This window comes from Cricetulus griseus, chromosome 10, assembly GCF_003668045.3.
Source record: "Cricetulus griseus strain 17A/GY chromosome 10, alternate assembly CriGri-PICRH-1.0, whole genome shotgun sequence".
In the NCBI taxonomy this organism is placed as follows: Eukaryota; Metazoa; Chordata; class Mammalia; order Rodentia; family Cricetidae; genus Cricetulus; species Cricetulus griseus.
In genome coordinates this window covers 18,686,697-18,758,785 of record NC_048603.1, presented here as the reverse complement: position 1 = coordinate 18,758,785, position 72,089 = coordinate 18,686,697, and positions in this window count along the sequence as shown.

The window sequence follows — 72,089 nt, the reverse complement described above, 5'->3', positions numbered from 1 at the left end:
ATCTGACACATTTTCCTGATCTCTATGATTACTTCACACACATGTGCATACACACATGTATGTATATGTCATACATACACATAAATATAATAATATAAATCCTTATAAAGGGGCAGTTCTAGTACTTCATTCTTGACACAAATTCATTTTCTTTGTGGAGAAATATGAAATATGTGATTTCACCTCCAATGGTCTGAAAAGCTAAGTATTACCATAGTTTTTTGCTTTTGAGCAAACAAAAAGTCAAAGAAGATAACTAACGCCAGGTACAGCTTGAAATATCTACATCACTCCAATGTTTTGTTCTGTTGTGCCAGGCATGGTGAAACATGCCATATGACTCTTCAGCTGGTGTAGATACATTCATGAAAATTCCCACTTTCCCAATAATCACAGTGTTACTAGCTCTGCCTTCTGCCCAGTGAGCCTGGCAGGAATGATTTGGAGAACAGGATACACTGATTTTGACTGTGGGATATGATGGAAGATGATTGCTTTCCTATCATGTTCTAGCCTCCTTTCAACATCTTGGAAAATGGTTACCTTCTATAGCGACTGAACTAAATTCTGTCTTTAGTGAAAGAAATCCTGAGAAGAAGCTCATGTCACTAACAAGGAAAATAAGCAAAACAAAAGAATGCCGATAGAAATAAAGGATTGGATAACTTAGTCCAAGATCATCTTTCAACCAATCAGCAACACCTTTTCCATAGTCCTCACACCCACCATCTCCTCAAAGAATGAGTCCCTTCATCCATTTGCACTTCACATTTACTTCATGTATTCCACTATATCTCTCCATGTGACCCTGAATTTCATGTGCATCCTTACTTTACATTTGACACACCAAGCTTTAGTTACCTGGGGGTCTGTAAATATTCTGTAGAATAGATATGTTTGAGTCTTAATTCTCAAAAACACACTCAGTTTTTAGTGCACACTTGGTACCATGTTAATACCCATGGAAGAGAGAGAATAAATGAAAAAATAAGTAACAAATGAGTTAGTAAGACCCAAGATAAAAATAAACGCATGATCTGTGAAAAACAGTCTATTCTCTGGATGTATGTATGTCTTTGCTTGAGTAAAATATATGTCCCTGCAAAGTTAATACTTCACTTCTTTCTGCATTGTGTATTTTATAAGCATTTAACATGGAGAATGAGAATGTAATGATTATCTTTCTCATTCTTCTCTTTGTTAAGCCAAATCCCAAACCTCCATAGCTCTAACATTCTTCACTACTCACTCATGTGACAATCTCCGAGTTTTTATTTCTTTATAACAGTTGGACATATGAGGAGAGCACAAAAAGGACATTCAGCATTCAGTGACAAATTTCATAGCAGAGTCTGTATTATAATTAGTAGTCATTACATAGGAAGTCATGTCTGCCCATGCAGCCATAAAGTCAGGAAATTTTATCCTCACTCAAAGTATCAGAAAAGACTGGATAATTGAACTGTTCATATGAGATAAAATGTGAGGTAATTTTTATAGCTCCTGAAAATATAATTGTATCAGTCTTCAAAAGTCACACTTTGTGAAAATGTGTGTGTGTGTGTGTGTGTGTGTGTGTGTGTGTGTGTGTGTGTGTGTGTTAATTGGATTTTTTTATTTCAATAGCAAAACAAAGGTGTGGACTGTTTCTGTAACACATAACATGCTGTTTAAATATGGATTACAATGCAAAGTGGTACTTGTTAAAATAAATTCTGAGGAGAAAACCCAGAAATATGAAGTATAGCTTCAATTCTGGTGCCATCATGTTAAATGATTTAAAGAAAATCATGAGTTACAAGTGCCACATTTCTGATGTTTTATTAGAGCAGTTGATGTAAAATAGTTTGTATTATTGTCTCTAACTCAAAATACTGCCTTTTCATTTTGCTCACTGAAAAGTTAATCTATGACAAAACCCAGCATAAAATCCTAATAATATATTAGGAGATGAGAAAGATATAGACATATTTGATTATTTATCTAGTTGGTTAAGGAACCATTTTGCCTTCAGTTTAGCTTTCTCTCCCTTTCCCTGACAATACCAAATTAAAATGCTACTTGTTAAAATAAAATTATACCACTGGGGGCTGGGAAGATAACTTAGCACTTGTTCTTGCAGGGTACTCAGAGTTGCTTCACAACACCCACATGGCAAGACACAATCATCTGTAACTTAAATTCCAGCATATTTGAAACCCTTTACATTCTCCTGTGGATACCATGGGTATGGTATACAAACACATATGCAGGTAAATCACCCATACACATTAAAATAATAACAACAATAAAAATAGAATTCCTTAAAAGAAAGAAGAAAGAAGGGAAGAAAGAAAGAGAGAGAAAGAGAGAGAGAGAGAGAGAGAGAGAGAGAGAGAGAGAGAGAGACAGAAAGTTGGCATGAACTTCAGCACAATGTTGGAGATTCTCTTCTCACATTTTTCCAGATAACCATTCTATAAATCTCTAATAACTTGGCAGAACACACAGGGGCTTCTTTTACATCAGAATCAGGTCATAGACAGTAATTTCATTAGCATAAAGCACATGAGGCAGGCACCTTGAAACTTAATTTAAATACTAAATAGACACACACTTTTTCTTGGAATAGAGCATAACCACATTGTTCTCTGCTACAGTGAAACACTCCTGTGATGTGTTAGGGGGAATCTGTTTTGGATGAGTTTCTAACTACTTTCATCCAAAACATGCATAATGGGAGTTCCCTGGTAGAATTCTTTGGGTCACTTATGTAAACTATCACGTCATCTGTAAATAGTGAAAGTTTGACTTCTTCCTTTCCAATTTGTATCCACTTGATTTCGTTTAGTTGTCTTATTGCTCTCACAAGAATTTCAAGGACAATATTGAAGACATATGGAGAGAGTGGACAACCTTGAATTGTTCCTGATTTTAGAGGAATCACATTGAGTTTCTCTTCATTTAGTTTGATGCTGGCTGTCAGTTTGCTGTATATTGCCTTTATTATTTTGGGTATGTTCCTGTTTTCTCTGATCTTTCCAAGACCTTTATCATGAAGGGATGTTGAATTTTGTCAAAGGATTTTTCAGCATCTAGTGAGATGATCATGTGGTTTTTCCTTTTCAGATTGTTTATGTGGTTGATTACATTGATGGGTTTTGATATGTTGAACCGTCCCTGCATTCCTGGGATGAATCCTACCTGATCATGGTGGATGATTATTCTGATGTGTTCTTGGATTTGATTTGCCAGTATTTTGTTGAGTATTTTTGCATCAATATTCATGAAGGAGATTGGTCTGTAATTTTCTATCTTATTTATGTCTTTGTGTGGATTGACTACCAAGGTAATTGTAGCCTCGTAAAAAGTGTTTTGTAATGATCCTTCTGCTTCTATTGTATGGAACAATTTGAGGAGTATTGGCATTAGCACTTCTTTGAGTTTCTGGTGGAATTCTGAAAGTGAAACCACTTGGCCCTGGGCTTTTTTTGGGTTGGGGAACTTTTGATGACTGCTTCTATATTGTTAGGGGTTATAGGTTTATTTAAATTGCTTATCTGTCCTTGATTTAATTTCGGTAAGTGATACCTATATGGAAAATTGTCCATTTCCTTTAAATTTTCCAATTTTGTGAAGAATGGGTTTTCAACATATGACCTGATGTTTCTCTGGATCCCCCCCAGTGTCTGTTGTTATATCCCCCTTTTCATTTCTGATTTTGTAATTTGCATGTTCTTGCTCTGTCTTTTGATTAGTTTGGATGTAGGTTTGTCTATCTTGTTGATTTTTTCAAAGAACCAACTCTTTGTTTCATTGATTCTTTGATTCTACTTTGTTGATTTCAGCTCTCAATTTGATTATTTCCTGGCATCTACTCCTCCTGGGTGATTTTGCTTCTTTTTGTTCTAGAGCTTTCAGGTATTCTGTTAATTCTCTAGTGTGGCTGTTCTTCAGTTTCTTCATGTGTGCACTTATGAACTTTCCTCTTAGCATTGCTTTCAGAGTGTCCCAATGGTTTGGGTATGTTTTGCCTTCATTTTCATCGAATTCTAGGAAGTCTTATATTGCTTTCTTTATTTCTTCCTTTACCCCAGAGTGATGCAGTTGAACACTGTTCAATTTCCATGAGTTTGTAGGGTTTCTGACATTTGTGTTGTTGCTGAATTCTACAGTTGATAAACACCTTCAGCAAAGTGGCAGGACACAAGATTAACTAACAAAAAATCAGTAGCCCTACTATATATAGACAATAATGGGGCTGAGAAAGAAATCAGAGCAATATCACCCTTTACAGTAGCCACAAACAACATAAAATATCTTGGGGTAACTCTAACCAAATAGGTGAAAGACCTTATGAAAAGAACTTTGAGTCATTAAAGAAAAAATTAAAGAAGATACCAGAAAATGGAAAGAGCTCCCATGCTCTTGGATAGGTTGGATCAACATATTAAACATGGCAATCTTACTGAAAGCAATCTACAGATTCAGGGCAATCCCTATCAAAATCCCAGCACAATTCTTTACAGACCTTGAAAGGACAATACTCAACTTTATATGGAGAAACAAAGGACCCAGGATAGCCAAAACAACCCTGTACAATAAAAGAACTTTTGGAGACATCAGCATCCCTGATTCAAGCTCTATTACAGAGCTATAGTCCTGAAAACAGCTTGGTATTGGCACAAAAATAGACAGGTAGATCAATGGAATACAGTTGAAAACCCGATATTAAACCACACACCTGCAAACACTTGATTTTTGACAAAGAAGCTAAATTTATATGATGGAATAAAGAAAGTGTCTTCAACAAATGGTGGTGGCATAACTGGATGCAGGAATGTAGAAGACTGCAGATAGATCCATGTCTATCATCCTGCACAAAACTTAAGTCCAAATGGATCAAAGATCTTAACATAAATCCAGCCACACTGAACCTATTAGAAGACAAAGAGGGAAATACCCTTGAATTAATTGACAGGAGATGGCTTCTTGAACATTACACCAGTGGCACAAACACTGAGATTAACAATTGATAAATGGGACCTCCTAAAACTGAGAAGCTTCTGTAAGGCTAAGGACACAGTCAGTAAGACAAAATGGCAGCCCACAGATTGAGAAAAGATATTCACCAACCCCATATCAGACAGAGGGCTGATTTACAAAATAGATAAAGAACTCAAGAAACTAGTCACCAAAAGAGCAAACAATTCAATTAAAAAGTGGGGTACAGAACTAACCAGATAATTCTCAATAGAGGAATATAAAATGGCTGAAAGACACATAAGAAAGTGCTCAACATCCTTAGCCTTCAGGGAAATGCAAATAAAAACAACTCTGAGATACCTTCTTATTCCTGTTAGAATAGCTAAAATCAAAAACACCAATGACAGTTTATGCTGGAGAGGATGTGGAGAAAGGGGACCATTTCTCTACTGCTGGTCAGAGTACAAACTTGCACAGCCACTTTGGAAATCAGTATGGCATTTTTCTCCAGAAAATAGGAACCAGTATACTTCAAGATCCAGCAATTCCACTCTCAGGCATATACCCAATAGATGCACATTCATACAACAAATGTTCTGTTGTATCTGTTCAACCATGTTCATAGCAGTATTATTTGTAATAGCCAGTACTTGGAAGCAACCTAGATGTCCCTCAACTGAAGAATGGATACAGAAAATATGGTACATTTACACAATGGAGTATTACTCAGCAGAAAAAAAAACAATGGAATATTGAAATTTGCAAGCAAATGGATGGAAGTAGAAGAAACCATCTTAAGTGAGGTAACCCAGTCACAGAAAGATAAACATAGAATATACTCACTCATATATGGATATTAGATATATAGCAAAGGATTGCCAGCCTACAATCCATACCTCCAGAGAAGCAAGGAAAAAGGAGGATTGTAAGAGAGACATACAGATTCCCCCAGTGAAACAGAAAGGACAAAAGCCCCTGAAAAATTTGGGGGGGATGGGAGGGAGGTAGGAGAAAGAGGATGGGAGAAGAGGAGCAGGGAGGAGAACAGGAAGGGTCATGACGATTGAGTTGGAATAGAGGAGAACAAGAAAAGAGACATCAATAGAGGGAGCCACTATAGGTTTAAAGAGAAATCTGGCACTAGGGAATTGTACAGAGGTCCACAAGGATGATCCCAACTAGGAACCTAAGCAATAGTGTAGAGGCCACCTTAAATGCTCTTCTCCAATAATGAGATTGATGACTACTTTAAATACAATCCTAGAGCCTTCATCCAGTAGCTGATGGAAGCAGAAACAGAGATCCACAGCTAAGCACTGAGCCCAGCTCCTGGAATCCACTTTCAGAGAGGGAGGAGTGACCAATAAAAGGGTTTCTGCTGGGGAAACCTGCAGAAACAGCTGACCTGAGCACGTGGGAACTCATGGACCCCAGTCTGACATCTGGGGACCAAGAGAGGACCAAACCAAGCCCCGTGAACACCCTTCATCCAGTAACTGATGGAATCAGAAGCCTGCACCCACAGCTAAGAACTGAGCCATACTCTTGGAATCCAGTTGTAGCGAGGAAAGAGGAATGAGCAAAGCAAGCAAGACTGTGCTGAGGAAACCTACAGAACCAGATGACCTGACCTAGTGAGAACACAGGGACCCCAGTCTAAAACTGGGGAACCAGAATTGGACTGAATCAAATCTTCTGAATATGGGTGCCATTTAGGAGGCCTAGGAAGGCTATGGAATCTTTAACAGTGGAACCAGTATTTATCCCTAGTACACAATGGATTTTGGGAGCCCATTCTCTATGGAGGGATACTATTCAGCCCAGATACACAGAGGAGGGCCTAGGCCCCCCCAATCAAATGATGTGACAGACTTTTATGATCCCCCATGGAAGGCCTCAAGGTCCTTGGGTAGTGAGTGGGGGGGGTTGGTTGTGGGGGTTGGTAGGGGGCATGGGAGGATGTGAGGGAGAGGGATCGTGGAGGTTGATATGTAAAACAATTGTTTGTAAATAAATAAAGAGAAACAAAACATGTATAGTGGGGAGTTCTACTATGTATTGTGTTCTGGCTCATGATATATGGAGAAAGTCAAGATCAAGCATAGGGATTCTTTTGGAAGACAAAAATATTATTTATTTTTCTTTCTCCCTCATTTTAATTTAAGTGTCACGGTCTGAATTCCAATTATTTACATTTTACATTCCAAGTTAGTTTTGAGAAGTGAATCATTTTCTACTTTGGATTCTCAAAAATAATAATTGAATGAACGAAGGCAAGATATAAAAGATATAAAATCTTATCCTATATTATAATGTGATGCTCCTCGTGTTACATAAGACAGCATATCCTATGTCTTCATTTGAGAGAAAAATTTCGCTAATACCCCTGGTAGTGATCCTGTAGAATTGTGGTTCTCAACCTTTCTAAATTTGGGGCCCTTCAATACTTCTTCATGTTGTGATATTTCCCCAAACATAAAATTATTTCATTGCTACCTCATAGCTGTAATTTTGCTATTGTTATGACTCATAATGCAAATATCTCATACACAACTCCCAAAGAAGTTGTGACCAACAGCTTAAGAACCACTGCTGCAGGGTTATCTTACTTGTAGTAAAATTAGGTCTTTCTGTTAATTTTATCATTTAAAGTCATTTTATCTATACCCAAATTTTAAAATGTTTTTTTTTTTTTTTAATTTGCTCAACTAACCAAAACCAGGAAGTAGGAAGAGTAGGAATGATGATTTCATGGATAATGTGTCTCTTCAAGCTTGTGGCCAAAGTCATCAACTCTGTTGTAAGTCAAAAGACTTTTGTCATTCAATTCATAGTCCTGCACTACTTCAGAATTAGAAAAAGAAAGATATTCCAGATGTGACAAACTAAAAGTAAACAGACAGATATACAGACTTTAATCTTCCTCCACATATTACTGTATAAAGAATAGGCCATCTATTAGCTCTAAGTGGAATAGAAATAACCCAACTGAATAATTACTAATGTAAATTTTAGAGCCAGACCAATAGCATTTCATCCTGACATTATCATTGACTAGTTTTGTGACTTAGCAGACCTCTTAAACATTATTGTCCCAGAATCCACCTTTGAAATGATGGTTATAACATCTGTATCTGGAAGGATCTTCCAAGGAATAGATCAATTATTTCATGTAGAGGGATGACTAGGTTGACATGTGGTAATTTGATGCCAAGGGGTCATTAAATAATGATCCTTGGTTCTTAAGATAATCTTAAGTTCTGAAGTTTATAATGGAAAACACAACAATTGGATAACCTTTTTTACTTACCTTTGCTCATGTGAAAAAATAATGGATTTAGACAAAATTATAACAACAAAGATGAGACATAAAGGCTAAGAGGATAGGAACTATAATCAGGTAGACCCAAGTAGAAATCCACTGTCTCCATTAGATATCCTATCTCATTAAGCATGTGTAAGATAAAAAGGAAGGTGCTGACTCATGGTTGGGTATGGTGAATTAATAAATTTACCAAGGTAAAGCAATTAACAAACATCCATTGTGTTCTAATTTGATAAACATGGGTTATTATACTTATTATTATTGACATAGGATTTCAATTTTTTCTGTAAAATTATGTAATACTGTGAACTATAAACTGTTAAAAAGTAAAAGAAATTAAGTGTTTGAATATTGAGAAGTCATAAGTCTGTGCTACTCAACATTCTGCAAACAGATAGATACTGGAAACTTCCTTACACCTATCTATACTTCATCTTTTAAATGTAAAGGATTTGGTGACTAATAGATCCATTTAACTTCTGGATGAAGGCTATAGGATGGCATATAAGTTACTCATCAATAGCTGGGAAACCAACATGGGACTGTCCAGACCCCATGAATATGGGTGTCAGTGAGGGGCCTCTTGTAGTAGATCAGTTCTTATCCCTAGCACAGGAATAGACTTTGGGAGCTCATTCCACATAAAAAGATACTCTCTTAGCCTAGACACATGGGGGAGGGCCTAGGTCCTATCCCATAGGATATGACAGACTCTGAAGACCCCCTATGGAAGGCCTTACCCTCCCTAGGGAGCAGAAAGGGTATGGGTTAGGTAGGGCATTAGTGGGGGTATAGGGGAGGAGGGAAGGGAGAGGGAACTGGGATTGAAATGTAAAACAATCTTGTTTCTAATTTAAATAAAAAATGGAGAAAAAAGAATAGAGGAATCTGAAATGGCTGAAAGACACTTAAGAAAGTGTTCAAAATCCTTGGCCATCAGAGAAATGCAACTCAAAACAACTCTGAGATACCACCTCACACCTGTCAGAATGGCTAAAATCAAAAATACCAATGACAACCTATGCTGGAGAGGATGTGGAGAAGAAGGAACACTCCTCCATTGCTGGTGGGAGTGTGAACTTGTAAGACCACTTTGGAAATCAGTATGGCGGTTGCTCAGAAAAATGGGAATCAATCTACCTCAAGATCCAGCCATTCCTCTCTTGGGTATATACCCAAATACTGCTTGTCCATACAACAAGGACATATGTTCAACCATGTTCATAGCAGCATTGTTTGTAATAGCCAGAACCTGGAAACAACCTAGATGCCCCTCAACTGAAGAATGGAAAGAGAAAATGTGGTACATTTATACAATGGAGTACTACTCAGCAGAAAAAAGCAATGGAATCTTGAAATTCACAGGCAAATGGATGGAACTAGAAGAAACCATCCTGAGTGAGGTAACCCAATCACAAAAAGACAAACATGGTATGTACTCACTCATATATGATTTTTAGACATAGAGCAAAGGTTTACCAGCCTATAATCCTCTACCCCAAGGAAACTAGAAATCATGAATGACTCTAAGGGATAAATGGACCCCAGGAATGGGAAATGGCATGAACTCCCGAGCTAATTGAGAGCATGAGGGTAGGGAAGTGGGTGCTGCCACAATAAGAGCACAAGATGAAGAGTAGAGGAGAAGAAATGGAGGAGCAGATATATTGAGTTGGGGGAAGAATAGAGGAGAGAGAGCAGGATGAGAGATACCATATCAGAGGGAGTCACTATAGGTCCGAGAAGAGATCTGGAACTAGGAAGATCTCCAGAGACCTATAAGGATGACACGATCTGACAGTCTGGGCAGTGGAGGAGAAGTTGGCCTAGAAACCCTTCCCCTAGAATGAGATTGATGAATACTCTCTATGCTATTCTAGAGTCCTCATCCAGTGGCTGATGAGAGCAGAGACAGACATCCACAGAAATACACTGAGCTGAAATCTGGAACTCAGTTGAAGAGAGGGAGGAATGAAGAACGAAGGGGTCTGTACCTGGTTGGAGAAACCCACAGAAACAGTTGGCCTGAAAAAGGGAAAGCATATCGACCCCAGATGCTCTTTGGGAGGACAGTACAGGACTAATCCAGCCCCCTGATCATGGATGCCAATGGGGAGGCCCCTGCACTCCTGGGATTTTTAGACATAGAGCAAAGGTTTACCAGCCTATAATCCTCTACCCCAAGGAAACTAGAAATCATGAATGACTCCAGAGGGAGGTGGACTGGCGTTTTGCCCTGGTGGGTGGGAGGGACTTCGAGAGCCCATCCCACTTGAAGGGATTCGCTCTGTCTCTGAACACATGGGGAGGGGCCTAGGCCCAGCACAGGAAGATTTGGTGGACTTGGTGGAACCCTGGTTGGGGGCCCTACCCTGCCTGGGGAGTGGCGGGTGGATGGGGTGGGGGGTAGGTTGGAGGTGGGGGAGAAGGAATGGGGGTGGGAGGGAGAGGGAGAGGGAAAGTATATGTGAAAATATTAATAATTTAATAAAAAAAGAAAAAAAAAGAAAAAAAAAAAAGAATAGAGCAAACAAAAAAAAAAAACCAAATAGATACATTTAATATGTTTTCCCTAAATTTGTAAGGAAACTTGATCCCCAAGTTTTATTCTAGTTTGGTGGTCAGTTTGATATATTGAATATATATATATATATATATATATATGTACATATGTGTATATATAATGAGTTATAATATATATATATATATATATATATATAATGAGTTATGAAACACATAATACTTCCATCTTCATGGGAGATGTGGGTAGGCATTTAGGGTAACAGTAATGGGAAATGTGGGCCTATCAGTAGGTGTTCAGTTCTATAAGCATTAGGAGGCTATATCTTCATTGATGGGGGAATCAATGTGCCCTGTAAAGCTATATAAAATGAGAGAATAAACCATAATCCATCCAAAGTTCACTAGGCTCTTATTTCCTGCAACTCCACATTTAATTTGTCTCTGAAGTTACTGTTAAATTAAAAGGATTTGCATATTTTATGCTCTCCAGTGATTTTATTGCTCACTAGAGATTTGCTATATTAAAAAGCACCCAAATTACTCCTATCAATTAACAATATTATACTTAAAATTTGGATAAATTATTGAGTGCTATTTGGAGCTACTGTGGGGAAAATCTCTATAGAATAAGAAAGCATGCCAATGCCTTTCCCAATTCTGAATAAGAGAGATATTTCATATGTGTCCTGGTTAGATTTAACTAATAGATACAGAATAGAGTTATCATACAGGAGATCCTCAATGGAAGAACTGACTATATAGTAGCATTGGCCTATGGACATGATTATCTGTGGTAGATAGTACTGTTTATTAATTAATATAGGAGGACCCATCCCTCTTCAGGCAGTACCATACCCAAGCAGGTAGTCCTCAACTAAATAAGAAAGCTAGCTAGAGAGTCATGGTTCAGTAGTTGAGAGAAGCTGCTGCTCTTCCAGAAGACTAGAGTTTTCTTGAGTGTCCAAGTTAAACAGCTCTCAACCATCTGTACCTCCAACTCTAGGAGGACCAATGCTCTTTTCTGGTATCTGCCTACAATCTCATGGAGGTATTTATATAAATGTATAGAAATATATGCACAGAGAACTCAAAACAAAAGATTAAAAATAAACAGTCAAAAATAAAGCTAGATGAGTGTAAGCCGGCTTGCTGCTCAGGAAGCAACATTCTCTCAAGGCTTATTGTATTTTTTTGGCTGTAAATGAGTTCCTTTGTCAGGGGTTATCCAAGCCTTCCCACCTCCATGATCCCATTGAAGTTCTTGGCCTGACTGCCCTTAATTATGGACTAAAACTTATAAACTGAAATAAGCCCCTTTCTTCTCTTTAGTTTATTTTTTGTCAGAGTTTTTGTTTGCACAGTAACAGAAATGAACCTAAAATAGTGATGTTCACAAGAAACTATAGTGATGAGAATGACAAACACAAGTGTTGAAAAGAAGATATCCTTGGATATTGTCAAAGAGGAAGACAAACTTATGACTTTGGTGAGCTCTTACAACTTGTAGTTTATCCAGCATAAAAATCAACCTCAAATTACCTTCAAATGTGCAAAGTGGTGTAGAAGGGCTGAAAAATATTGAGACCTTCAGACACAGGGAAAGTGCAAATTTGTTGAAGGATATTTATGTATGAACTTGGTTGTGAAATTGGATATAAATTATTCATCCAGGAAGGGTTTGTAGGTAATCACCAACAGGTTCTAAAACATGTGTCAAAGCAACAGGATATGGAGAAAATGAGGCACATTGGAGAATAAGCATCTTGTTTTGCTTCTTGAGTCTACAAGTCACCAAAGAGAACGGCAGGCAGGCAATGTCTGTGCAATGTGACTAGGATCTTGACATCACCTTACAGTTTAGGCAAGACCATGTGGGTCTACAAACCCTTGTCAAGATCTTAACATATGAATATTTGGCTAAAGAGTCAGTGGAAACAGACATCTTAGAATGTTATATAAATCATGACAAGCTTCTGACCCAAGTCTTTCCCCAAGTCAAATCTGCCACATATTTCTTAAGCCTTAGACCACTATGGATCTCTATACCTGTACGTTGTATGCCTTTTTAAATCTGGAATTCATGGATGTTCATTAATTAGAGGGCAGTGCTTCTATTAATGGCTTTGCTGTTGCTGATAGAAAATGCAATAGCAAATGCAAACCTTATCAAAACATGACGAATAAGATAGATGCATCTTTTACAAAGATAAGTTTGGTGGCTGCGTGAAATATGGGATAGATGGAAAATAAATAGAAATCACATGTCTATAATGACTTGGACAGAAGTGATGATAATTTACCCAGTGAAAGTGGGAATGAGTGAACACATTATTGAAGAATCTTTGTTGGGTTTTTGTGATTGTGATGTCTTCTCTCTATTCCACTTTCAACTGAGATTCTCAATAAACATCACCAGCTTCTTAAGAATAAATTTAGTAGGCAAACAGCAAAGTTAAGTACAACTAACATAGCTGTTTTAGCAAAAATTATCTTATTCTAATAAGTACTCTAATACAGTGGTGAAATGCATTAGAGCTAAATGGATTTAGCTACTGAAGGTTTAGAGGATTCCTCTTTAAGAAATTATATAATGAAAACCAAAAACAAAGAGCAAAATTGAGTATTTAATTAGCATTAGAAAACAAATCAAGGCTTCAAATCAAAAAGCTGACAAATACTCAAGCCCAAAAAAGCATCATTAACATCAACCATTTGACAAGATTCTGCATGAAAATTTCCCTATAGCTTTCATTATATATTTTCATGTTTGCATTGAGCAGTGAATTTGTATTTTTATCATGTATATATGTATATGTAATTCTGTATGAATGTGTATTCACATAGGGCAAGACCCACATGCAAAAAAATCTCAGGATCAGTTCTCTTCTTCCATGGAATGTACCAGGGGCTGAGTTCAAGATGCTTGGCTTGCATGGCAGTGAATTATCCTGCTCAGTTATTATATAGATAAACAAGAAATCTACGTCCAAACATTTCTCTCATGGTAGGTTTTATGTACCCTCTTCAGTATGCAAATGAATCCACTGAGATTATAAAATTCCAAATACCTAGTTTCATTCCTTGGCCCTCCTGTTTGCCAGTGTATTAGTGTTATCCAGATATAAAAATCATATTACTGATGTGTTGATGGATAGATGGACACACAATAGACATATCGGACAGATAGGTAGTTAAATAGATAGATAGATAGTTGGCAGGTAACTAAAAACACATTATGGATATTAGCTCACATAATTATTTAAACTATAAAACTGTAAACAGAAACCCAGGAAGGCTACCAGAAGAGTTTCAGTTAAGTCAACAGCCTGAGACAAGGGGGAATTTTATGTTTTATGGTGAAAATTCCAATTTGAGACTGAGGTCTGAGAACAAATAGGGGTACATGAAGAATAGAAAATTAAATCTCAGAATCTGAGGTTCTGAAAAATTAGGACTCTGATGCTAGAGACCACAGAATATGTCTATCTTCTGTGAGTGATTGTAGTTGTCCCGACTTGCAGGACAGCAACCTAGAGCAAGAAGTCCAGGGAGGGGAATGGGGACAAGAGACATGAGAGAATGACCACAAGACAGGATACTGATCAAGTGGCAAAGTTTATTTTTTCCAGGGTAGCTTATATAGTCAGGTTGCTTAGGTAAGTAGTGGGATGAGGGAGGTTTGCTTAGGTCTGGGTCATGTTGCTCCTTCTGGGTGCTCATGCTTCTAGAATCCATTTATAATCAAAAGATAGTTCTATAACCATGTGGCTTGTGAAGTTTGGCCTAAAGGTTCATGCCAAGCTGTATGGCTCCCAACAAGTGATGTGAGGAAGAGTGAAAGAAAGGAAGGGAGAGTAAGACAGAGACAACTAATGGAGGGAAAAGTAGAAAGTGAGTGAAGAATGGATCTACTCTTTAAATTTCTCTTTTTATTCTTGGAATCTCAGCTGACTCTCATGTCACTGAGTGATGCCCACTCACCTTGGAAGTACCAATCATCTGCTCAGTGTATTACTCCATAAACATTTTTCTAAAAGACACCCTCATCAATATGCTCAAGAATAATTTCTTGCCAACATTCTTGACAAACCATGACTCGGCCACCCCATCAAGACTTTAAGTATGAATAATGTGGCATAAATAGGCCAAAGACATGGTCACTCCTAATTTTGAGCAAAGTAAAACAAAAGCCTATCAAAATCCTGGAATCAGGAGCAATGAATCTAAAATATGTGTACATATGCAATTTTCATGGTGACATCCCTAAATGACAGATGAGATGCCTGGTTTTCAGAAAAGTACAGTTTCTTCCAAAAATTCACATTAAAGGCAAATGACTTAGTTGAATCATGAGGGCCACTCTGTGTATTCAGCTGAACATTCAGGCCAAGTTATGATTTTCCTCTGTTGGACACCAAATATTTTAGAGAATACAAGTTCAGACAAGATTATACTGATACATTTCAGTAAAGAAAAACAAGCCTATTTCATTTTTTACAAATACTGAAAAAAAACCCAATAGGCTATCTACAAAATACCAAATATCACCTCCCTATGAGCCAAAACTTGGTGGCTATTATTTCTTTTGGTGACTAAGTTGTATCTTTATTCTAGTCAATTTTCTCTGTAGATAAGAATATTTTTTATACTCAGCCTTGTATATAATTGCCCCTGTTTTCTGATAGACTATAAGGTAAATGAAATGTCCTCTTACTTATGATTTCCCTCATATCTCCCCATCATAACACAGAATATACTTGAAGTACTTTAAAAAAAATCCTCTTCTTTAGGCAGCTCATGAGTCCTCACGAAGACAACTAATTCTATGAAAATAGGTCATAACTCCAATTTGTTCAACTATAGGCACAATCCTTTTGGATTTTCACTCATTTGACAATTGTTTATCCTGTTTTAGCATCCCATGTCTTGTGGTAAGTGTGTCTTAAAGTGTGTGGAGTTTGAGAACACACTTTGTTGCGATGTGTATTAGTAACATATGGAACTATCCTGGTATGGGGTTAGGATATTGTCACATCATTGTAGATTCTCAGTTCATGTTATCTTTTATTCTAATTTTTTAAAAAATCGTATCAATACACTATGATATAAATAGCATTCATACCTCTATAAGTGAGAAAATCAAGATGTAGAGTCCTTAAATAGCACATCTGAAAACAAATCATGCATGACAAAGTATAACTTTTGCCCATAAATATATTGGGTCTGCTTATTATTTATTTATTTTAACTATAATCTATTGAATAATATTATATTAAATTATGCAGCACTCTCAATATCATTGATTTTTAAATTAAAACTAAATCATAGTTTTGAAAGTTCAATGAACTCACCAACAATGATTAAAGAAGATACTATAAATTTTAGGGGATGGGCTCTTGGGAGAAGCTTGAGGGGGAAAAGTAAGGTTGAGAATGATGAGACACACTGTTCATGTACCATGTATGAGTATGTCTCCTAGGAATGTCACAAACTGTATTCACAAGCACTCACTAACATGACTACCTAAACATGAGTTAAACAAGAACAGTACAAATAGACATTCCAAAATGGATGGATAAAGCATATGAAGCCTTGACCATATACAAAACACTCAAGGCTCAACCATAAACAAAAAATTTATAGGCAACCAAAAAAGGCTGGGAGCAGGAAAAATAGTCTTTCCCCAGGGAAAAGCACACCAACTGGTTATCTTATACTAAACTTTCAGCGCTGAAAACATACAAAAAATAGCATTACATAGATCGAGCAGGCTATATATAGTTATATATAGTTATATATAGTTAAGCATGGTTTCAGCTCCTAGAGCCACATGTTTCTGGAGGCTAAATCAGAATTACCACGAGTTCTAAGCAAGCCTGGGATACATAACATATCCTGTCAAAGAGTAAATGGGAAAACAAACACAGAACACCCCTTCTATTAGAATAACTTGATAGTCTAAGTTACAGCAAGAAAACTTTGGCTTTGAAGTAAATGGACGACCCCAGGGCACCTAAATCCTGGTCTTTTAATTTTGATTAGCATGCTAAATTATGTGAAGCATGAAAAATGTTTTCTTGGTAAACTTTTCACTAAAGAAATTGTGTCTTAAAAAAGTGCAGATATAACATGGGGATCTGACTTTGAGGTCAGGTTTTCTTTTACACAGATTATGGCATAGCCTTTGTGAGGCTTGGAGGAGATACTTGAAATCATTGCTCCTTGCTTCTTGCACTACCTAAAGCAAAGATAATAATTCTTTTCCTGTAGGATAAGGTAAAATACCTAACATTTTAGAATAAGAACAAATACTCATAAAGAATAAAAATAAGTTATTTTCTTTTATTAAATTTGAATATAAGACTTAAAGTAGTTCCCCCAAAATGCTCCAATTTTATATCCACTCCCTGGCTTATAGCCTCCTTGTGAGCTTTAACTAGAACATCCTTTATTAGACATGCATGAATAATTGCTGGAAGTGATCTCATTGGTCTTCACAACTAAAGTTTTCATGTATTTTGTCTTCATGTTGTCTAATAAGTCTTGAGAATAAACATCAAAGTACAGCAAAGAGAAGATGTTTGCTTTGCTTTTTGTTTTCTGAACTTTAGAGTACAACAAAGTATTTTAGGATGAATGATTATGATGACCAATTGAACATTATGCCTATAAATAAAGGTTAACTTTTATAGCATCATGAAATTAATAAAATATTTAAGATAAAATTTAATCAAATGTATGTAATCAAAAGTATCACATTTTAAAACCTTAAAATTTTCCATTAAAATAATTAAATTTACCAAAATTAGCTTGTACCATTCTCATGATTTAGAAGATTTCATGCTTCCAAGATTTTACTCCAATCAAACTGATCTATATCTCCAAGGCAGAGCAGTAGTAGCAGCTTTACTAATGTATGTGGAATTATAAAACAAAACAAAACCCTAGAGTTGCCAAAAGCTCTTGATAAACTAGTAAGAAATCAATGGATATTTAATCTACCTGAGGTCATAACTTAGTTTAAAGGATAGAAATGATAATAACATCATTCTGATTCGTGAACAGCTTTATCAGTATAAATACAATGGAAAAACAGAGTTAAAAATGGACAGAGTTATTGATAATGTTGACTGATTTTTAACCTATGGCATAAAGGCACTCAATAAAAAAGGAAACTTTGCCAACAATGTTCTTAGAATAAGTCAATATGTACGTTTAAGAAAAATAATGTTTTCAATATGCAGTACATAAATTAATGTCTGATGTTAATCACAGAAACAATGTCAATGCTAAAACTATGCATCGTGCATTGATATCAACACAGAACACTATTACATCTTATGGCTAGATTACATCCTATGGATAGAGATTTCTTACTGCTAGAGACACAATGTGGCTTTTTAAGAAATAAAGGAATAAATCAGGCTCTACTAAAATTTTAGTTTGCTCCAAACACAAGACATCCAAGAAAGCTTTTATTTGCTTAAGGACTAATTGATATTCAAATATATTGTAATACATACCTGAGTTCACAATATTTCAAAATAATTATTTCATTTAAATTTATTTGTCGCTGACTCTTAACTGTTTTTCGTTTGTATTGGATAAGTGTTCCAAGGAAGTGGAAGCCCTCCACTGTGCTTCTTGTACATCTCTATATTCAGATGCAGCTACTGTACAACTGTAACCACTGTGTGATAGAATAATCAATTTCTACCAGTTGTGAACTGGAAAGAAGCAGTGTCCACAAAATCTGACTGATAGTGATGTGGAGAGGTTGGAATGTTGCAGGTAGAGTGCCTAGTTATCTTGTATTCACCTAGATTTAGCCACCTGGGTAGCCACTTCTTGCCCACCTCTGTGTCAGAATTAACATCCTGTTTCTACTAGATACAACCCTTATAAAATCTATTAACTTACCTGACCACTAGTTTCATCAACCCCAAAGCTACCAATATCATGAGAAGCATCTGAGGCCTTTAGGAAAGCCTACCCCATCATGTTTTAATCACCTCTACAATGTATATCCCTATATATTTTAAATTTACCTTGCTTTATAACTTCCTTTGTTTTGTAAAACTTTATGAAACTGCTTCCATATAAGAAAATGGAAATTGGGGTAATTGAAATCTGGGTTCCTTGGCCATGGTCACTCAAAATAGTTCTAAAATAAACTATCTCTTATTCCCTTTAGGATGAGAGGTGTGTTATTTGTATCAACACAGTCACTCTGGGGCCCTCCCAACATCTACCTATTACCAGTCTTACTTCATAGTAATACCCACATTAGAGTTGCAGTCCTCATTAGAATTTGAGTTAACATTGATGCTTACATTAATATATCAATTATTTCTCTGCTTTGGTTTTCCTTCTGCTGCCTCATCATAGCATTCTTCATGTATTTGTGTCTAGACAGGGTCATTTAAACTTTCATGGCACATTGGGCAATGCCCCATGGTCTCTAAAGGGCATAAGAACAATCCTAACTGTAGAGGTCTGTTGACTCTTGGTTCAACACTACAACTCTCAGAATCTTAGTTGGCTCCTGTGTGAAGCAAAAAGTCTGGACTGGCTACTTTCCGATTGCCTGTGGATTCAAATTTTACTGTGCAATAGCCCCTGGGGAGTGTTTTACACTCTGCTGTCAAGAGGCACTCAGGAGTCACAAAAGCTGGTCAGAGTCATTAAGCCTTCCTCAATGGCTGACTCTTTCCCAAGAGAGCCACAAGCTCTGGGGCAGCCAGAGTGCACCAAGGCAAACTGCGGGGACAGAATCAGATGAGACGCCTGCAGTGCCTCTGAGGGCATCATTGACCCGACTTCTGACCTTGAGAATAGTTTACTTGTATATCTGAAGTCAGTAACAAGAGTCTATTGCAATTTCATCTTCCACATTTGCCTTCTTTAAAAAGCTTTATTATTTAATAAAGGAAACAAACAAGTTTAGAAGTCATCATATTTTCCATGCATTGACAGGTGCCTGGGTTGGTAGTTCAAGGAAGCATCTGCATATATGTGAGGAAGATGAGCTGAAAAAGACCAAAATTTATCATGAAATTTTGTGATTTATAAAGAAGATGACCAAAGTGGCAATGTCTAGAAACCACCATTGTGGTTGTTTGGTTGGTTTGTTTGTTTTAATTGCAGCCTCCATTTGCATCCTGTGGCACTTGTTAGGGGGAAAACACAGTTAAGTAAAAATTCAACAAAATCAGTCACACTAAAAACAAAATCCATAGATCCAAAATTCTAGAGAATATCACACAGTAAGCTCAGAAGAAAGTTGGTAGCTTAACCACTTATGTATAACTTTTAAAGTAAATTACTGGGCTTTGTCAACCTCAACAGGCTAATTTAGCCACAAATCCCAACACAACAATACAAGAGATGAGTTGTGGTGAAAAGTTAAGAGGGATTTGTTTATTCAATGTCAGTATTAAGAAGAGGAAATAATTATATATCTAGTGACCTAAGTTCATCTTGTGGACTAGCATGAGCTTTAGGTTTGAATAGAGGAAGTATTGAGTCAAGGGTTAAGTGTCATGGATAATTAAGCAGTCCTAGTCAAGGTGTTATCTAGTATGTTACAGTCTGCATTTGCTCAAGAATGGTTATAGAAGCTGATTCTATGCAGTCCTTATCATTTGAGGGAAGAAAATTATTCTGAGATCATTACTTCTGCTTCAGTTGTATCTTTGCCCTTACAGACAATAACCCTTATATAGGAGGTGCTCTGTCCTGCCAGGTTCCATTGTCCCAAGAATCTATTGTGAATCAACAGGGAAGGTTAAGGACAATGATTTTTTTCTCTTGTCCTCAGCCAAAATAAAGTAGGCAGACATCATGACAGAGATGCCAGGCTTTTTCTTTTTCCTTTGTCACCACAAGAAAGGTTAAGTGAAGAGTCCATGAGGAAAGTAGGGAGGAGAAAGTGTGCTGTAGAATCAATACTGTTTTAATTAGTCTATGGCAGGAGTATTTACACCACACACATTGAGCAATGGGGCAAGTCACAGCTTACTTTATCATTTTGCTGATTATCTAAATTGAACATACTTGATAGAATATGAACAGTGAAGATTAAATTTGGTAGTGCATCACGTATATCAACACTGTATTGTAAATAACCCAGAGTATTAACTGATTATTCTCCCAATTTTAACAGCTCTTATCTAATTCAGCAAAAAAGCACCACAGAGTTTTGACTGATGATGAATGAAATTCTGACATAGATCCTTATTTCACTTTCATCAGAAAATATTGTATATTGTTTTTATTGATAACATGTTTCTTTTCAGTGATTATGATGCTTATGTTTTCCTGGAGGATAGCAAACAGACTTTGTTCATGAGATTGATTTTGTGAAATTGTTAGTGTATGTATATATATACATACACGCACACACACAAAGAGAGAGAGAGAGAGAGAGAGAGAGAGAGAGAGAGAGAGAGAGAGAGAGAGAGAGATTATGGTAGATTGTGTGGGCTATAGCAGATGATACTTATTTATAGCTGTTATTATATTAGTTTGTATTGCGATATCAAGGTGAAATGTCACTGACAAACTCAGTTGTTTGATACCTGGTTCCCAGCTATTTAGGAATGTGTGGAAACTTTAGGACATGGACTCTCATTGGAGGTATTGGGACACTATGGCTTGGTTTTAAGATTTTTATGCCCTTGGTGGTTTGAAAGAAAGTGGTCCCCAAAAAGTGTGGTACTACTAGGAGGTATGACTCTATTGGAATAGTTGTGGCTTTATTGGAGGAAGGGTGTCACTGTGGGAGTGGGCTTTGAGGTTTCCTATGTTCAAGCTACTCCCAATGAGACAGACCATATCCTGTTGTCTGCAAGCTAATGATACTTGGCTGCATCTTCAGGACAATGTCTACCTTGACAGCACCATGTCTGCCTGAATTCCATCATGTCACACCATGATGAAAATGGACTAAAACTCTGAAAATGTAAGCCATTCCAATTAAATGTTTTTCCTTTACAAGAGTTGCTGTGGTCATGGAGTCCCTTCACAACAATAGAAACCCTAAGACATGCGCCAATCCTACTTTTTGTTCAGGGGCTGCTTTTTGAGTATGGATGCAATGTAACCAGCCAGACCCATGTTCCCAACACCATGCCTTTCCTGCTTATTGCCATGTTTTCCCCACCATGTTATTGATGGGCTGTATCACCTGGGAATGCTAAATCACAGTGCATCCTTCTTCCATAATTTGCCATGTCAGGAATTTTGCTGCAGCAATATGTAAAATAACTAAGACAGTTGGCTATCTGTTACTGTGAGAAAACACATTAAGACAATAAGGTTTTATGACATAATGTTTATCTTGGCTCATAGTTTCCTATGCTTCAGTGTTTTTGTTTGTATTTTGGCTTGGTGCCATTGTGTATAACCATGATGAGAGTGTCACAGAAAAAAGTACTTGCTATATGGTAGCAATGATGAAGATAAAAGACAGGAGAGTGTCAGGGTCCACTATTTCCCTCAAAAGTATGTCTTCCATGGCCTAAATTCCTTCCAACAGACTCTAATTCCTAAAGGTTCACAATCTCCCATGAGTGTCATGAGTTATGGACCAAAGTTTTACAACACATTCAACTTGGGTGAATACTTCAGGTCCAAACTGTAAGAAGAATATACTCTAATAAATAATGTGTGCAATCTGTAATTTTAAAATAATAATCTATGCATTCTTTCTTTCTGTATAATTTATGAAAAAAGGTTTTTCTCTGCTTACAAAGCTGTATTATGCAAAACACCTGTTCCAAGGTTTGAATGTGATCCCTGTACACAAATAAGTAGAAAAACCAATTACAATAATAATAATCTCATAAAGATCCCCTTGGCACTGATGACGTGGCTCTCAATGCATCCTACCTACCTCTGAGTATATGACTAGACACATATGATTTCCCTATAGTCTGCCCCTGGACTCCTGGTAGCCTTTAAAAATTGTCTTGGAAACCTAAGAGACTGAAGTCTGTCAGTTTATTACATAACTCCAAATTCACCCTGATATTTAAAGGAACAATACCACCATTATGTAACTAGTTATCTTTGACTCAGATCAAAGGCACCAATGTTACTATATGGTGATTACAACCTGTGTCTCAAGTCAGGTCCACCCACTCACCCTCAATAAGCCAAATAAAAAAGCCAAATTAAAATTGGAAAGCAGAAACAGGAGGATTATTCAATGTGCCCACACTTTAAAGAGAGACAAAGATACAGTGAACCACTCATGTACATCTTCAGAGTCCTAAATGTCAAAGTTTAATAGATATCCAAGATGAGAGAGAACATTTAGTGTTTTCCATTCTGGGTCTGGGTAACCTCATTCAGTACAATCTTTTCTGTCTTTCCAATTAACTTCAAACTTTATGATTTTGTTTTTCTTTAAAGCTGAATAGTATTCCATAGTGTATATGTACCACATACTCAATATTCATTCATCTATTGAAGGAAATTTAGGCTATATATATTTCCTGATTAAGTATCTGTGGAGTGGGATATCTAGTCCTTTGGCCATATACCAAGAAGTGGTATAGCTGAGTCATATGGTAGAATTACTTTTTATCCCTTTTGGGATTCTTCCTAGACAAAGAAATTCTGGCAACTACTCAGTGCAGAGAAACAGGCAATTGGCCTCTCTCAGGTATGAATCACATAATGGCTTATCTAACACAAAAGCTTCAGCCCTGCAACTGAATCCACACAAACAACCCAAAAAGACTCAGCTGTCTATATTTATAATTTATGCATCTACATATACATGCATATATATGTAACAATTATAATAAAAAAGAGGCTCTTAATGTGAGGAGGCATGAAGGAGTTGGTGAGGGGGAACTTGGGAGACTGGCTTTCAAGGGAAGAAAGGCAAGGGAGAGATGATGCAAATCTCTCTTAATTGAAATGTATAAAAATAAGCAAAAAATATAAGACCAAGATTTTCATATCTTAGAAGGTGTCATCACAAGATATTCATATCTCAAGTCAAGGTGTTATCATGCTCAGCACTGACCCATCATTGCCTGGGGTTCAGTCTTATCCTGTGAGGTGGTTTGATGAATTGTTAAAACTGTGTGAAACCTCTTTTTAAGGGAGACCAGTTATCCCTCTGGAAGGTGCTTTTCTGTCTTACAGCATGAGATTTCTGGGAAAACCCTCATTGCTTTGCAGGCCACTGTTTGTGATATAAAGTCCTTAAAGTTATGTCTCAATACTTCATAATTGAAAGGTTCAGGCATTATGCTGGCCTGCCCCTGTTACCTGGTGGAATCCACTCAGGCAATACCCTGGTCACCCCAAGGTTCCATGGGAAAGAAGTCTGTACGCAGGTGCAGAGGACCCCTTTAAAAGATAGGCCCCTGCCCTCTCTCTCTCTCTCTCCCCCTGTTCCTGCTCTCTGTCCCCTCTCTCTGTTTCCCCGCTCTGTCTCTCTATGGCGACCGGCCATGGCGGTCAGCCATTACCCTGTTCCTCTTCTTAGTCTACCCATTCTGCCTTATAATAAACTTATAGTCAATATGTCCATCTCAATATTTCTCTTTTCTTCTTTTTAAACAAAAGAATAACAATAATCATACATCAAGTTTTGTGAACCCTTGTGGTTTTAGTCTCCTCATTTATAGTGTTGAAGAGTTTGATTTTTTGTTTTTGTCTTTATCAACTCTACAAATTTCCCTTCATCCTCTGAGGAAATAATCTTAGTCCAACCCCAAATAATGGACTTGGAGACAAAAATAACATCACAAGATCAGATGTCTAGTATGCAGGCACAATGTGGGTCAGTTTTACTAAATGTTTCATCCCAACCATGAAGATCTCCCTCTGGGTTCCTATTTGACTAAGGGCTATTGGAACACACTCATACCTGGATGCTGCTCAAGTTCCAGTATTTTCTTCTATGGTATCATTTCTTTCCTTCCTCTATTATATCTACATTCTGCAGTCAAGACTTTCCTTCTAGTTTCTCCCTCCCCCAGGATCCTACATAGTTAGGGAACCTCTAGAAGGCTGGAATTAGTCCCATATGTAGACTACTGAAGGGACCAGGTCCCCATTTCGGTTGCCATGACAGTAACACATGCTTGCCTGACCTTGCATTGGTCACTAGGAAGTCAGATGCCTGCCCATTTTGGCAGCCATGACAGTCCAACACATACTTGCCTGACCTTGCCTTGGTCACTAGGTCAGATGCCTGCCTCGTGGCAAGGAACCAATCAGAAATTAGATGGTGGTGCTATCCTTTACGGCTCTGGGTGTGCTTTATGGAAAAGTGCACAGCAATGACTCACAGAGCATAGCAATCACCCTAGGAGGGCCTATGGGCCATAGAAACATGTTGACCAATCAACTTAGGGCAAGTCCTCCAAGCCTGGAGGCACACCCATCCTGAGCCTGTGCATACCCCTAGACACTCCCCTTACGCTGCCCTATAAGATCTCTATGCCATAGCTTCTCTGTGTCTTTCCTAGCCATCTGCAATGGTGGATGGATGAAAGGCCTGAGCTAACATGGGGTTAGCTCTTTAAACATGTGCAATAAAACCTCTTGCTGTTTGCATCTAGTTTCCGCTTCTGCCTGGTGATTGGGGTCGTCATGGTCCTGGACTGAGATCCTGGGGTCCTGAGCCTCCGGGGGGTCTTTCGGTCAGTATAATGTACCAGTGTTCTGTGTAAAATCTTCCCTAGCTCTTCAGGACAGGAAAATATGTACTTTTTTTGTTTGATAACAATTGGTTCTCTTTGTTTCTGAAAGCACATGTTTACAAAAGCAGGATTACCTGCCTGCATTTCATCACTCTGACTTTAGCACTCTAGCACATGGTTTACCCCTTTGACTTCTGCACAAAGACAGTAATCCCACATTAGTGATGCAAAGAGTTCAAGCCCCTTTGGAGTATGAAGAAATTAGGAAAGTGAGAACAAGTGATATTAACACATTGGCATCCCCTGGGCCTGGAATCTAGACCCTTTCTCTCCAGGTGGCCACTGTTAAAGATGCAAATGTGTTACCTAGCAGAGCCTTTGTGTGAAGCCATTAGAAACTATTAACACCTCAGCAAACACTGGTGTCAGAGTGCCTGCACTTAAAGACCTGTGCTGAAAGGCACTTAGAGAATGTTAGATGAAACTGGAGTGAGAAAATGGTTTAAAACTATCTAAAATTGGGGGAAACCTATCTACTCTGACTTTCACAAAGTCCTTCCTTGATCATCTGTTCTCAACAATATAGTAGAATATACAGATGATTCTCTAGATATCAAGGGTGAAAAGACAGAATCACTCACTGATGCTCAAAGACTGACAGGGTGAGAGTCATGAGCACATAGACCAATGACTGCATTGTTCTACAAACATCTGCCTAGGAAAGAAGCTAAAAGAGTATTTTATGATGGTAAAGACATGAGGAAACAATGTACTCAAAAGAGAAAGGCTGAGCAGCTTATGGAAGAAAAGAGGAGATTAAGACCACTGGATTGTAACTATAGAAAATGTTTAGAGAGAACAATTCATTAAATGTCTTTCAGCCATTTGAGTTTCTTCTGTTGAGAATTCTCTGCTTAGATCTGTACCCCACTTTTTAAATTGGATTATTTGGTATTTTAGTGTCTAGTTTCTTGAATTCTTTATATATTTTGGAAATCAGCCCTCTGTCAGATGTGGGGTTGGTAAAGATCTTTTGTTCCATTCTGTAGGCTACCATTTTGTCTTATTGACCGAGTTCTTTGCCTTCCAGAAGCTTCTAAGTTTTAGGATGTTCCATTTATTAATAGTTAGTCTCAGTGTCTGTGCTACTGGTGTTATATTTAGGAAGTGGTCTCCTGTGCCCATGTATTCAAGGCTATTTCCTACTTTTTCTTCTTTGAGGTTCAGTGTAGTTGGATTTATGTTGAGGTCTTTGATTCATTTGGACTTGAGTTTTGTGCATGGGGATAGATATGGATCCATTTGTAATCTTCTGCATGTTAACATTCAGTTATGCCAGCACCACTTGTTAAAGATGCTTTCTTTTTTCCATTGTATAATTTTGGCAAAAAACCAGGTGTTCATAAGTGTGGATTAATATCAGCACTTTCAATTCGATTCCATTCTTTCACATGTCTGTTTTTATGCCAATAGCAAGTTGCTTTTATTACCATAGCTCTATAGTAATGGAACTTGAAGTCAGGGATGGTGATGCCTCTAGAAGTTTGTTTATTGTACAAGATTGTTTTAGCTATCCTTATTTTTTTCATATAAAAATGAGAATTATTCTTTCAAGGTCTGTGAAGAATTATGTTATAATTTTGATGGCCATTGCATTGAATCTGTAGATGCTTTTTTTATGTTGGTCCTACCCATTTTTTTTTTTTACTATGTTGTTCCTACCTATCCAAGAGAGTGTGAGATCTTCCCATTTTCTGCTGTCTTCTTCAATTTATTTCTTCAAAGACTTTAAGTTCTTTTAAGGAGTTGCTCAACATCCTTAGCCATCAAGGAAGTTCAAATCAAAACGAATACCATTTTGCATTTATCTGATTGACTAAGATTCAAATCACTTATGACAGCTTATGCTGGAGAAGATGAGGAGTAAGGGGAACACTCCTCCATTGTTGGTAGTAGTATAAACTTGTACAGTCATTTTGGAATCAGTATGTCAGTTTTTAGGAAAATTGGGGATCAGTCTGCCTCAAGATCCAGCAATACCATTCTTTGGGGATATATGCAAAGAACACACAATCATACCCACAAGGACATTTGTTCAACTATATTCATAGCAGCATTATTTGTAATAGCGAGAATATGGAAACAACCTAGATGCCTATCAACCAAAGAATGGATAAAGAAACATTTACACAATGGATTATTACTCAGTGGGGGGGAAAAACAAAAAAACAATGACATATTGAAATTTGTAGGCAATTGGATAGAACTAGAAAAAAATCATCCTGAGTGAGGTAACCCAGACCTAGAAAGACAAACACATTATGTACTCACTCATAAGTAGATATTAGACATAAAGTAAAGGATAACCACACTACAACCCACAACCCCAGAGAAGCAAGATGAAAAGGAGCAGCCTAAGAGGATCCCAGAAAAGGGAAAAAGTTAAGATTTCCTGGGTAAACTGGGAGGTAAGGTAGTGAGGGGATGGGGAATGGGAACCTGAGGGATTGAAATTGCAGAGTTGGGAGAGGTTTGGGGAAGGAGAAGAATGAAAGAGATATCTTGCTAGAGGGACCCATTATGAGATTAGGGAGAAACCTGATGCCAGGGAAATTCTTAGGAATCCTCAAGGATGCCTCCAGCTAAGACTCCTAGCAACAGTGAAGAGGATGTCTGAATAGGCCTTCCCCTTTAATCAAATTAGTGACTTCTCTAGTTGTCATCATAGAATCTATATCCAATAACTGGTGGAAGTAGATACCATGACCCATAGCCAAGCACTGGGCTGAGCTCCTGGAGTTCAGTTGAAGACAGGGAGGAGGATCATATGAACAATGGGGGTCAAGACAATGATGGGGGAAAATCACAGAGATAGCTGACCTGAGCTAGTGGGACCTCATCCACTCTGGACTGGCAGCTGGGGAACCTGCATGGGACTGAACTAGGCCCTCTAAATGTGGTTGACAGTTATGTGGTTTGCTCTGTTGGGCAGGGCTGGCAGTGGGACCAGAATTGATACTAAAGGATCAGCCCTGAAAGCATACATATAAGTAATATTGTACAGACTGAACAGGTTATATTTAGAAACATACATGTGTATGCATATACATACAAGCATGCAATAACAACTTATGAGAAAAGAAGCCTTACATCTGAGACAGAGCCAGGAGGATTATAAGAACAAGGTTGGATGGAAGAAAGAGAAAGAAAATGTAATTGTGTTATAATCTCAAGAAAAGAAATAAAAGAAAAGACTGGAGGAAAGTTCAGGGTTAGACAAAATAAAGGTTTATTGGCAAGCAATTGATACTTCTGATGGAAAGGATTCACAGAACTGGTATATCATCAACTCTGAGGAGATCCAGGTTTTTCTAGGGTTTAAGTACTGCATTCCAATCGACTTTCTTTCTGGAATCTATTTGTCCTATTATGTCTAAGTGCCTTTCCTATCATGGGGATTGGGTTAGTTCCCTGTCTCTCTCTCTTCATGGCTGTTTATTGGCTGATAGGATATCCTGCCTCAGGACATAGGTACAGAAATGGTCACTTTTTGGTTATTGTTTCTTGGCAGTCGAGGTGGAGCTTGGACCCCATTATCATATTTATATCAATCAGGGAAGAGAAACATGGCAGGTAAAGAGAAACTGAAAGCAGTGATGAAAAATAAAAATGTGTCTCCCCAAACCTCATTCCAGGAGCCTATGGAATGAGCTTTTAGTCACTGAGCAATTTTTTTGGCAAGTAATTTTGATTATTTTTAAGGGTGAAGGGCTCCACAATGACAAAGGACTTCAGAAACATGAACATCCATCTAAGCAGTAGAAAGGCAAACAGTTAATGAAGCAACTAGGACATTGCTCTTGTTGGAGTCCAGTGTCATATGTATGCTTCATGCCATTGCTTTTAGCTAGCTATAAAACAAAACCAGGGGCATGGAGTGCTTTACCCTTCCCCCCAGTCCCAGTTGCTTGGGAGGGAGGAGTTCCAGGCAGATGGTCTTAGTTACTACCTGCCTTTCAGAAATTAAAATGGTTTGTTTTCAGTGGAACCCACCACCACTACAGACACTGTCTACATACAGGCACCAGGAGAATCCAGAAGTCAAAGAGCAAGAGCATCAACAAGTTTCTTGACTAAACAGCAAACTCTTGAGTCAGGAAAAACCCATTAACTAGGGTGAGTTGTATGAATGAGTGGCCATCCAGTTCACATTCAGAAGCTATTTTACTTTCTCATTCATTTCACCAAGGATTGTTTCAGCAATCATTTGCCACCAAGAGCATGCCTTAAAAGGTCCCAGTCCCTAACTTTCAAAAGGGGCTGGTCTCTGTGATTTAAGTTACACTTAACTTACCATAATTTAGGGTTAAAAACAAACCAAATTCATAACATAATCTGCATGAAAGCAGTCAGAAGAGCAATCTGCTTTTTCTGGCTGAGGCAGAAATGATGAGCAGAATGTGAAAATATTAGGAAAGTAGAGATTACCCTCAATTAAATAAATAGCCACAGGGATGGCATGCAATGAATTGAAAACTTACCCAAAGGTCATAACTATGTCCTTAACCAAATGACTTCATATGTGGAAAAATGTCCACACAAACATGTTAAAGGGGTAAGAATGAGAAGTTCTTAGCATCCTTTTATTAACATTACCATGTGTGCCTGGCACTTTCCATTTTATGTTGAGCTATGAAGAACCACTTAGTGGAAGTAGGGTGATAAGATAAGAGGGGGAATAACAGTGTATCCAAAAGCTGCTTCTGAAAAGGGAGAGGAAAAGAACCACATTTTTTTCTTTAACACAAGGGAAAATTTTCATTATATTTCCCAATGCCCTTGTTTGATGAAAGAAAGATTATATTATGATATGTATATGTACCTTAGAATGGTGGGATAGCAATAACTACAATCATTTCAAGGCTTTCCTTCCAAACAATTGTTCATAAATGGAAAATGGAAAAATGAAAAGACATGCTTTGTTTATGTATGAAATTTACTTAACTTAAAATCCATGTTGTTAGAATTTGCTGTAAATAGCATACTATTTTCCCCTTCTCTGTGATTTCTCATAAATAGACTTGTGAAGGAAGAATGGTGGGACTCTGTTCTTGCTTCCTCCTTGCAGAAACTGCTCAGGTAGCTGTAATTTTTCACTAGTCTCAGTGCTGTGTGTTCTGTTTTAACACAAACATAACTGTATGAGCTCCAGTCTCTGGACACTTTGTACATAATCATTAGAGGAAAATTGGTATCTGGAACCAAGGAGGATTATTTTTCCATTTGTTCAGATCCAAGTACAGAAAATGATCCAATTTGATTGTTAGTCTAGGGATTAATTTTCTTTAGAATTGAAGTCCAATATAGAATTTCCCACAACCACAGGCAAGGCCAAGAGTGAAAGGCAGCTTTATTCTTACTTTAATGTCTATGACAGGAGTAACTGGAAGCCAGGCCCTTCACCACTCCATTCAGCTCAGCAAGAGAAATGAATAACTCTCTCACAATGCTACCACTGGCATCTGTTGACTTTGCAAAACAGAGATGTGGAGAATTTGTCTTTCCCTAACTACTGCAATGATTAAATGTACTGTTTTATTGTTCTGAAAAAAATGATGCCTCTTTGTGGAATATTGAACAATAACTACTCCAAGATGTCCACTACCCACTCTCTAGATGTGCTGCTGTTGTGCAATGTATGGGCAAAGGGACACTGCATGTCAGGCTCAGATAAGGGTCTTAAGATAGAGAAATGATTTCAGGTTAATTAGTTGGGCCTAATACAGTTACATGCTTTGTAGGATTGAGATGAGGATATAAAATGAGAAGGAAAATGAGAAAATGCAGCATTAACATGTGAATAATACTTAATGAATAACATAATTACACTGTGAAAAGCCTGTGCAATGGAACCCTGGTTATATGTCTGTAATTGGAGATAGGTATCATGGAAAGAATCACCATCAGCCTTTCATAAAGTTCCTTCAAGGCAGGGAAAGTTGAATTGGATAGATTATTAAATATAAAAATAAATTTAAGCTGGGTGGTGGTGGCGCATGCCTTTAATCCCAGCACTCCAGAGGCAGAGGCAGGCAGATCTCTGTGAGTTCGAAACCAACCTGGTCTACAAGAGCTAGTTCCAGGAGAGCCTCCAAAGCCACAGAGAAAATCTGCCTTGAAAAACACATAAACAAACAAACAAACAAACAAACAAATACATAAATTTACGAAGTATGGGATATCTTGAAATATTACCCAGGTGTCAGACAGAAAGCCTTCAGGAGATCTACACTTTGGATTCATTATAATTAGAGTGTGGTGGCTCATAACTGTAATCTCAGGACCAGAGATGTAGTTTCAGCGGGACTGTCAGAAGTTCAAGACGAGCATGGACTATATAGTGGGTTCTAGACTGGCCTGGGTTACAATGTGAGAATCTGTTCCAAAAACAAAGATAGCAAGAGACTGGGAGAAAGGAAAAAAAGAGAGATGGATTGGGAGGAAGACAGGGAGGGGTAGGTAAAGAAGGAGGGGTTCATTTTAGTGTTCAGTGATTCATGTGGCAAGTGCATGGCTGCCCTGCCCATGTTCCCTAGAGACATTAGTGTCTTCTGCCATAGACTCCTGAACAGCAGCATCTTAGGTTGTTGTACATCCTCTGAGGCAGGGTCAACTGTGTTCATGTTCTTGCCAGATTTTGAATAGATGTGTAGAGTGAACTAGCTCCCTCAGTCATCGAAGAGTTACTACTGTTAACTAGTAGTCACAACTTAAAATACTGGGATATATCCTAGAGGCATGCTCTGCACTGATCCCAAATTTTCCTGAGAATTTCCTTGAAGTGAGATTAATGTCCAGATATCCATAGGAGCCTGTTTGGAACTCACCCCTTTCTGGTTTCCTATCCTCTCTCGTATTCCTTCTCGGTTTGCCAATGGTGTTCTCTGGGCTTACACACGAATGAACAGTGGGTGTTAGTTCTTGTTTGTGATTTGATTCTAGGGAAATATAGATTGAGACAACACAGGAACAACAATAGGATGAGGCTCCAGAGAGCAGATGCAAGCTGTGGAAGCTCTGAATTCCTGAATCTCTTCCTTCCTTGTAAATTCTCTTAGTTAGGATCTCTTGCCCATCACCTCATAGATTTCACTGACCTTACTTCTATATTCTTCTTTTTTTCAAATGTAGTGTGATGTCTCAACATCTTATCTGAAATTTCCAGTCAGTGAAAGTGACAATTTAAGTCATTTTCTTATTCATAGATATCAGCATCTCAAAGCTCATTGGACAGTATTTGTCATTTCCTCTTTAGCCTAGTGAAATAACCTGTCAACAATTCCCACCTCTGAAGATAGGCCCTGTATATCAAATGTAAACTTTAAATACTGTTGTCTCCAGAGTATATTGAAAATTGGAAGATTCAAAACTGAATTCATTAGTGAATGTTGGAGAATATCTTCATATACACTAGGTCATAATTAACAGTAAAGTGTAAAAAAATAAATTCAGTTGTCTCAGATGCAAGTACCCTACCCTCTTTCTACCTCGAAAAAATGATGTCTACACCTATATGCTATTCACAGTAAAGAAGATTGACTCCCATTGGTGAAATCAAGCTATGAACATACTAGTGAGTAAGTCTAAGAAATGCAGTAACTCTAGGCCAAATAGGGAAAGCAGAGAGGAGGGTAGACATAAGAAATTACTCCTATAGACTGCTTCTGATGGCAAAATTGTGCTGCAAAATGTTAATACCGTGAGATTAAAATAAATAAAATCAAATTAAAGATGAAGATTATGATTTTGGTAGCTTCATAGTTCAAAACTGCTTCTTCACTCAAATATAGGGGAGGGGTAGCCAAAACCCTCCCAGACAAATGGTGGTAGCTGGTATTTTCTGTTCTTCTGTTTTTAGAAGGTCACATTTGCATATTATTTCAGATCACCAAATAAAGGAAGACTTCAGCACAGCTGGATGACCACATGCTTCACAGGGGAGAGTCTGAGAACAACTTAATGGAAAACAGAAACTGGGGAGATCCAAGTAGCCCCAGTGAAGTTGCAGCAGTATTTACTGCTTACTCTTTAATGAACACACCACGATTGGTGGCTCAGGGAGTTACAATGAGATGATGACCTCAGAAACAGCTACTTTCATGTCATAACACACAGAGGGAAGCAGCTCAGGAAAAATTAAAATGGAGCCATATTGCTTAGAAGTTCTTTGAATTAATCATTAGAAGGAAGAGAAACCTATTGGTTAGTGGTTTGCCTGCTACAGTTTTGTTCACCATATGAAAATAAGGACAGTGTGAGCAGGAAAGCAAAGAGATGGAAGATTTTTTAAATCGTTCTTGGTCCTGATATTAGAATAAACTTGAGATGATTTTCTTTTATAACAGCAATTTAACTGTATGCTGTATGCAAATTAGAAGATTTACATGCACTCAGCAAATATTTACACAGTTGCTACTTGAAGGCATTATACAAGGCTCAGAAACCCAAAGAATATTTTTGACTCTTGATTTAGGGGGTCTTATACCCATCATGGCTTTGTCCTTCATTTAATTTTTAATTTTTACTTATTCTTTGTGTCTTTCACATCATGCATCTCACCATCAGTATTTCATATTTTTAGGGAGATAATTTGTGATTACTTTATAGTCACTCAAGCTAAGTGGCTGTTTTCTCACCACCATGTTTTTCTTTCCCACCATTGCACTACTGTTCCTATCCAGCTAGTTCCATGTCCTCAAGACACTCATCACCTTCTTTTGTTTTATTTTAGAAGCACTCTTATTTACATATCAATCCCCCCATTCCTTAGCCCTCCCCTCCTCCAATGCTTCCCACTGACCCCCCCAACCCACCCCTACCCACTCTCCAAGGGTAGTGATGGCCTGCACAGGGGACCATCAAAGTCAGTCACATCATTTAGGGGAGGGCCTATGCCCTCTTTCTTGTATCTGGGCTTCAATCAGTATCCCTCCATAGGGAATAGGCGCCCAAAGTCCTTTTGTGCTTTAGGGATAAACCCTGGCTCCACTGTCAGAGGTCCCATAGACTGCCCTGGCCTCCTAGCTGGCTCCCACATTCAGAGGACTTGGTTCAGTCCGATGCTAGTTCCCCAGTTTTACGACTAGGGTCTCTGTGCTCTCACTAGGTCAGCTCAACAGTTTGTGCAGGTTTCTCCTGCACAGTCTTGGCTCCTTTGCTCATCCTTCCTCCCTCTCTGCAACTGGATTCCAGGAGTATGGCTCAGTATTTAGGTATGGGTGGCTGTTTCTGCTTCCATCAGCTACTGGAATGGCAACTAAGGTAGTCATCAATCTCATTATAGGGGAAGGGCATCAAAGGCAGCCTCTCCACCACTGCCTAGATTCTTAGTTGGGGTCATCCCTGTGAATCCCCTAACTTCTCCCTGTGCCAGTCCTCTCTCCAAACCTATACTGGCTCCCTTTATCAAGGCATCGGCTTTCTTGCCCTCCTCTATTCCTCCCCTGTCTCAGTCCTCCTGTTCTCTTCTCCCCTTCTCGTCTCTCCTTCTCCCCATCCTACCTCCCTCCTCTCTCCTCCCATGCTCCCAATTTGCTCAGGGATTCTTGCCACCCTCCCCTTCTTGGAGGGGGGCATGTCTTCTTCTCTTGGGGTCCGCTATGTTTCTTAGTTTCTCTAGTGGTGTGGATTGTATGTAGGCTGGTAGTTCTTTGCCCTATGTCTAATATCCATATATGAGTAAGTATAAAGCCTGCTTGTCTTTCTGTGATTGAGTTACCTCACTCAGGATGTTTTCTTCCAGTTCCATACATTTGCCTATGAATTTCAAGATTTCATTGTTATTTTCTGCTGAGTAATACCCCATTGTGTAAATGTTCCACATTTTCTCCATCTGTTCTTTGGTTGAGGGGCATCTAGGTTGCTTCCAGGTTCTGGCTATTACAAACAATGCTGCTAAGAACATAGTTGAACAGATGTCCTTGTTGTATGAATGTTCATTCTTTGGGTATATGCCCAAGAGAGTAATTGCTTGATCTTGAGGTACACTGCTTCCCATTTTCCTGAGAAACAACTATACTGATTTCCAAAGTGGTCTTACAAGTTTGCACTCCCACCAGCAATGAAGGAATGTTTCTTTTTCTCCACATCCTCTCCAGCAGAGACTGTCATTGGAGTTTTTGGTTTTAGCCATTAAGGCCTGTGTAAGATGGTATCCCACAGTTTTTTTTGAGTTGCATTTCCCTGATGGCTAAGGATGTTGAGCATGGTCTTAAGTGTTTTTTTAGCCATTTTAGATTCCTCTATTGAGAATTTGGTATTTAGTTCTGTACCCCACTTTTTAATTGGATTATTTGGTGTTTTGGTGGCTAGCTTCTTGAGCTCATTGTGTACTTTGGAAATAAGCCCTCTGTCAGATGTGGGTTTGGTGAATATCTTTGTTAGATATTTGTTAGATATTAAGATTGCTATACCAGCTTGTTTCTTTGGTTCATTTGATTGGAAAATCTTTTCCTAACCATTTGCTCTGAGGTAACATCTGTCTTTGACACTGAGATGTGTTTCTTGTATGCAGCAGAAGGATGGATTCTGTCTTTGTATCCATTCTGTCTTTTTATGCTGCCTTTAAGCTGACATACTTCTTCCCATGATGATCATGGACTCTAATCCTATAGAACTGTGAGCTCCAATAATCACTTTTTTTTTTGTAAGCGACCTTGGTCATGGTGTATCTTCACAGCAATATAAAAGAAACTAAGATAACTCATATGAAAGCAAGGTAGTTAAAAAAAAAATTCACAAGATCAAATGGAGAGTGATGTCTGGTCCCTAGCTGAATAACTATTGTCAGTTGATGGCTGCGTCAGGAGGAAGAGGCACTTTTCCTAAAGGAAGTGGCCTTTGGTAGTTTATTCATATCTGAGTGAACAACCCCCAAATACATGGACACATAGACAGTGCTAACTGAACTCAATGACTTACTAATAAAGTAAAAATAAATGACACTGGAATGATCATGTGTTTGGCGACAGCTATAAAGTAGGAGTGAGGCTACCTAGGTTTCAAAGATAAACACTACATTTTTTTCTGGTGAATTTTAGTATTATTTTTTGTGAGTCTTAGTTTTTAGTATATATATATATATATATATATATATATATATATATATATATAAATTAATTTATGTGGGACTGTGTGTAATGGCCAAAAAGGTAGAAAATAGCCCATGAGAAAGGCTGAAAAGGGATTAAAGGAAGCAAGGTATAGAGGAAATGAGAATAGATATCTTAAGAGAATGAAAGGGAAGATAGAAGGTTTTAAGAGGTAATGGAGGTCAGAGGGATAGTGGAGAAGAGTGAGTTAATTCAGGGTCATCTTAAACTAAATATGTATGAAAATTTCATAAGGAAACCTGCTACTTGGAAGCTGTAGAGCTCTTCTCATGCATACACAAAACACTGATTCCAAGCACAGACAAAAGTAGTATCAGAAAACAAACACAAAAAATATGTGTATTTTAATCATATGTGTTTCTGTTATTCATATACATAAATGTGTGGAGACTGAAGACAAAAGGCTGAGGTGAAATTCAGGTCTCAGGAGAAGGGGTAGAATGAATACAACTCTGATCAGTGGGAACAACATCTTTACCTGAGGAACACCTAGAATCCAAACAGGAAGGAACAATTTTTAACTAAATATAAGGACTTACAATTCTTTGAGATAGTGTCCCTCTATATAGTCCAGGCTGGTCTCAAAATCATGACTGTTCTCCTGGGTCAGGATCATGAGTGCTGGAATTGCAGTCATGTACCACCACAGTCAACTTCAAACTGAAATTTCTAATGTTTGTAGCAAGGACTATTGCTTCTTCACTTGTATTTCTCACACCACCATTGATTTACCCTTGGGATAAAATGAGCAGACAGAGCAACTGGATGTAGAATTGTGCTTTCAGCTAGTCAGTCAATAAGCACATAAAGAACAGTTGTGTCATTACGGCCCTGAGCAATTTGAATATACCCAGGGCTTAATAAGTTGCTATTTTTTCTCTGTACTAACATCTGTCATTGTCTTAACCTGGCTGTGCTCACTATCACACTAACATGTGACTTCACTTGGATTTTCTGAAACATTCCTCAGGTCCATTTTTTTACTTTTGAAGAGTTAGCAGCAGTATGGTGATGATGATCATGGCTCATGTGGACCCAACTTCTCCTTGTCCTTTCTGCTTCTGAACAGGCCTCCATGATTAGTCTCCACCCCTCATTTTTGTGGTCCCTTTGCCTTAAGATTTGACCACAGATCCAGGTGAAATTCCTGCATATAACAAGAATTGTCTCATCATGCCATTTTATTAACCAAATAAATGGCAGGGGAGAATTTCTATGGGTCTTTAAGTTTTCACTTTTCAGAATGTATCTTTCCACCTCACATTAGGTATGAAGTATAATGGTGTAACCTCATGTGTTATTACTGTGTTGGAGAACTTCCACTTTATTATCTGTAAAATACAGTGCCAGGGACAATGAGGGGACAGCTATATGTATTCAGACTGGGAAAAACAAAACAAATACAGGTTTCCTAGCAAATGGGCTGAAGGGCTACTTGGTGGAAAAGCAAGGAACCAGGCTCAGAAGAAAAACAACTCTCAGGAGTGAAGTCGAGGTCATAGCTGTATCCTCACTCATGTCTGATGGAATGAATCAAGTGACTTTCAAAGTTAGACTTCGCTGGGTCAGACTCTGTTACATTCAGAGCACTGGAAGTCATAACTTCAGGACTGGTGGGCACTTTAGGTTTGTAGGTGAGTAACAACCCTACTATGGGCATGTGGTATACACCCAGTGCTTGGAATATTAGAAGTAGGAGAATCAAGGTGTTCAAAGTCATCTTTGGCTCTGTAGAGAGTATAAGGCCAGCCTGGACTACATGAAACCATGCCTCATAAAAGAAAAAACCAAACAATAACACAAAAACAGAGCAGAGCTATCTGGATATCAAACGATCACACAAATGACATTGATGATGAGGTCCTGGGTGCATGTTTACTCTGACTTCAAAGATAAACTTACGCAGAGGCTAGGCTACCACTTGGCTAGAGTCAGCATGTATACTGAATACTACTCCAGTAGCCCATGAAAGCACATTCTTTATTTTCAGAAGGAGTGAAACCTTCAAACTGCAACAAAAATTAGACATGGACTTTGTTCTGTTATTGTGAATGAGGAGCTACAATAAGAAGCATTCTCTTTTGATTCCAGGGTCAGCCATCTTCCACTGTTGGTCTTGATTTTCCAACTTGCTTTGAGAGAAAAGCCTTGAATTATGTTTGCAAAGAATGCATATTCATTCAGAAGTCAATTTTAAACAAGCACCAATATATACACTGCTCCCCACCCATATAAGCTGTCTTCATTGGAAGTATTCAATAAGTATTCAATTCTTCAATTGATCATTTCTATTGCTTACTTTTTCTAGGCATCACCATTGTTGTAAAAGTACTTCAATCTATGCTGCTTTGGTTGACCTCCTGGTAATTACAAAATTTACCTTTTATGGTAATATGGAAGGAGGATGAAAGAAAAAGAAGGTTTGTTTTTGGAATGGGGTGACTGTCACCAGAGCTCATGTGTTTACCATCATCAGTAAATGAGTGTGGTATTGGTATGCAGTCCAATGAAAAGTAAAGGGACATCCAAACTATTACATGCTCCTCTCTCTACCCACCTCTCTCCAACACCCCCTCTCCATCCTCCCTCTCTCCACCCTTTCTGTATCTCTGTCTTTTTTATCTGTTTCTACATGTTTATATAATAGACACACACATAGGTATACGTGTGTGTGTGTGTGTGTGTGTGTGTGTGTGTGTGTGTGTGTGTGTACATGGATCTTTCTCCCTATCTTCCTGAATGGGAATATTTAAGCTTGCCACAACCCACAAACACTATGGAAAGAATGCATCATGCATGATGCCACAATGATGATTTACCACCAAACTAAGCTATGTAAATGAAGCCCCAGTTGGCTATCAGCTTGTTAACAGACGCACAACCAACATTCCTTACATTCAATTTTATATATGCTACCTGGCTGTTGTGATAGGTCTTGACATTACTTTGTTCACTCTTTTTCTGTGTGTGACTTTTTTATTAGTTCAAATTAGGAACAAGCTTGCTTCACATGTCAATCCCTTCTCTCTCTCCCTCCCCTTTCGCCCCAATTTACCCCCCAACCTCCCACCTGCCCCCCACCCCATCCACCTTCCACTCCCCAGGATGGGTAGGGCCCTCTGCTGGGGCTCCCCAAAGTCCACCACATCACCCTGGGGTGGGCCTAGTCCCTCCCCCATGTGTCCAGGCCAAGACATGGGATGGGCTCTCAAAGTCCAATCTTACACCAGGGAAAAATACTAATCCACTACCAGGGCCCCCTAGAGTGCAGAGGCCTCCTCATTGACATCCATGTTCAGGGGTCTGGATCAGTCCCCTGCTGGCCTCCCAGAGAGCAGTCTGGAGTCCATGTGCTCCCCCTTGTTAAGGCCAGCTGTTTCTGTGGGTTCCACCAGCCTAGTACTGACCCCTTTGATCTTCATTCCTCCCTCTCTGCAACTAGATTCCAGAGTTCAGTTCAGTACGTATCTGTGGTGTCTTCCATCAGCAAATGGATGAGGGCTCTAGGATGGCATAAAAAGTAGTCATCAGTCTCATCATAGGGAAAGGGTATTTAGGCTATCCTCTGCACCATTGCCTAGATTGTCCATTTGTGTCATCCTTGTAGATCTTTGGAAATCTCCCTAGTGCCAGATCTCTCCTCGGACCTATAATGGCTCCCTCTCATATGGTATCTCTCATCCTGCTCTCTTCTATCCTTCCCCCAACTCAACATTTCTGCTATTCCATTTCCTCCTCTCACCTCCTCTTCTCCTCCTCTCATTTTGGAAGGTCCTCTTCCCCTACCCTCAAGCTCTCAATTAGCTCAGGAGATCCTGCCCCTTCCCATCCTCAGGGGTCCATGCATTTTTTCCCTGAGAGTCCTTCTTGTTTCCTAGTTTCTTTGGTGAAGAGGATTGTAGGCTGGTAGTCCTTTGCTCTATGTCTAAAACTCATATATGAGTGAGTACATACCATGTTTGTCTTTTTGTGACTGGGTTACCTAACTCAGGATGGTTTCTTCTAGTTCCATCCATTTGCCTGCTATTTTCAAGATTCCATTTCTTTTTCTGCTGAGTAGTACTCCATTGTATAAATGTACCACATTTTCTCTAACCATTCTTCAGTTGAGAGGCATCTAGGTTGCTTCCAGGATCTGGCTATTACAAACAATCCTGCTATGAACATGGTTGAACATATTCCCTTGTTGTATGAACGATGCATTATTTGGGTATATGCCCAAGAGAGGAATTGCTGGATATTGAGGTAGACTGATTCCCATTATTCTGAGCAACTGTCATATTGATTTCAAAAGTGGTCTTACAAGTTTGCACTCCCACCAGCAATGGAGGAGTGTTCCTTTTTCTCCAAAATTGGTGCTTTTGATTTTAGCCATTCTGGCTGGTGTAAGATGGTATGTCTGAGTTGTTTTGAGTTGCATTTCTCTGATGGCCAAGGATTTTGAGCACTATCTTAAGTGTCTTTCTACCATTTCAGATTCCTCTGTTGAGATATTTCTATTTAGTTCTGCATTACACTTTTTAATTTCATTGTTTGGTGTTTTGGTGGCTAGCTTCTTGAGTTCATTGTATATTTTGGAAATTAGCCCTCTGTCAGATGTGGGGTTGGTGAAGATCTTTTCCCCTTCTGTGGGCTGTCAATTTGTCTTACTGACTGTGTCCTTTGCCTTACAGAAGCTTCTCAGTTTCAGGGAGTCCCATTTATTAATTGCAATTCTCAATGTCTGGGCTACTGGTGTAATGTTCAGGATGTGGTCTCCCGTGACAATTTGTTCAAGGGTATCTCCAACTTTCTCTTCTAGAAGATTCAATGTGGCTGGATTTATGTTGAGATTGTTGATCCATTTGCACTTAAGTTGTGTGCAAGGTAACACATATGGATCTATCTGCAATCTTCTGCATGTCCTAATCCAGTTGTCCCAGCACCATTTGTTGAAGGTGGTATCTTTTTTTCCATTGTATAGATTTAGCATCTTTGTCAAAAATAAGATGTTTGTAGGTGTGTGGATTAATATTAGGGGTTTCAATTCAATTCCATTCAACTATCTGTTTTTTTGTGCCAATACCAAGCTGTTTTGAGAACTCTGGCTCTATAGTAGAGCATGAAGTAAGGGATGGTGATGCCTCAAGAAGACCCTTAATTGTACAGAGTTGTTTTGACTATCCTGGGTTTTTTTGTTTTTTCATATAAAGTTGAGTATTGTTCTTTCAAGGTCTTTGAAGAACTGTGTTGGGATTTTGATAGGGATTGCATTGAATCTGTAGATTGCTTTTGGCAAGATTGCCATTTTTATTATGTTGATTCTACCTATCCAAGAGCATGGGAGATATTTCCATTTTCTGGTATCTTTTTTAACTTCTTTCTTTAAAGACTCAAAGTCTTACTGTACAGGACTTTCATTTTTTAGGTTAGAGTTACCCAAAGATATTTTATGTTGCTTGTGGATATTGTGAAAGGTGATGTGTCTCTGATTTCTTTCTCATTGCATTTATCATCTGTATATAGTAGGGCTACTGATTTTTTTTATTTCATTTTGTATCCTGCTACTTTGCTGAAGGTGTTTATCAGCTGTAGGATTTCCCTGGTAGAGTTTTATGTAGACTATCTTATCATCTGCAAATAATGAGAGTTTGACTTCTTTTGATTTCTGGTAGAATTCTGCAGTGAAGCCATCTGACCCTGGGCTTTTTTTGGCTGGGAATCTTTTGATGACTGCTTCTATTTCATTAGGGGTTATAGGTCGATTTAAAATGCTTATGTTTTCTTAACTTAATTATGGTAAGTGATATCTATCCAGAAAATTGTCCATTTCCTTTAGAGTTTTGAATATTTTGGAGTACAGGTTTTCAAAGTACGACCTGATGACTGACGCTCTGTATTTCCTCAGTGTCTGTTGTTATATCCCCCTTTTTGTTTCTGATTTTGTTAGTGTTTGTGTATCTTGTTGATCTTCTCAAAGAACCAACTCTTTGTTTCATTGATTCTTTTTTTTTCTTTTTTTTATTAAATTATTAATATTTTCACATATACTTTCCCTCTCCCTCTCCCTCCCCCCACCCCCATTCCTTCTCCCCCACCTCCAACCTACCCCCCACCCCATCCACCCGCCACTCCCCAGGCAGGGTAGGGCCCCCAACCAGGGTTCCACCAAGTCCACCAAATCTTCCTGTGCTGGGCCTAGGCCCCTCCCCATGTGTTCAGAGACAGAGCGAATCCCTTCAAGTGGGATGGGCTCTCGAAGTCCCTCCCACCCACCAGGGCAAAACGCCAGTCCACCTCCCTCTGGAGTCATTCATGATTTCTAGTTTCCTTGGGGTAGAGGATTATAGGCTGGTAAACCTTTGCTCTATGTCTAAAAATCCCAGGAGTGCAGGGGCCTCCCCATTGGCATCCATGATCAGGGGGCTGGATTAGTCCTGTACTGTCCTCCCAAAGAGCATCTGGGGTCGATATGCTTTCCCTTTTTCAGGCCAACTGTTTCTGTGGGTTTCTCCAACCAGGTACAGACCCCTTCGTTCTTCATTCCTCCCTCTCTTCAACTGAGTTCCAGATTTCAGCTCAGTGTATTTCTGTGGATGTCTGTCTCTGCTCTCATCAGCCACTGGATGAGGACTCTAGAATAGCATAGAGAGTATTCATCAATCTCATTCTAGGGGAAGGGTTTCTAGGCCAACTTCTCCTCCACTGCCCAGACTGTCAGATCGTGTCATCCTTATAGGTCTCTGGAGATCTTCCTAGTTCCAGATCTCTTCTCGGACCTATAGTGACTCCCTCTGATATGGTATCTCTCATCCTGCTCTCTCTCCTCTATTCTTCCCCCAACTCAATATATCTGCTCCTCCATTTCTTCTCCTCTACTCTTCATCTTGTGCTCTTATTGTGGCAGCACCCACTTCCCTACCCTCATGCTCTCAATTAGCTCGGGAGTTCATGCCATTTCCCATTCCTGGGGTCCATTTATCCCTTAGAGTCATTCATGATTTCTAGTTTCCTTGGGGTAGAGGATTATAGGCTGGTAAACCTTTGCTCTATGTCTAAAAATCATATATGAGTGAGTACATACCATGTTTGTCTTTTTGTGATTGGGTTACCTCACTCAGGATGGTTTCTTCTAGTTCCATCCATTTGCCTGCGAATTTCAAGATTCCATTGCTTTTTTCTGCTGAGTAGTACTCCATTGTATAAATGTACCACATTTTCTCTTTCCATTCTTCAGTTGAGGGGCATCTAGGTTGTTTCCAGGTTCTGGCTATTACAAACAATGCTGCTATGAACATGGTTGAACATATGTCCTTGTTGTATGGACAAGCAGTATTTGGGTATATACCCAAGAGAGGAATGGCTGGATCTTGAGGTAGATTGATTCCCATTTTTCTGAGCAACCGCCATACTGATTTCCAAAGTGGTCTTACAAGTTCACACTCCCACCAGCAATGGAGGAGTGTTCCTTCTTCTCCACAACCTCTCCAGCATAGGTTGTCATTGGTATTTTTGATTTTAGCCATTCTGACAGGTGTGAGGTGGTATCTCAGAATTGTTTTGAGTTGCATTTCTCTGATGGCCAAGGATTTTGAACACTTTCTTAAGTGTCTTTCAGCCATTTCAGATTCCTCTGTTGAAAAATCTCTGTTTAGTTCTGCACCCCACTTTTTAATTTCATTGTATGGTGTTTTGGTGGCTAGCTTCTTGAGCTCCTTGTATATTTTGGAAATCAGACCTCTGTCAGATGTGGGGCTGGTGAAGATTTTTTCCCATTCTGTGGGTGGTCGTTTTGTCTTACTGACTGTGTCCTTTGCCTTACAGAAGCTTCTCAGTTTCAAGAGGTCCCATTTATTAATTGCAGACCTCAGTGTCTGTGCTTCTGGCGTGATGTTCAGGAATCGTTCTCCTGTGCCAATTTGTTCAAGGGTTGTTCCCACTTTCTCTTCTAAAAGATTCAGTGTGGCTGGGTTTATGGAGAGATCTTTGATCCATTTGCACTTAAGTTTCGTGCATGGTGACAAGTATGGATCTATCTGCAATTTTCTGCATGTTCGAATCCAATTGTGCCAGCACCATTTGTTGAAGATGCTATCTTTTTTCCATTGTATGGATTTAGCACCTTTGTCAAAAATAAGGTGTTCGTAGGTGCGTGGGTTAATATCTGGGTCTTCAATTCGATTCCATTGGTCTATCTGTCTATTCTTGTGCCAATACCAAGCTGTTTTCAGAACTATGGCTCTATAGTAGACCTTGAAGTCAGGGATGGTGATGCCTCCAGAGGATCTTTTATTGTAAAGAGTTGTTTTGGCTATCCTAGGTTTTTTATTTTTCCATATAAAGTTGAGTATTGTTCTTTCAATGTCTGTGAAAAACTGTGTTGGGATTTTGATGGGGATTGCATTAAATCTGTAGATTGCTTTTGGTAGAATTGCCATTTTTACTATGTTAATTCTGCCTATCCAAGAGCACGGGAGATCTTTCCACTTTCTGGTATCTTCTTTAATTTCTTTCTTTAAAGTCTCAAAGTTCTTATTGTACAGGTCTTTCACTTTTTTGGTTAGTGTTACCCCCAGATATTTAATGTTGCTTGTGGATATTGTGAAAGGTGATGTTTCCATGATTTCTTTCTCATTGAGTTTATCATCTGTATACAGTAGGGCTACAGATTTATTTAAGTTAATTTTGTATCCTGCTACCTTGCTGAAGGTGTTTATCAGCTGTAGGAGTTTCCTGGTAGAGTTTTTCGGGTCACTTATGTAGACTATCATGTCATCTGCAAATAGTGAAAGTTTGACTTCGTCCTTTCCAATTTGTATCCCTTTGATATCCTGATCTTGTCTTATTGCTCTAGCTAGAACTTCAAGAACAATATTGAAGAGATATGGAGAGAGTGGACATCCTTGTCTTGTTCCTGATTTTAGAGGAAATGCTTTGAGTTTCTCTCCATTTAGTTTGATGTTGGCTATTGGTTTGGTGTATATCGCATTTATCATGTTTAGATATGTTCCTGTTATTCCTGTTCTCTCCAAGATCTTTATCATGAAGGGATGTTGGATTTTGTCAAAGGCCTTTTCAGCATCTAGTGAGATGATCATGTGGTTTTTCTTTTTCAGTTTGTTTATATGGTGGATTACATTGATGGTTTTTCGTATATTGAACCATCCTTGCATCCCTGGGATGAAGCCCACTTGATCGTGGTGGATGATTTTTCTGATATGTTCTTGGATTCGATTAGCCAATATTTTATTGAGTATTTTAGCATCAATGTTCATGAGAGATATTGGTCTGTAGTTCTCTTTCTTATTCTTATCTTTGTGTGGCTTGGGTATCAAAGTGATTGTAGCCTCATAGAAGGAGTTTGGCAATATCCCATCTGCTTCTATTGTGCGGAACAGTTTGAGGAGTATTGGTATCAGCTCTTGTTTGAATTTCTGGTAGAATTCTGCAGTGAAGCCATCTGGTCCTGGGCTTTTTTTGGTTGGGAGGCTTTTGATGACTGCTTCTATTTCATTAGGGGTTATGGGTCGATTTAAATTGTTTATCTGATCTTGATTTAATTTTGGTAAGTGATATTTATCCAGGAAACTGTCCATTTCCATTAGATTTTCGAATTTTGTGGAGTACAGATTTTCAAAGTATGACCTAAAGATTCTCTGGATTTCCACAGTGTCCGTTGTTATATCCCCCTTTTCGTTTCTGATTTTGTTAATTAGTGTGCTCTCTCTCTGCCTTTTGGTTAGTTTGGCTAGAGGTTTGTCTATCTTGTTGATCTTCTCAAAGAACCAACTCTTTGTTTCATTGATTCTTTGTAATGTTTTCCTAGTTTCTACTTTATTGATTTCAGCTCTCAGGTTGATTATTTCCTGGCGTCTACTCCTCCTTGGTGAGTTTGCTTCTTTTTGCTCTAGTGTTTTCAGTTGTTCTGTCAGTTCTCTAATGTGACTTTTTTCTAGTTTCTTCATGTGGGCACTTAGTACTGCTCTTAGGACTGCTTTCAGAGTGTCCCATAAATTTGGGTATGTTGTGTCTGCATTTTCATTAGAATCTAGGAAGTCTTTAATTTGTTTTTTTATTTCTTCCTCAACCCAGGAATGGTGCAATTGGGTGTTATTCATTTTCCAAAAGTTTGCAGGTTTCCTGCCATTTGTATTGTTGCTGAATTCTAGCTTTAATGCATGGTGGTCTGATAAGATACAGGGGGTTATTTCAATTCTTTTGTAATTGTGGAGGTTTGCTTTGTTGCCTACTATGTGGTCAATTTTGGAGAAGGTGCCATGTGGTGCTGAGAAGAAGGTATATTCTTTTGAGTTTGGATGGAATGCTCTATAGATATCCGTTAACCCCAGTTGGGCCATGACTTCTTTCAGATCCTCTGTTTCTTTGTTAAGTTTTTGTCTGGTGGTCCTGTCTAGTGACCATCTGCTTTTTCTGGCGTGATGTCTAGTGACATCACGCCAGAAGCACAGACACTGAGGTCTGCAATTAATAAATGGGACCTCTTGAAACTGAGAAGCTTCTGTAAGGCAAAGGACACAGTCAGTAAGACAAAGGGGGGTGTTGAAGTCTCCTACTATAAGTGTGTGTGGTTTTATGTGTGGTTTGAGCTTTAGTAATGTTTCTTTCACAAATGTGGGTGCCTTCGTATTTGGAGCATAGATGTTCAGGATTGAGATTTCATCTTGATGGACTTTTCCTGTGATGAGTATGAAATGCCCTTCTTCATCTCTTTTGATTGATTTTAGTTTAAAGTCCATTTTGTTAGATATTAGGATTGCTACACCTGCTTGTTTCTTGAGGCCATTTGATTGGAAAATCTTTTCCCATCCTTTTACTCTGAGGTATCGCCTGTCTTTGAAGTTGAGGTGTGTTTCTTGTAAACAGCAGAAAGATGGATTCTGTCTTCGTATCCATTCTGTTAGCCTATATCTTTTTACGGGTAAGTTAAGGCCATTGACATTTAGGGATATTAATGTCCATTGTTCGTTGGTTCTTGCTTGGTTTGGATTTATTGTTGGTGGTGTCATTGTGTGTGGATTTTGCTCTCCTGCTTCTTTTTGTGTTTGGCAATATTAGATTATCTATTGCCTGTGTTTTTGTGCATGTAGTTATGTTCCTTGAGTTGGAGTTTTCCTTCCAGAACCTTCTGTAGTGCTGGATTTGTGGATATGTATTGTTTAAATCTGTTTTTGTCATGGAAAATCTTGTTTTCTCCATCTATAGTGATTGAAAGTTTTGCTGGGTACAGTAGTCTGGGTTGACATCCATGCTCCCTTAGTGCTTGTAGTGTATCTATCCAAGACCTTCTGGCTTTCATAGTTTCCATTGAGAAGTCGGGTGTGATTCTGATTGGTTTGCCTTTATATGTTACTTGGCCTTTTTCCTTTGCAGCTCTTAATATTTTTTCTTTATTCTGTAGATTTGGAGTTTTGATTATTATGTGTCGGGGGGACTTCTTTTTGTGGTCCAGTCTGTTTGGTGTCCTATAAGCTTCTTGTACTTTCATAGGCATATCTTTCTGTAGGTTGGGGAAGTTTTCTTCTATGATTTTGTTGAATATGTTTTCTGTACCTTTGAGCAGTGTTTCTTCACCTTCTTCTACACCTATTATTCTTAGGTTTGGTCTTTTCACGGTGTCCCATATTTCCTGTATATTTTGTGTTAGGGATTTGTTGGTCTTGAGGTTTTCTTTGGTTGATGAATGTATATCCTCTAGCGAGTCTTCAATAGCTGAGATTCTCTCTTCTGTCTCTTGAATTCTAGTAGTTATACTCACATCTTTAGTTCCTGATCGTTTATCCAACCTTTCCATTTCCAGCATCGCTTCATTCTGTGTTTTCTTTAATGTGTCTAATTCAGCTTTCATGTTTTGAACTGTTTCAAGAGCTTCCTTCACTTGTTTGGTTGTTTTATCTTGGGTTTCTTTAGCTTCTTTAAGAGATTTGTTTATTTCTTGAATATTTTGGTTTGTCTTTTCCTCCATATCGTGTAATTTTTTGCTTACTTTTTCTTCTATTTCTTTAAGGGATTTTCTTGTTTCCTCTTTGAAGGTCTCTATCATCTTGCTCAGATAATTTTTGAGGTCCATCTCTTCTTCATGCACTGTGTTGGGCTTTTCAGATCTTGCTGGAGTGGAGTCCCTAGATTCTGGTGGTGTCATATTGGTCTTTCTGTTGTTGAGCGGGTTCTTATTCTGTCTTCTTCCCATATCTTTTTCCAGTGAGTGCAGGTAGGATCTCTCTATCTCCTCTTGTTACTCTGTAGTGTGTGTGGGCCAGGAATTCAATGTCCGAAGCTCTGGATGGTTTTGCCTCTCCTCGTAGTCTCCTCACTCTGATGGCGTTAGGCCTCTTGGTGGATCGGTCGCCGGGAATGGAATGAAGAGTGGCCTGTACCCAGATTCGGGGAGCTCCTCCCTGCCTGGACGTGTCTGGTCTGCGGTGAGTCCATGGAAAGGGAAGGAAGAGTGTCCTGAACCAAGCCAGATTCAGGAAGCTCCACCCTGCCTGGGCGTGTCTGTTTCAAGCAGGGACGAGCCTGGAGGGATCTGGGTGGATGGCGCTTAGGACAAGAATTGGGTAAAAGCAGGGGGTGGCTCACCTGGTCTGCGGTGAGTCCACGGAAAGGGAAGGAAGAGTGTCCTGAACCAAGCCAGATTCAGGAAGCTCCACCCTGCCTGGGCGTGTCTGTTTCAAGCAGGGACAAGCCTGGAGGGATCTGGGTGGATGGCGCTTAGGACAAGAATTGGGTAAAAGCAGGGGGTGGCTCACCTGGTCTGCGATGAGTCCACGGAAAGGGAAGGAAGAGTGTCCTGAACCAAGCCAGATTCAGGAAGCTCCACCCTGCCTGGGCGTGTCTGTTTCAAGCAGGGACGAGCCTGGAGGGATCTGGGTGGATGGCGCTTAGGACAAGAATTGGGTAAAAGCAGGGGGTGGCTCACCTGGTCTGCGGTGAGTCCACGGAAAGGGAAGGAAGAGTGTCCTGAACCAAGCCAGATTCAGGAAGCTCCACCCTGCCTGGGCGTGTCTGTTTCAAGCAGGGACAAGCCTGGAGGGATCTGGGTGGATGGCGCTTAGGACAAGAATTGGGTAAAAGCAGGGGGTGGCTCACCTGGTCTGCGATGAGTCCACGGAAAGGGAAGGAAGAGTGTCCTGAACCAAGCCAGATTCAGGAAGCTCCACCCTGCCTGGGCGTGTCTGTTTCAAGCAGGGACGAGCCTGGAGGGATCTGGGTGGATGGCGCTTAGGACAAGAATTGGGTAAAAGCAGGGGGTGGCTCACCTGGTCTGCGATGAGTCCACGGAAAGGGAAGGAAGAGTGTCCTGAACCAAGCCAGATTCAGGAAGCTCCACCCTGCCTGGGCGTGTCTGTTTCAAGCAGGGACAAGCCTGGAGGGATCTGGGTGGATGGCGCTTAGGACAAGAATTGGGTAAAAGCAGGGGGTGGCTCACCTGGTCTGCGGTGAGTCCACGGAAAGGCTGTTTCATTGATTCTTTGTAATGTTTTCCTAGTTTCTTCTTTATTGGGTTCAGCCCTTAGTTTGATTATTTCCTAGTGACTACTTCTCCATGGTATGTTTGCTTCCTTTTGCTCTAAAGCTTTCAGTTATTTTGTCAGTTCTCTAGTCTGACTATTCTCTAGTTTCTTTATGTGGACGCTTAGTGCTATGAACTTTCCTCTTAGCACTGCTTTCAGAGTGTCCCATAATTTGGGGTATATTGTCTCTACATTTTCATTAAATTCTAGGAAGTCTTTAATTTCTTTTTTCTTTTGGTTTTTCGAGACAGGGTTTCTCTGTGGCTTTGGAGGCTGTCCTGGAACTAGCTCTTATAGACCAGGCTGGTCTTGAACTCACAGAGATCCTCTGCCTCTGCCTCCCGAGTGCTGGGATTAAAGGCATGTGCCACCAACGCCCAGCTAATTTCTTTTTTTTATTTCTTTCTCAACCCAGGAATGGTGCAATTGGGTGCTATTCAATTTCCACGAGTTTGTAGGTTTTCTGCAATTTGTATTGTTGTTGAATTCTAACTTAAAGCAAGGGGATCTGATAAGATACTGTGGTTATTTCAATTCTTTTGTATCTTTGGAGGTTTGCTTTGTTGCCAACTATGTGGTAAATTTTAGAAAAGGTTCCATGTGGTGCTGAGAAGAAGGTATATTCTTTTTTGTTTGGATAGAATATTCTATAGATATCTGTTAAACCCGGTTGGGTCATAACTTCTGTTAGATCCTTTGTTACTTTGTTAAGTTTCTGCCTGGTGGTCCTGTCTAGTGGTGAAAACAGGGTGTTGAAGTCTCCTACTCTAAGTGTGTGTAGTTTTATGTGTGGTTTGAGCTTTAGGAATATTTCTTTTACAAATGTGGGTGCCTTCATACTTGGGGCATAGATGTTCAGGATTGTGACTTCAACTTGATTGACTTTTCCTGTGATGAGTATGAAATGTCCTTCTTCATCTCTTTTGATTGGTTTTAGTTTGAAGTCTAATTTGTTAGATATTAGAATTGCTACAACAGCTTGTTTCTTGGGCCCATTTGATTGGAAAATCTTTTCCCAATCCTTTACTCTGAGGTAATGCCTGTCTTTGAGGTTGAGGTATGTTTCTTGTATACAGCAGAAGGATGGATTCTGTCTTCGTATCCATTCTGTTAGCCTGTATCTTTTTATAGGCAGGTAAAGACCATTGACATTGAGGGATATTAATGTCCATTGATTGTTGGTTCTTGTTTATTTTGTATTTATAGTTGGTGGTGTAATTGTGTGTGGATTTCGCCATCCTGTCTCTTTTCATGTTTGGTAAAATTGGATTATCTATTGCCTATGTTTTTGTGAGTGTAGGTATCTTCAATGGGTTGGAGTTTTCCTTCCAGAAATTTCTATAGTGCTGGATTTGTAGATACGTATTGTTTAAGTCTGGTTTTGTCATGAAATATCTGGTTTTCTTCATCTATAGTGATTGAAAGTTTTTCTGGGTACAGTAGTCTGGGTTGGCATCCATGCTCCCTTTGTGTTTGTAGGATATCTATCCAGGACCTTCTGGCTTTCAAAGTTTCCATTGAGAAGTCAGGAGTGATTCTGATAGGTCTGTCTTTATATGTTACTTGGACTTTTTCCTTTGCTGCTCTTAATATTTTCCTCTTTATTCTGAAGGTTTGGTGTTTTGATTATTATGTGTCGAGGGGACTTCTTTTTTGGTCCAGTCTGTTTGGTGTTCTGTAAGCTTTTTGTACTTTCATAGGCATATTCTTCTGTAGGTTGGGGGAAGTTTTCTTCTATGATTTTGTTGAATATGTTTTCTGTACCTTTGAACTGTATTTCTTCTTCTTCTTCTTCTTCTATACCTATTATTCTAACATTCGGTCTTTTCACGGTGTCCCATATTTTCTGGATATTTTGTGTTAGGGATTTGTTGGACTTGAGATTTTCTTTGGTTGATGACTGTATATCCTCTTGAGAGTCTTCAACAATTGAGAGTCTCTCTTCCATCTCTTGAATTCTATTGGTTCCTGGGTGTTGGTGGCACATGCCTTTAATCCCAGCACTTGGGAGGCAGAGGCAGGTGGACCTCTGTGAGTTCTGGGCCAGCCTTGTCTCCAGAGCGAGTGCCAGGATAGGCTCCAAAGCTACACAGAGAAACTGAGTCTTGAAAAACCAAAACCAAAAAAAAAAAAGAATTCTATTGGTTATACTCACATCTTTAGTTTCTGATCGTTTATCCAGCCTTTCTATTTCCAGCATTTTCATTCTGACTTTTCTTTATTGTTTCTATTTCAGCTTTCATGCCTTGAACTGTTTCGAGTGCTTCTTTTACTTGTTTGGTTGTTTTTTTCCAGGCTTTCTTTAGATTCTTTAAGAGATTTGTTTATTTCTTGAATTTTTTGGTTTGTCTTTTCCTCCACTTCATGTAATGTTTTGCTTGTTTTTTCTTCTATTTCTTTAAGGGATTTTCTTGTTTCCTCTTAAAGGTATGTATCATCGTCCTAAGATAATTTTTGAGGTCCCTCTCTTCTTCATCCTCTGTGTTGGGCTTTTCAGATCTTGCTATTGTGGAGTCCCTATATTCTGGTGGTGTCATATTGGTCTTTCTGTTGTTGAGTGTGTTCTTATTCAGTCTTCTTCCCATGTCTTCTTCCAGTGGGTGCAGTTGGGGTCTCTCTAGCTCCTCTTGTCACCCAGTGGTATGTGTGGGCCAATACTTCAATATCTTCAGCTCTGGATGGTCTTGCCTCTCCTGGTAATCTCCTCACTCAGAAAGGGAAAGGAAGAGTGAGGTATTTCCAGACTCAGGGGGCTCCTCCCTGCCTGGTCGGGTCTACTCTAAGCAGGTGCAGACCCAGAGAGTCTGAAAGGGAAGTTGGGTAGGAATAGGACAGGAGCAGAGGGTACACTCACTTCGGTAGGGGTCAGGCCAGCCCCTTGTTCACTCTTAAAATATTTTCATAAATGAGTCAGATTCATCTCACAGTAAGAAAGGAAAACTATCACTGTTGCCCTGGAGTAATGTGCATTAGCAATTAGAATATTATCCAAGCAGGTCATAAAAAATAACTAGAGAGACATTAAGAGGCAGGAGTGTTGTCATTAAAGAGGACGACCCAGCAGTGGCCCATAAACATCACCCACAGCCACAGTCCTCCAGTGCCTGATGCAATCATGAGTTCCAAGATTTTATCTCTGAAACTGTCTCTTGAGAAAAGAATTATTGAAGACTTTCTCAGCTATTAAATCCTTCGGCTGTTGGAAGTGATTAGTTTCTCCATAGATACAGCCTATCTGAACCAGATAGCATGCATTTTATATATAAATGAGAATTGGCAGTCTGGTTTGCAAATGATCCATGCTGTGACATACTGTTCATGCTCCTACAACACTTCCTGTGTCAGTGCCTTTCACAATCTCCCCATAATGCACTGCAATTCTCTTTATTGTAACAGGCAAGATTACAATTACTGTCAAGTACAAGAGCCAAAATGAATTGTCAGTCACTTGGTTTTCAATAATGTATTAATATAGAGTTCAGAAAATAGTCCCATCATTACAACCTTCTATAGTGAAGACATTTTTTTCAAATTAGCAACAGTTTAAAGATTTTATTTTTTGTTTCATATGTGTGAATGCTTTTCTTACATGTATGTCTATACATAATGTGAAGGTATACTGTCTGCAAAAGCCAGGAGAGTGTATCAGCACCCTGCAAGATGAGTTACAGATGGTTGTGAGTGTCCACATGGGTACTGGGAACAGAACTAGGGACTCTGCAAGTACATCAAATGCTGCCACCTGCTAAGCCATCTCTAAATTACCAACTTTTAAATTAGGGGAGAAAGTGAGCATGAGAGAAATTTTTTGTTTTGTTTTATTTTGTTTTTGTCATTGTTTTTCTTTTCTTTTTTAAACAAAAGCACAGCTAAAATTCTGAATGGGTGTCATTTCCATCAGTGCTCTCTTGGTGCTAGTTAGCACATGGTAAATCACAGGATAAGTCCCCATTTGGTTCCTGCTTACCTCAGCATTCCTCATAGGAATTCCCTAATAATCTTCATGGGCAGAGAGTAATTATTATAGAACCACATATAGAGCCACATCATTCTGGATGCTGTCTGGAATCAAGCTGGTCACCTCCATGTGTCTCCTGTCCCTGTGATCAATACATGAAATGTCATTTAGCCAGAGGGGAGATTATCAGCATTTCACAATTATTCTTTCCTGATCCCATGTGCTCCTAGGACCTATGTATATAGACACAGTCCTTGATGTGATTTTCAACAAAGCACTCAGGACTTTCTGCTGGAATTCTCACTCAAATCAATAGAGTGGCCAACAAATGCCTGGTGTTTACCTTTCTGTCAACATAGGTTTAGAGCCTATTTCTGTTTATATAAACCTGTAGACTGTCCCAAATACTGACATGGTTACTACTTGAATTGCATTTTCTAAGGCCTTTAATGAATCTTCCCTAAACATCAAGGGAAAAGTCTTCATATAGTTTTCATGATCATCTTGTCAACATACAGTTACTCTCAGGTGGAGAATATTCAGAAAATGGCGAACTAATGTAACCTTATTAATAAATATGAAAATATTCATTCATTATTAATCAATACCTATGAACAGTATATACTTCACCATATGCTGCAAAACCAAAGAAAAATAAGTCTTTAGCCCATTTAAATGCATAAAAATTAACATCGCTTAATTTACAATGATGTAGATTGTAAGTAGAAAACTTGAAGCTGAGCTCTAATTATGTAATTAGACACAAAACTGGATGTGTACACCAACTACTGACATTATAAAAAAAAGTTCACAGGCCAATCAAACACACTGTAAGAAAACAGAGTTCATAAAACAATCACACACATTATAAGATAACAGCAGTCCATAGGCTTGTGTATGTCATGGTCTCTGTTGGGAAGTTGAGGGACTGAATGAACTTTTAAGGGTATGCTTTCTCATATTGTGTTTACTTCTCCAAAAATTTAAAGCAACTTTCTTTCTGTCCTCATCATCCTGAGACATGAATTTTCCTAATAATCTTTTTCATTTAATCCTTCCTTGAAACATTCATTTTCTTTGAAAAATCAGATCCCTGTTATTCATGAGCTGTGCAATGTTGTATGTAAGTCTCTCTCTCTCTCTCTCTCTCTCTCTCTCTCTCTCTCTCTCCTCCTTCTCCTCCTCCTCCCGGGTGTGTGTGTGTGTGTGTGTGTGGGTGTGTGTGTGTGTGTCTGTGTGTGTGTCTGTGTGTGTGTCTGTGTGAGTGTGTGATGCAGTTATTAGGTAACTTAGCCACTGAATGATCTACTTTCAGCTTTTTATTATTTTCAGGTCATTGTATACATGGTGACTTAACAGGGCTTAACTTGAAAAGCATTGATTAATGGGGGAAATGAAGAAAATAGTAATAAAGGGAGTGGGGAAAGCAGAAGTAAAGTTTGATAGAAATGACAAAGGAACAGGGGAAGCACCAGCCTTTGCTTCTGTGCTCTACTGGTCACTCTGTCCCAGCATAGTGTATTTCTCACTCTCCATCCAAGAAAATTCTCATGGTATAGGCAGCAACTGAGTTCATTACTCACCACCTTCTGCCAATGAGAAAGGGGCAATTTTGTCTTTCCTCTTCTTCCTTGATATCTGGCTTATCTTCTGTGCCTTTTCATTGCATTAAAGGCATATTAAAACATTATTTACTCTATGGAAACTTTCTGGATATTTCTTGGTTCTGTAATTGGTTGCACAGAGATCAGATGCCTGTATGTGTATGCACATATAAGTATACTTGAATCAGGTAGATCAGATCTGTCTATCTCCAGATACTGATATTTAGTTTTTGGCTCTCTGACTTGAATCACATCCAAATTAATTTTTCTCTAAGACAACAAACCAGATATTGTACAATATTTACCTTTCTGCTCATTTCCAATTTTGTCTGTATTAATGACTTAAGAAAGTGAACTTTCTAGATAGTTATTTGTTTTTATTTGAGAAACATCCTTGTCCCAGGATAATACAGGTTGTACCAACATCATTTAAATGGTTGAATAATATATCAGAAAATCTATATTCCAGTAATCTTTATGCTTGCTTTTGCCCTATATAAAATAAAATGGTTTTGTTTACATGAAACTGGACAGTGTATGTAACAACTTTTCACAAACTTTGTAATTATCTCATGAGGATACATTCCTGAGAGTGGTATATAATGCAGAGAAACATGACATTATGAATATCCCATTGGCAAACTGTCATATTCACACACTGTGATAGCCCTGCATAAAGTGAATATATACCTTTTCATTTTAATAATTCTGAAATTTCTGTAATAGACTCAGGGGTGTAAAAACATATCCTCTGTGAAACAGGATGGAGCTCCCTGGTGGAACACTTGTCTCTCATACACAAGGTATAGGGCCCCAATCTCTGTACTGGAAACTGAAGATCAACAAAGCACAATGAAGATAGACATCTGGACCAAACTATTCCTGACAAATACTGATGGATCTCTAAAATATGGAAAAATCACTCTTGATTCTTGGGAGATAATGGAAACAAAATTATCACAGATCCTGACATACTTCCTTTCTTCTTCTAATACAGTACGTTTTACTAAAAAAATAAACACAAGTAAACAAACAAACAAAAAACCTCAAACACCTTAGATGAGTTTTCAGGAGTTCAGACAATATTTTCCCAAGCAGATCAAGTTCTAAACTTACACATAAAGGTTCCATCTTATACCAAGAATCATCTTTTGTTGTTGTCATTATTTGTATTTTCCAGCCAGGCTCTTAGATGCCTGGATTATTAATGGAAGCCTTTGCAATGCCTTCTGAACAGCCAGTTTTCTCTTCAACATTATTCTTTTCCTTGATCAAGACAAGGGCAACTGAACTGAGCTTGGCTTCATGGCTGAGCAAGCAGACAGGTGGTTCCTCTGCTACTTTATGAGGAGCATCAGTGAGGAAAACAATGCAGCTGTTGGTGTGTTTCCTGTGCCAGCTGATTCATCCCAGGAAGCTAAAATGATCCCAGTGAGACAATTGAATAAATATGAAAAATATTCTGGTAATGTGATGTGTCAAACTTTCAGACTCACATTTTCTACCAGCTCTATAATTCAGCTTAAGTTTCCAGCCAAAGCATATCAGAAATAACCATATCAAGTGGCATAAAATATAATGGAAATACTCTCTAAAATAACCCTTGGTTCTGTACATCCACAGCCATGTTTGCCTTGATGAAGCGAAGAATCATGCTGTGGCCCAACACTTACCAGGATCAACAAGCGCCAGTATGTGGCCTGCTTCCACTGGCTGCTGACAACGCTTTTTCTATGGTTATCAACCAAACAATGATGGTCTCTAGATAACAAGGGAATAAAATGAAGAGTTTCAAACAAAAATATATCAGTCAGAAACTTGACTTAATTTTTTTGGTTTTTCTGTGAAGATTTTTTAATTTAAAAAATATATTTTATTTTTTAGTGTGAATCTTTTGCCTGCATTTATGTCTTTTCATCAAGTGCATACCTGATGCCTGTGGAATGCAGAGATGGGTTTCAGATTCTCAAGAACTTTACTTACAGTTGTGAGCCACCATGTGTGTCCTGGGAATAAATCTCCAATACTCTGGAAAAGTAGCCAGTGATGATAAAAACTGAGGCATCTCTCTACTACCTGGCCTAAGAATTTCAGTGTTGTACCAGACAGAGTGACACACTCCTTTAATCCCAGCATTCAGGTGGCAGAGGCGAGTGGAGATCTATGATTTTTATGGGTTCCAGGCCATTAAGAAAAACTCTGTGTCGAAAAGGAGGAGGAGGATGAAGAAGGAAAAGGAAGAGAGGAGGAAGAGGAAGAAGAGAGAACGGAGGAAGAAGGAAGGGGAGGAGAAGCAGGAGGAAGAATAAGAATTTGAATGTACCTTTCTTTAATCCGTAAGAATTCAGTGAACTAGACATTATCCCTCCCCCTTTTGTAGACTACAAGCTGAGGCTCCCTGAGGATAAGCAGTTTATACCAGGAAACTCATAAGATAGCAAGTGAGATTCAAAATCCAGCCTTCCTTAAAGGCCATGCGTTTCTGTGCGTTGTGTTCCCTCCTTCACGCTACAGGAGCCTCAGAAGTACATGATTGTCTGGATTCTCCATCCAAAGGTCTTGGAAAACAAAATATGAGACTTAAAAACAATTAATGCATTCTATCTGTGACTGTGAGGCCATTACTTGTGTCTTAATTGTCTTTAGCAGTACAGAGTCACCAAGAGAGAGGGCGCAAGCCCATTATGAAAAGTAAATAGCTTAAAAGACCTATAACATTTCAAACTCAGTGGAGGAGGCAAGCCTTAGATGATCATAGAATATTCAATAAAAACTGCTTCGTGTGTGACCCTCTCCACTACCAAACTTCCACCTTGAAATCATTATGACATAAAACTATATTTTACTGTATTTTGGCTCTGTGATAGCATATTGAAATTATATGCTAATCCTTATCCTTTGTTTTCTGTTAAGGTTTTGAGGATACAAAGCTTTTTTATTTTAAACTATTTTTAATTAATTAATTTTTATTACATTTGTATTAAATGTAATACATCACTTTCCCACTTGCTTTTCTCCATTCAGACATGTTCCTCTTCTCAAGCCAATCCCATCCTGTCAATTCTCAAACTGACATCCTCTTCTATTATGATTGTTACATATATATATATATATATATATATATATATATATATATATATATATTACATGTGAAGTATATAAACACAGCTTGCTGAGTCTATCTTTGTTGCTGTGTGTATATTGTATTAAGACTGATGAGTTTATTTTTGATAACCAGTCTGGAGGCTTATCCTCAAGAGAAGCTGATCCCTCCACTCAGTAGTCATTAGGTGCCTTTAGTTCTCCATCTAGGGAATGTTTTCAATCCTTTTATCTAACATAATGTATGGTTTGGTGACAAATTGGGGTCCATAAAATTTCCAACAAATAAATAAATTTAAAATATTTAGCATGTTTCATTATGTCCATGCATATTATCTAGATGTAGGTTTGTGCAAGTGTCTATGCAGGACGGGAGACAAAGTTGGGTCCTTTGGAGCTGGATTTATAGGCAGTAGTGAGCCATCTGACATGCATGTTGAGAGTTAGACACAATTCCTCTGGAAAAGCAGTACATACTCTTATCCCTGAGCAATCTCTCCATCTCAAGCATGCTTTTTATGGAATTAATTTTAGTTTGATAGATATTTTTGTTATTGTTGTTGAGACAGTGGATTACAATCTAACCTAGCCTGGCCTAGTACTCGCTATATGACTCTGTTTGACCCCAAATTAACATAATACTCCTGCCTCATTATCCCAGATGATAGAATTTAGAACTGAAGTTTTCACATAACTTTTTTTTTCTTTATAAAATTATCTAAGTAGCTATCAATTCATATGTTTCACATTAACTCAGAGAATGGTTATAATAGTGTAAGAGGGATTCATGAGCTTTGTCTTGGTGCCAGTTCTTGCATTAATTAAGGAAGAGTCACCACAGTTTCACCCAAAAGTTTACTCAACTCAAAACAAATATTCATTAGACATTTCAGAAAGTAATTGAAAGTCTAAGAAGCAAAACAGACAAATACATCAAAATATATTAAAAGATGAAAAATATAATACCATGAAGCAGTTTTTAAGCCTAACTTTATTCCAACTAACTGTGAACTTAGAATCACCCCTGCATTTTCATTACTTCAAGACAGTTTCTTTCAGAATCAGTCTTGGGTGAAGGTTGGTTAAGTAGACTTAGAAATGGGTAAGAATAAATCAGATGTTTTCTTTATTCACATGGAAATCTACAAACAGAAATATTTGACACAAACAGCATTGCGGATTGATTACTTCAATATGGCAGAAAGCTACAGCAATGAAAACAATTTGTTTGACTCATAACTAGACCCGCTCAATAATGCTGAACACTGCCATGGGTATGAGGTCTGAGGCTATATTGTTTTTTCTACATCAGGATACTGGTGACCCCTATACCTTAATTTTGCCACTCCCCAAACAGGATGAATGCCTACAAAATGCACATGTTCTTCAACTTCATAAACAATTATTGATTTTTTTCTAATTCTAGATGACAGAATGACTGCATAGAATTTATATATGTCCCTTTTCATATTAAGAGTATAAACATGGGTTAGCCTACACAGATGGAAAGAGCAAGCCCTGTCCTGTTTAGTTTTATTTTTTGAAAAAGTGATAGTTCATTACATTTTTAATGCAATATAGTAACAAATAGGATTATCTTGTTTTGAAGATCTTATTTGAATAGTCTAAAGAATTGAGTAATCCTAAAACTCCCTTGCCTAGTGCAATGTGATTCCCTCAGGTGTCAATAACATCAAATATGTCTATGTTTCCACCACCCAATCTGGATGCTTATTTTTCCCAAATGTACCATGATGTTGAAATTTTCCAAGTTTTCATCTTTCTCTCATTCCCTTCCTTACTCTATTTTTACTTTATAATTGATAGCATTTCCTGTCATATTTGCAATTATACTCTTGCCAATTCTTACAATTATGAATGTAGGCTCATCCTACCTGTTTCTCTATGCTTCTTCTAAATACATCCATGTCTAAATAACAATGTCTAAATAACATTTGTATCTGTGTCCAACTTAGCTTTCACTTTTATACTTCTGACTATACTAAGTTATAGTTTACTTACACCCAGTATGTTACAACAAGTTAATGTAAAGCCCTGCCTCCTCAGTGCAAGTTTGAGCTGAGCAAGAAATGCCCTTTGTCTGTATCTCCTCTGTTCCCAGGCTTAGACTATGACTTCAGTTGACTATCTTTGCAACCTGGATCATGGCTGAACTCTACCTCTGGAGTCTGAGAAGGTACAGCACTACGTCACCCTCAGCATGTAGAGTAACAACACATTGTAACACATAGTACCTATGCCTCTGACATGCATCTCTGTGTTCCCTATCAGAGCTTGCTGTATGGTCTAATGAGCATCTATATTGCAACCTTTGAACATCACAACAAGTGTAACTATGGTGTCTCATGACAGCTACAAACTTTATTGGCCATAGCCTGTCTCTGAACCCTGCCCTCCCTAGTCATCTGTGATCTGGATTTCTTTTCCCTGTTGTTAAGATTTAGTTTCTCTATGATTTCATTAAATGTATTTCCCATGACTTTGACCTGAGTTGCTTCTCTTCCCTCTCTACCTATTATTGATAGGTTGTTGTTATTGTTGTTTGTTTCCCAGATTTTCTGGATGTTCTTGGATGATTTTAGATTTATCATTTCTTTTTTCTCCTGAGGTAGCTATTTCTTTTAATTTGTCTTCAAGACCTGCTATCCTGTCTTCCACCACACTCAGTTTCTCTAAACTGTTTGATTTCCTGAGTTTTTCATGTCAAGTTTTATCTGAGTTTGGCTTTTCTTTTTTAATTAAAAAAATAATTTCACATGGTGTACTTTGATCACTTTCTTTCCTCTCCTCCAACTCCTTTCAGATCCCTAATCCCTACTCACCCAACTTTACCGTCTTTCTCTCTTAAAAAATAAATAACAACCAAATGAGAAAATAAATCATGACTACAAGGGAGAATGTGGAGCAAACAGGAGAGGAGTTGGAAGAAGCAAAGGGACAAGTGGAAATTAAGTAAATTCAGTGTTCATGTATAAAATTCTCTAATAAATTTAATTAGTTTAATTTCTACCCAAAACTGCCTTGAATAATTTTAGTATGTCGAATTTATAAGGGAGTGCTCATTTAATAATACTTTGTCATTATAACTTGTGTGTATGTGTGCATGTGTTTCTTTGTTTCTGTATGCATGTCTGTGTCTGTCTGTGTCTGATATATGTATGTGGGTGTATAAGTAAAGGCCCATATGTGCTACCACTCTGGAGTTGATGTCAGAAGACAGCTTTCAGGAGTTGGTTCTCACTATCCACAATATTGAGGCAGAGTCTCACCTGTCGATGCTGCCATGAGAAGTATTCCAGGCTATCTGAGCCTTGTGGTTCAGGGTAATTCTCCTGTCTGTGTCCCCCATCTTTGCAGAACAGTGCTGGTATCACAAGTGGACTTCACCATTTTGGGTTTTGTGCAGAGGTTGTGGAGATGCAACTCAGGAAGTAAGGCTTGCCTAGCAAGTCTCTAACCCACAAGATCTTAAGACTGCTTTGGAATATTTTTTTCTGAAATGTATATTTTTGATTCTTATTCATTTATTGTCATAGCTCAGTAATTTGGCAGTTGCTTTTACAACATTAGGGATGACACCATTCATTTTCTTTCTCGTGTTGTTATTGTTATGAAAAATTACTATATTACTATCTCACTATTGTTCATATTGGGGAACTTTTTGACTTTTCCAGTTGTTTCTAATTGCGGTTATTTATTATTATTATTATTATTATTATTATTATTATTATTATTAATATTATTCCCACTATGAAGTTTCTATTTTAGTAACAAGGTTTCAAACCTGTCCTCCTCCTTTCTTCAGCTTCTCAATAGCACAAGGCTTCCTATGATCACCTCCCTGGTCTCTGTGTGGGTGTGTTATGTAGCCATGGGTGGACACATGTATACCTGTGCTTGCCTGCATGTGTTCATGTAGAAGCCAGAGACAGATATTAGTATCTTCCTCTAGATAGTGCATCACCTTATTTTTTGAGTTAGGGTCTCTCACTGAACCTGGAGCTTACAGCTTGGTGAGACTGCCTGGCCAGCAAGTCCACAGGATCTGCCTGTCTCTGCACCCTCTCCTGTCCCCACCCCAGTATTCTGACTACAGGTGTGTGTTACCATTCCCAACTGGCTTTTAACATGGGTGCTGGCGATGAGCTTGAACAAATAACACATTGCTTACTGGCATCTTCCTTTTATTTTTTTCATCCATGATCTTTTACTCCGGGTTTTAAAATGCTGCCCTGGATCCTCTTTGGGACATAGTTTTCAAATCTCAATTAGTCCACTAAGTGTATATGCTAATCATTTGCTTATTTGGGCATATAAAGACTCACTTAAGGCAGAGATTATTTTGACTGAAAGCTGTGTTCCAATGCAGTGCCTGGAGCCTAAGGAGTCTCAAAGCTCCGTCTTCAAGGCCCAGGTCTATATTTTAAGCTTCCATGGATGGATGAATTTTCATCTTTGTTAACAAATCTCACTTAACTCCTAGAATTTAGGAATTCAGCTATGAATTATGTTTGCTGTGTCCGTTTACAGCTCTTTCAATTTTTAGCCCTCATATTGGTTAATTGATACATTAGCTGAGTTCCACACCGTGCCAACTTCTTGAAGTTTGTAGCAGCCTCTGTAGCTCAGGAACCCTCGATAGCATCTTTCACCAGAATATCTAGGCAATTCATAGTCCCCATGCAACTAATCATGTGTTTACTCAGGAGTATTCATATACATAACATTCCATTGTGTGTTTGCTACAAATAACAAAATATGTTTTAAAAATAAAGTACGCCCTGATTCTAAATCCCTGATGGCAATGGGCTAGTCCTAGAACAGAAGACCCAAATTTCCCAATTAAGGAAGTCTGAATAAAATTATGAAACCCCAATGATTGATTCAGCCAGCATTCACCTTCCCACATTGCATATGAATCCATCAAGCCTTGGGGGTTGGGGGGGGGCGGGGGAGGTCCAATTCACCCATTAAAGTAACAGTAAAGTCACAATCATGATGAATATAAAGCTTATCTCTTCTGCTTCTCATAATATTCTCACCATTATCCAAGTTTTGCCATGTCTATTTCTTACTTGTCAGTTTATTCTGTTCTGAAAGGCCCTAATTATGCAAACTTTAAACTACTATTGCCCACTTATGATGGTAGTAATGGAGATAATGCAGACACAGGTAACTTCATTTGAAAGAGAGAAACCAACTCTGATAAAACATGGGCTTAGCTTGGGGGGGGAGACGGAACTAGGAGAATGAGAAGGAGAAAAGGGGTGAGGAGGACATGAGGGAGCAGGAAGGTTGAGTTGGGGGAAGAATAGAGGAGAGCAAGATAAGAGATACCATAATAGAGGGAGACATTATACTTTTAAAGAGAAATCAGGCACTACGTAATGTCTGGAGATCTACAAAGATGACACCAGCTAACAATCTAAGCAACAGAGGAGAGGCTCCCTTAAATGACCTCCCCTGATAATGAGATTGATGACTAACTTATATGCCATCCTATAGCCTTCATTAGCACCTGGTGGAAGTAGAAGCAGACACCCACAGTAAACACTGAACTGAACTGGAATCCAGTTGCCGAGTGAAGAGCAAAGGGGTCCAGACCAGGCTGGTGAAACCCACAGAAACAGCTAACCTGAACAAGGAAGAGCCCTTGGTCCCCAGACTGATAGCTGAGAAACCAGCATGGGACTGATCTAGACCTAGGAACATGGATTTCTGTGAGGAGACCTCAGAAATCTATGGGGCTTCTTGTAGTAGATCAGTACTTATCCCTAGCATAGAAATGGACTTTGGGAGACCATTCCACATAGAGGGATACTCCCTGAGCCTAGACAGATGGGGGTGGGCCTAGGCCCTATCACAAAGGATATGGCAGACTCTGAAGACCCCCTATGGAAGACCTTACCCTCCCTGGGGAGCAGAAAGGGTATAGGATAGGTAGGATGTTAGTTGGTATTAGAGGAGGAGGGGAGGAAGAGGGAACTGGGATTGACATGTAAAACAATCTTGTTTCTCATTGAAATAAAAATAAATAAAACATGGACTTAGTTTATTATCATGTTGACTGTCTTGGTCACACTACCTTGATAGAACTGTATAGGGAATTCCATCTTTGAGAAGTGGGCAATTGGAGGCAAATATTCTCTCAGTCTCCTAGCATTTCCCCAAAAGCTTGTCTTGTCTTATTTGTTCATCTAAAAAGAAAATAAAAAGGGCACTTCTGGCCTCCTTTAGCTCCATTGTTCACTTGGCTAGAAGTGTGTCATGTACTATCATTCTGTCTCCCTATGGAATTTCATAGCTCTCTCCTCTTAGCTCTATGCTTCCTTTGTTATGATTCTTCCAGCTAGGTCTCTACTATCACAATGAATGGAAGCATTGAGGTTATTAGCCAGATCATTCCAAGCAGAAATGTCTCTAACTACAATTGGCTGGGATAGCTATATAAGCCATTTATCATAAGGGAAGCAGAAAGCCATTTAAATTGAAGCACAATTAGAGACAATGTACTTCAAAGCAAGTGCATTTACACATAAACTAATTAAAGAAATCACAAAATACAATGTTACATATAATACACTGAGGCAAATGTATATTTGGTCATATCTCCCTTTCTTCGACAAAGCCAAATTGTACAATAAAAGCATCTTCATTATAGAGTACTCAAGTTGTTATGGCAACTAGAATTTTGGGTCACACAGAGAATCTATTATTGCTTTCCTTCCCTAATCCTAGAGAAATTGAGTCTTAATATCTGATACAGTGTTGAGAACTGTTGAAAAGGAGGAGGTTTATATTGCTGTCTCTGAGGTTATGTCTAACTATATCCTCTTCTCTGGTAAATTTTGTGATGTCTTAAAGCTTCATTCACATCCTAATATAGCAGATATAATCCAACATCAAGTGACTTACACTTAATTTGTATGAACACACCTTTACTTAACTAGTTACCAAGTTGTTGTGAGGTGTTTCCACCAGAGAAGACTACTTGGAGACAAGGTCAAGTGAATAGCAAGTCTTTATTGGCCAGATAGTGACTAAAATAGATGTTCTGGACCTGAGTGCAGTTATGAGCCTTTTCCAGGGTGAGCTTTTAAGCATGGAATTCACATCCTGGATGGACACACCTCAATAGCAAGAACATTTAACCAGGAGCAGAATGGCAGAATGAGAGAAGTCGAAAATGGAGGTTGTTACATTTTGGGAGTTTCACAGAACTATATGTTTTGATGAATGAGGGCTTTCTTTCTTTCTTTCTTTCTTTCTTTCTTTCTTTCTTTCTTTCCTTCTTTCTTCCTTTCTTTCTTGCTTTCTTTCTTTCTTTCTTTCTTTCTTTCTTTCATTCTTTCATTCTTTCTCAATTTGGCAGGTATTGCTGCCTAACTGCTGGGTTCCAAGGCCTGAATGGTATTTCCATCCTGGTATCAGCTGTGATAAGGTCTAGAGGCCTGCTAAAAAGTCATATTGGGAGGATTTGTGCAAGCCCTGTTTTGAGGTGTGGGCAGTGTTTCATGTCAGTTGTTGGGCTGGTTTCAATGAGGAATATTCCCAGAGGCTCCGTTATCTGGATGCTTGCTACCCAGGTAGTGATGGCAGGTGGTAGGACAAGGTGGATCCTTGTGGGGGAAAGTAGATGCTTTAGGTAGGTTTTGAAACTAATATTTCATGTCACATCTAGTCCATTCATTCTACCGTCTACTTGCATTTGAAAATAACTTGTTTTCCTGTCGCTCTGCCTCTTCATGATGGACATTGTCCCTCTGGAACTGGAAGCCTAAATGAAACCTTTCTTCCTCAGGTTGCCTTGGTCATGGTGTTTTATCACAACATCATAAAAAACAGTTAATACAGTTGCCATGTTGACAAAATGGGTCTAAACAAACATGGCTTCTGAGAAGACTATAGATAATTTTTAAAAACAGTATAGTATGTAGGAGAAACATTTCATAAAATAGCAGCTGATCAGCAGGCATCTTCATATACATTCTCAAAATGTTCCTTTCACTTATTTCACTAATGATAGTGGACTCAACAAACCCAAGTACACATAAAAATACGAAGTAATAAGACTTAGTGTTTGTCTTTTTGGCTGAACGTCCACTCAAAAGAAATCACACTTACTAAAATGTAATCTCCACTACCACAGCAGTGCCACTACAGCTTGCCTTATCCTTCAATTGAAAGGATCTTTCTGTTGAACTTGACTTAATCACTGTAGCTTCACTAGTATCCCCAGCTGTTCTGTGTATGTAGGGTTCAGGTACAGGAAGAGGCTGGCCCAGTATGCACAGAATGTGTCCTACTTCAAGGTCATATTAATGTTAACCAATTTCCATCTTCCAAGTAACAATGACATCTTAACTCCATATACAAGGCAGCAGCAGGTTAAGTTAACAACACATCACAAGTTAACCTCAGTTCAGAGTTGAGTAGAGGAATAGTATTCTTCCCTGTTTGACGGAGTCCTCAAATTTGCTTTTTCATATCTTTCCCAAAACTATAAGAATAAAATATGGACTGAGCTTCTGCTTATTAGAGTATCTTGTCTGAGTAGTCCTAGAAATGAATAAAAAAAGAAACAATCCCTAGTATTGACCATTCAGTTGGATCAATCCCCAGTCAGGTAATAAAAGGATATTCTTGCTATTGCTGTTAAAGTGTGACATTGTATTGTCACCACACATGCTCCCATTAGGATTACTAACAACCCATGTCTGCAAGAAGTTTGTTTTCTTAATGAGTGATGGGATGGTTTTAACTACATAAGCCCATGATGATCACTAGGCATGGAAGAATTCCTGCTCCATTGTGCCTTGGTAGACATCTTAAAAATGAAAACAGGAGTCTTAGTTTTTGTAAGTATCATCAACAAAACAAGAGTTTGGCTGGCAAGAGGGCTTAGTGGGTAAAAGTCCTTATTGCTCAAGCATTAGGACCTGAGTTCACAATTCAACACTCACATAGAAAATAAATGAAGCCAAATGATAGGGATGTCCTTCTGTACGTATGTTTCTCTAATTCGTTGATGAAAAAAATACTGATTGGCCAGAAGCCAGGCAGCAGAAATAGACAGGGCTACCAGATAGGGAGAATTCTGTGGAGATGAGGCAGAAAGGAGCTGCCAGTGAGATGCCATGTAGCTAAGGAAGGAGTAAGAGATCTGGACCCTTCTCCAGGAAGATAAGACAACATGTAAATACTTAGATTAACAGAAGTGGGTTAATAATTAAGAGAGAGCTAGCCAATCAGAAGCCTGAGCCATTGGCCAAACAATTTATAATTAATATGTCTCCGTGTGCTTATTTATGGCTAATTGGCTATGGGATCAGGCTGGAAAGAAACTCCAGCTACAGCCAAGCATTGTAGTCACACCTGGAACAATAGTGATATGGGGCACATGAATATAAGATTAGTGGGGCTTGCTGACTGCCAGACTTGTTCTAGGTTCAGTGAGAGAACTATATCTAACAAATATGACAGAATGTGATAGAACAGGCAGTCTTCCTCTTCCTCTGCACATATACTCATGGTCCTGCTTGCTCATACACACAGGTATGCAAAATAGGGACCCATACCACAATCACCACACAAAAATTATTTTTAAAAGAATGTCAGAAACAGTATCTACAAGCACTACAATGTATGATTTTCATTAATATTAAGTGATTATTTTCTCCATTAGTTGCTAGACAAGGAAATGCTGAAAATATGGCAAGACATCTGTGTGACAAGGGTAAAACATTTGCAGTTTTACTTAATCATTCACCTGGAGTTAAAGTCTTCAGTAAACCACCAGTCATTACTGACTCTTGTAAGGTGAATAGTCATCTACTATAAATTTGTATATATAAGGAGTCGTCTCTCCCTCCTTTGTCCCTTCATTTCCCATAGAACCTTATCTCTCCATCACACATATTTCATATCTAATTCTCAGAACAAACATTGACTATTACACTTCTGATGACAGAATGGAGAGAATGTCTTCACTTCTTCCAAATGTAAGATAATGATAGCTCTTCTGTCACAGAAACTAACATGAGGTAAATGATTTACTTTACATCAAGAGAAACAAAAAGAGAGTCTGTGCCTTGGCCATCCCCCTCTCCCCATCAACTAATTATGGCAATAATAAGGATGTTACAAAAGGAGTATTTCACTGTAGGGCTTGGGATCAGGGGTTGTTAATTAGATGTCAAGGTAATAGAGACAAATATTTCAGAGAGGTCTCATTCTTATTAAATTGGTATCAGTTTAGAAGAATAAACTTAATTAACAGGGTAAATTAGCTACAACAATTTAACCTATTGGCCCAGATATTTCTTTAATTTTAACTCAGAGTTACATACAGTTCTGTGAACAAATAGGCATTAGGCCGACTCTTATTAAATATCACTTACTTTCAGCTTTGTTGCTTTGATTTTTAAGTTTCTGCTATTTGAACATTACATAGACACCTATAGTTTTTTCTAGTTTTATGATTTTTTTCTAGTTCAAAATAGGTATGTTTAGTTCAAAATTTCTAGTTCAAAATAGATGGGTTTAACACTGATGGACTGTTAGCTATTAAAGCATATTAGTTCATAATTAAAATATTAAACATTTTATTGGAAAAGGTTAAAATTTTACCTTTGATCATTTGCTAAATGTAATGCATTTGTAGTTTTAGACAGAAAACATACTATATTTATCCATGCAATTCTTAGATAAATCAAGATAAATATATGCTCCTCTATGCTATGAGATCTGATGAGACAGCTTGTGCCTTACTACCTGGAATAATCAGGTTTTGCTTTTGTTAATATTTCCTGGATTCATGACTCATGTTTGTGTAGATCTTCTACATAAGCAGCCAATACATTCCTTTTTAATCTCTTTGTGAAATATGTGTTATGTGTTGGAGAATATAATGGTGAATAGAAGGTATGTCCAGGATCATTCTAATTGAAAAAAGAAGCATACAGTGAAAACTTGGATCATCTGTCCTCAATTCAAAATGTACCCATGTCAGTTAAAATGTTAGAATGTTAGAATGCTCTTTGAAGATTCAGTAAACCCTTCTTGGGAACTTTGCTCTTGCATACTGAAGAAAAGATCAGATTTATTAACGGAACCATGGGATGCTGAGAAATCAGATGAAGAAGATATAACATTTAAACATACCTATATTTTAAAGATATGATAGCTTTAGGAAACATATATATATATGTGTGTGTGTGTGTGTGTGTGTGTGTGTGTGTGTGTGTGTGTGTGTTTGTGTGTGTGTGAGTGTGTGTGTCTGTGTGTTAGTTTTCAAAAATATAATTACATAATTCCCCCCTTAGCCAGGTGTTGGTGGCACACGCCTTTAATCCCAGCACTCGGGAGGCAGAGGTAGGCGGATCTCTGTGAGTTCAAGGCCAGCCTGGTCTCCAGAGCGAGTGCCAGGATAGGCTCCAAAGCTACACAGAGAAACCTTGTCTCGAAAACCCAAAATAATAATAATAATAATAATAATAATAATAATAATAATAATAATAATAATTCCCCCTTACTTTTCCTCCCTCCAACCCTTTCCATGCCCCCTTGTTTCCTCTCAAAATGAGTCTCCTTTCTTTTCAATTGTTGTATCATACATGTATATGTAAATATGTACACATATGATATATATATATATATATGTATATATATATATATGTATGTATATTCCTAAATTCCTACATTATTACTTCAGGAATCATTGCAGAAGATGAGGTCAAATAATTGTAAGAACCATAGGAAAAGGAAATTTTCTGTAAAATTCCATAGCCTGGAACTATCAAGGAAGATACATTCACAAAGTTGCATAGTCTTTTAACAAGTATCAGTAGTTGTCGAAATGGTTGAAATGGTAGCATGAGTTGTATACATGCAATGCAAAGTTTGACATGCTAATACAGGAAGGTTGGAGCATCTGGTGCCTGGTGGGATGTCCAATAAAGGATAACATAGACATGTCTAAAGATGGAGCTTGTAGCAGCAGACCTGTGCTTTGCATTTTCAGATGGAGCAAATGGGTATGTCAGTGAAGAGATCAGTACTTTCTATTCTAGGGGCATTTCCTTAACAGTGAAAAAGGAAGAGAGCATGGGACGGTCAATTTATTAGTTGGATATAGAGAAATCAAATCTTTCTGTGTTTTAAATCTTTACCATGAAAATCACTCTCTCATTAGCATCCAACAATAATTATATTCCAGTAAATGCAATGTGATATTTTCATTTTGACCTTAATAAATATGGGTTGTGAATTAACATCTTACCTACTTTACTAGTCTGTGATCTGGAGGGTGGAAATAGGGCAAATTGTGTGATCAATTTTCTTAATGTTTCTCACATTTATATTTAATTTAGGATGCTCATTAAATGTATTTATAATGCATGTATTATTGAGCAAAATATTCCAATATAGTGTAGGGGAAAATGTCTAAATGAGAGATGGAGGTCATGCATAACATTGAAATACTATGAAGCACCTATGAGAATCGATCCCATCAGACAAAACTTGAACATATTCTTTTGTTGTTGTTAATGGTTTCTCGAGACAGGGTTCCTCTGTGTAACAGCTTTGGCTGTCCTGGAACTGGATTTGTTAAATTGTATTTCCAGAAGCAAAGATGAGTAGTGGTCATTCTAAGAACTAGAAACTGAGAACCTGAACATCATGCTATGAAGGAGTTGGATTCAGAGGGAAGTAATGGATCACTCACTCTTGCAAGAGAACCTGGGCACCATGATGCTAAAGGATGTGCAAGAGAGATTTATGGAGTGTTCTCCCTTATAAGGTTCATTGACTAACTGAAATAATATGGAAGTTCTGGAGAGTGACAAAGATATCCTCCAATAGTGCATGTTCTACAACCTGTTACATGCTGTGTCTGCTAGAATAAACACCAAAGTGCTTTTGACATAGCTAAGAAATGATGGAAAGACATGATAGAAACTGGAGTATAAAATTATTTGTGCCTAGTGTCTTAGCAGGTTGCCATTCTGTTCTATCTTCAGAGTTCTTTCCTAAGTATAAGAAAATGATCATTCTTGTTTTTGTTGCTCTATTGATATGTAACATTCCAAATCTCCTTATAACATAGCTAAACTAAGCTTTCCATGAAGACATCTTCTGCTTTCACTTTGGGGACATATAAGTACTTATTAATAAAGTATAAATTGGATATAAAAAAGCCCATAGAGTCTAATATTATCTTCTCCCCACCTGTTCC